The sequence below is a fragment of the Oryx dammah genome, unplaced genomic scaffold, assembly GCF_014754425.2.
Source record: "Oryx dammah isolate SB20612 unplaced genomic scaffold, SCBI_Odam_1.1 HiC_scaffold_11, whole genome shotgun sequence".
Lineage (NCBI taxonomy): Eukaryota > Metazoa > Chordata > Mammalia > Artiodactyla > Bovidae > Oryx > Oryx dammah.
In genome coordinates, this window is record NW_024070195.1 from 26,040,615 (window position 1) to 26,112,378 (window position 71,764).

The window sequence follows — 71,764 nt, forward strand, 5'->3', positions numbered from 1 at the left end:
CTTGAAAGCAGGACTCCATCTTGGGCCAGACTGTAGAACTTTGAGCTATATGCCCAGTATCTATGGAAACGACACACCAGCTGGGAAACCAGGACCCCACCCCAACCATGGAAGAGCCCCAGGGTTCGTATCTAGACTCTTGGTGGCCTAAAAGAATACACTAGTTATCTGTGTAACTGAATAGAGTCATACATTTTATTATGCTTATAAGGTTCCCTGAAACTAGTCTGAATGAAGGAAAAAGAAAGATACAATCAAAGTTAACCCGTGATCATATGCCTTAAGCCTAGGTAGTTAACAGTGGACAATTATCAACAGGCCTGTGGTCATACCCCAATAAGCATAATAGAATGTATGATTCTATTTGGTTACACAGATAATTAGGGTATTCTTTTAGGCCATGGAGAGCCCTGGGGCTCTTCCTTTCAGGGGCCTGGTTTTCTAGTTGGTATGTCGTTTCCATAGATACTGAAACCAGCATAAAGCTCAATGTCCACAGTCCGGCCCAAGATGGAGTCCTGCTTTCAACAGAGAGCCTGTTCTGTTTCCTCGTTCATGGGCTGTGGGAATTCCCCACCCACTCTCATCTGCCTGACAGCTCTATTCATTCATCCAAGTCTTCAAGACATATGTATTCATATCACTCTAATGACAGCGTTGCTTGGGCCCTATTACAAAGAAACGAAGTACCAAAAAATCTTTATGAGACAATGGGGAAAATTAAAATGTTGAACATTCAATGAAATTAAGGAGCTATAATTGTAAATTATATAAATTATAAAATTTTAGTGTGATAGAACAGTGTAATTATATTGAGAAAAAGAATTCTTCCTTTTAAAGAGAAATTTACTAATTGTGGGATGGATGCAGTCATGAGCTGTGTAGGATTTGCTGCACATCAATACGTAAACCGTGAACTTCCTGATGTTCAAGCTGGTTTCAGAAAGGCAGAGGAACCAGAGATCAAATTGCCAACATCCGCTGGATCATGGAAAAAGCAAGAGTTCCAGAAAAACATCTATTTCTGCTTTATTGGCTATGCCAAAGCCTTTGACTGTGTGGATCACAATAAACTGTGGAAAATTCTGAAAGAGATGGGAATACCAGACCACCTGACCTGCCTCTTGAGAAATCTGTATGCAGGTCAGGAAGCACCAGTTAGAACTGGACATGGAACAACAGACTGGTTCCAAATAGGAAAAGGAGTACGTCAAGGCTGTATATTGTCACCCTGCTTATTTAACTTCTATGCAGAGTACATCATGAGAGACGCTGGACTGGAAGAAACACAAGCTGGAATCAAGATTGCTGGGAGAAATATCAATCACCTCAGATATGCAGATGACACCACCCTTATGGCAGAAAGTGAAGAGGAACTAAAAAGCCTCTTGGTGAAAGTGAAAGAGGAGAGTGAAAAAGTTGGCTTAAAGCTCAACATTCAGAAAATGAAGATCATGGCATCTGGTCCCATCACTTCATGGCAAATAGATGGGGAAACAGTGGAAAGAGTGTCAGACTTTATTTTTTGGGGCTCCAAAATCACTGCAGATGGTGACTGCACCCATGAAATTAAAAGACGCTTACTCCTTGGAAGAAAAGTTATGACCAACCTAGATAGTATATTCAAAAGCAGAGATATTACTTTGCCGACTAAGGTCCATCTAGTCAAGGCTATGGTTTTTCCAGTGGTCATGTATGGACGTGAGAGTTGGACTGTTAAGAAGGCTGAGTGCTGAAGAATTGATGCTTTTGAACTGCGGTGTTGGAGAAGACTCTTGAGAGTCCCTTGGACTGCAAGGAGATCCAACTAGTCCATTCTGAAGGAGATCAGCCCTGGGATTTCTTTGGAGGAAATGATGCTAAAGCTGAAACTTCAGTACTTTGGCCACCTCATGCAAAGAGTTGACTCATTGGAAACGACTCTGATGCTTGGAGGGATTGGGGGCAGGAGGAGAAGGGGACGACAGAGGATGAGATGGCTGGATGGCATCACTGACTCGATGGATGTGAGTCTGAGTGAACTCCGGGAGTTGGTGATGGACAGGGAGGCCTGGCGTGCTGCGATTCATGGGGTCGCAAAGAGTTGGACACGACTGAGTGACTGAACTGAACTGAATCCTATAGGTGAGTAAGCAGGACCATGTTGGTTCCTTGTGGTTGCTGTGTCAGCTTACTACAACTGGGGGCTTTAAACAACAGGATGAATTCTCTCACACTTTTGGAGGCCAGAAGTCCAAAGTCAAGGCGCAGACTGGGCCGCATTTTCTCTGGAGGCTCTAGGGGGAGTCCTAATTTAATCTAATATTAAAACATATAGTGTCAAGTAATGTAAGAAAAGACTTATAGAGGAAGTAGAGTAGGAGCTCAACGTAGTTGTTCTAAAGTATTTTTCTGAACAGAACAAATAGCATGAACAAAGGTCCAGAGAGAAGGGAGGCTGATCTGAGTGAGGCAGGGAGGAAAAAGTATAAAATTTGCTTTGCCAGATTTGTTGTACCCATGTGTTCGGGGAAACAAACTCACTCAGAACAATGCAGATAGTGGAGTGCGGTTTTTTTACACCAGTGGGCCCAAGGCAGAGTCTCCTCTTAGCCAAGGACCCCGACCAGTTTTTGTGAAAACATTTTGTTCCCTAAGTGTACCTGCCCAAACCCACCTCCCCCAACCACAAATTCCCTGAAACTAGTCTGAACAAAGGAAAAGAAAGATACAATCAAAGTTAACCTGCAATTCATATGCCTTAAGCCTAGGTAGTTAACAGTGGACAATTATCAATAGGCCAGTGGTCATACCCCAATAAGCATAATAGAATTTATGATTTTACTCAGTTACACAGCTAATTAGGGTATTTTTTTAGGTGATGGGGAGTCTAGGTATGAGCCCTGGGGGCTCTTCCATCCTGGCACCTGGTTTTCCAGTTGGTATGTATTTTCCATAAATACTGGGCATATAGCTCAAAGTCCACAGTCCGGCCCAAGATGGAGTCCTGCTTTCAAGATGGAGCCTGTTAAGTCTGTTTCCTCTGGATTTAGTAGCTAAAATAAAATACAGGATACCTGTTAAATGTGAATTTCTGATACACAGTAAGTAATTTTTTCATATATTTCATATGGTGTTTAGAGCATACTTTTTTGAAAAATTATTTATTGTGTGCCTAAATTTGAGTGTCCTGTCGTTTATCTACAACCTAATGTAAAAAAGGTTTTCAGAGGCGCACATGCCTTTTAATGACATCAGCTCCCTGATGTCCCCACAGTAGAGGTTTATCATCTGCCCTAGTCCTTGCAGTTGAGTCACGAAAACCTTGCAGTAAGTTTTTTCAGAGAAGCATAATTCAACAAATAGATCACCAAAAGGTACATCAAAAGATCGCTAGTTATTAGAGAAATTCACATCAAAGCTCTAATGAGGCATCACCTCACTCCAGTCAGAATGACCATCATTAAAAAGTCTGTAAAAAATAAAGACTGGAGAGGATGTGGAAAATAAGTAAGTCTCTTACACTGTTAGTGGGAATGTCAATTGGTGCAACCATTATAGAAAACAATAGGGAGGTTCCTTAAAAAACTAAAAATAGACTTACCATGTGATCTTGCAATCCCACTCCTGGGCATATAGCCAGAGAAAACTCTAATTCAAAAAGATATGTACCATGTTCATGGCAGCACTATTTACAGTGGCCAAGACAAGGAAGAAACCTGAATATCCGTCTTCAGATGAATGGATAAAGATGTGGTGTATATAATAGAATAATATTCAGCCATAAAAAGAGAATGAAATGATGCCATTTGCAGCAACATGGATGTACCTATATATTATCATATTAAGTGAAGTAAGTCAGACAGATACCATATCACATGATATCTCTTACATGTGAAATGTAAAAAAAAAAAAAAAGAACTTATTTACAAAACAGAAATAGATCCACAGACCTAAAAAGCAAACTTATGGTTACCAAAGGGGAAAGGTGGGGTAGAGAGAAACTAGGAATTAGGGAGTAACGTATACACACCACTATATATAAAAGAGACAAGCAACAAGGATGTATTGGCACAGGGAACTATACTCAGTATTTTGCAATAACTGACAAGCAGAAAGAATCTGGAAAAGACTATATATACGTATAAAATTAAATCACTTTGCTGTATACCCGAAACTAACACAACATTGTAATTAACTATATTTCAATTTTTTTCTCATGGTTCAAAAAGCTGAAGGAAAGAAAAAGTCATCCTTCAAAACTTCACCCTCTGGCAGAGTGGGTCCAACAACTTGAAACTTTGTGTTTAATCTTTAATTGCCAACCCCGAAAGGAACATATTAACTAGTTGTATCATGATAAGGGAATGACTCATCATTTTTTTTTTTTTTTAATCTAGCATGGAATCTGCAGCTCTGAACACAGTAGGAGAGCCTTTTCCCTAACTGGGGTCTTGCCCTCTTGAAAGAGGCGGAGTTAGTCAACTCTAACAGCAGCTTATAAACACATGTGGACCTGGCATTAAGGGGCTGAGCCAAGTGGGAGACAGACAGTCCTAAGGTAAGTACTGATTTTATATGTCAGTATAATGTGCCCGTGGCACAAGAAAAATTCTGTTTTATACTCACATCTTGGTTTCTTAAGGGACATTTTAAGTTGTTTAGTCTACTTTTGTTGGATATAGCTTTACAGAAGTGTAAAAATAAAGAACGTAAAACATTAAGCGTGAGAACTTAGATCTGAGAAAAATTCATGATGTGAAGAGAAAAAAGAATGATAGCATTTTACACAGTTGGAGAATATGACTAGTGCGAACAAGAGAGTAGATGTTTTTGCTGAAGCAAGTTTCTCCATAGACAGAGTCAACACACAACAGGTGCAAACTGTGACGCTGTAAAACTACGTGGACTGTGAAGACTAAAAATGAAGATATATTATTATAGGAATAAGTCTGAATGTCAACAGAAACTCTGTGCTGTGATTAGCCAGCTGGCAAGTCCCCTTCTCTCTCTGGGTTTCAACACTCTTGGCAAAACTCCAAAAGCAGTCTGGATGGAAAACTAAATAATATGGGAGCAGAAACTAGCTTTTAAAAAGCACAGACATTCACCTGGCTAGAAGGTACAGGGCTTCTCCAGCGGTTCAGATGGTAAAGAATCTGCTTGCAATACAGGAGACCTGGGTTCAATCCCTGGGTTGGGAAGATACCCTGGAGAAGGAAATGGCAACCCACTCCAGTATTCTTGCCTGGAGAATCCTATAGACTGTAGCCTGCCAGGCTCCTCTGTCCATGGGGTCGCAAAAAGTCGAACACAACTGAGCAACTAACACTTTCACTATCAGAAGGCACAAGTCGTTCGAATTGGAATGCAGGAGTTAATGCACTATTGTAAGTACTAATATTGGGGAAAAAACAAAGGCCTTAGAAGGTTTGAAGGAAACTTGTTAAGAGGAGGAAATATGCATACACATCAACCAGAAATAAGGTGTTGAAGAAAGATCAGTGAAGGGTCTGCATATTCATACTCAGGTAAGGAACCAGGTGTTGAGAGTGAGACCCTGAGCTCCTGCTGTGGCAAAGGGGATGAGGGATGGGGCAGGAAAAATTCCAGGGAGTCCAGAACAGGGAGTTCGTGGGGCAGGGCCAGGCCTGAGGGGCAAGGCAAGGCGGGGTGCATGCTTCAACCAGGGGCCAGCTACAATCTTGGGGGTGCCAGAGGGAAATATGCTGAGATGTATCTCCCTGAATCTTTGCCAAAAACTTCATGCAATCCAGGTTAACTAATCAGTGATCATCACTAATATTTCACACAAACCAAATAAAAAGAGAACCAGCATGACTTAGTTAAAAAAATCTAAATATGTATAAATTCTTATGCCTTCAAGACTTTTGAGTCAAGAGGTAAATAGACACACGTTGCCCAGTGTGCTCGGAGACTCACCCATCTCCCAGGAACTGGGAGCAGGAGGGCAATTTCCTGGTCCCTATTATGAATTTTTCATACTTTAATTTTCTCATCAGCCTTCACTAGTAGATGTAACTATATTTTCAAAGAGAATGCTGAGGTAAAGAGATTAAACAACCCCCCTGAGTGTACCTCATAAGGGAAGCAGTTAGGCTTTGCCTCTAAGCCTTCCTTCTTTCTGCTAAGAAACGCTGTCATCAGGGCCCTGCTCCCCACCAGCTCCCAGATACAACTCCTTTAGTTCACACTGGATTACCCCAGGATACACTCCTTTTGGGTTTCACAGATGGCGCAGTGGTAAAGACTCCATCTGCCAATGCAGGAAATGCAAGATACGTGGGTTTGATCCATGGGTTGGGAAGATCCCCTGGAGGAAGGAATGGCAACTCACTCTAGTTTTCTTACCTGGAAAATTCCATTCTCAGAGGGGCCTGGTAGGCTGCAGTCCATGGGGTCACAAAGAGTCGGACACGACTGAGCAACTAAGCACACACACACACACACACACACATTCCTTTCAGGGAATATAAGCCTACCTCCTTGTGAAGGTCAAATATAGTTATACTAGTGCTCAATTTACTCGTAGTAAGTTTTTAGGGTTTCAGGTAAAGTAAGGTATGTTTTTATCCATTTTTCCTCATATCAGTTCAGTTCAGTTCAGTCGCTCAGTCACGTCTGACTCTTTGTGGCCCCATGGACTGCAGCACGCCGGACTTCCTTGTCCATCACCAACTCCTGGAGTTTGCTCAAATTCATGTCCATCCAGTCAGTGATGCCATCCAACCACCTCATTCTCTGTCATCCCCTTCTCCTGCCTTCAATCTTTCCCAACATCAGGGTCTTTTCCAATGAGTCGGTTCTTCCCATCTGGTGGCCAAAATATTGGAGTTTCAGCTTCAACATCAGTCCTCCCAATGAATATTCAGGACTGATTTCTTTTAGGATTGACTGGTTGACCTTCTATTTGTCCAAATGAATATCAAGAGTCTTCTCCAACACCACAGTTCAAAAGCATCAATTCTTCGGCACTCAACTTTAAATATGATCCAACGCTCACATCCATACATGATTCCTGGAAAAACCATAGCTTTGATGGACCTTTGTTGGCAAAGTAATGTCTCTGTTTTTTAATATGCTATCTAGGTTGGTCATAGCTTTTCTTCCAAGGAGCAAGCATCTTTTAATTTCATGGCTGCAGTCACTATCTGCAGTGATTTTGGAGCCCCCTAAAAAGGTCTCTCACTCTTTCCATTGTTTCCCCATCTGTTTGCCATGAAGTGATGGGACCAGAGGCCATGATCTTAGTTTTCTGAATGTTGAGTTTTAAGCCAACTTTTTCATTCTCCTCTTTCACTTTCATCAAGAGGCTCTTTAGTTTTTCACTTTTCTGCCATAAGCGTGGTGTCATCTGCATATCTGAGGTTATTGATATTTCTCCCAGCAATCTTGATTCCAGCTTGTGCTTCCTCATATCAAGCCCCTAGGAATCAGCCAACAGAAAAGGAACTCATGAATTTCATGTTTCCTTCTCTCCCATTTAATTGTTACTTGACTAACAGATTCTGAATGGGTAACAAACTAATATTGAGGGTCTCAGAGATCAACAGAGAGAGGGCATAAGTGTTACCTGGTTGGGGTGGGAGCCCAGATCAGAAGTCAGAAGATGCCTTCAAAGGACCCCAGTGCTCACAAGACGGGTGAGCTGGGAAAGTAGCTTCAGCTCTTTGAACTCAAGTTTCCTCCTCCTGATAATAGGCTACTAGAAGCTGTTTCCCGGAGTTGTCCTAGCAGTGGACACACTTGCTAGATATTGAGTGTGAATCGGGAACACGTGTGTGATGGATGGCAAGTCACTGAATCTCTCTAGTTCTCATTTTCTGGGGACCAGGAGGTTTATATCACATTTACCCCAGCCATCAAAAGATGGAGAGATATTATAAGAAAGATATGACAAATATTATGCAATTTTAAAATTCATTTCCCTTTGTAACGTGATCCTTGGTCATTGGATAAGGGAGCTTAGTGTGAGAAGGAGCTTACGTGAGAGGGATCTGTGACTTCCACTTCACAGCGACACCTTCTCAGAATTCTGCTGAATCACAGCTCTTCCGTTCCCCACGATAAGAAAAGTACAATATACACAATCTCAACTTCCAGACAGATGAGATAAATAGGTTTCCAAGAGATCCTTGATTTTCCAAAGGTTAGACCGTTCATCTCACATCAAAAATGTGAATATTGAAAACATTTGGTATCTAAAATTCAAGTCGTGTATACTTTTCAGGAGATGATTATTGGGTAAAGAGAAGTATATTTTTGTCCCACGCTCCATAACAACAAAATTTTGCAAGAGAATCTTAGTGCTTTCTAAACAGTGGGATTTGCATAGAAAATGCAGCTGTTTGTCCATACATCCTGGTTTTGGGACTCCTGCTTTTAATGAGTCCTGTATGTTTCCATTCACAGTCAGAACTAGTTCTGTCCAGAGCCTTTGAGTTTCTCTGGTCCCCTGCTGTGTCCACCCTTCAGGCAGGCTGCTGTACACCAAGGGCTTTTAAACTCATTGAGAGGACACAACCAAAGTATCTCTTACCATTGCAATGACCAGATAACTGTGCCCATGTGCTTTCCCCTACCCATACACAAAGCAAAACTAAAATTTCATGGAATGATGCTTACCTCTTGAACATAGAAGGCACTTTGATATTTCCTATTTCTATTTTCTTCTACTTAAAAATTGGTGGATTTCATAGTCCACTGAAGGATTGTCATGCACATTTGGAAAAACACTAATATGGAAAAATGAAACCAAGCTTTGGGTTCATATAGAAGTAGCTTTGAATCCCAGGTCCGCCACCTACTTTGGGCAAGTTACCCTAGAAACCTCAATATTCCCAACTGCAAAGTGAGAGCAATGACAAACGTCACAGCAGGTGATTTTGGGGGGGTTAAATGAAGATGAATTTGTGACAGTGCCCACTGGGTGACAAACATTGAACAAATGTCAGTTCCATCCCAGACTGTAAAGTTCATGCAGCAACACCCTTTGTTCTAGATAGAAGATGTACCGAGAGAGGTAGAATCTAGAATTGCAAAAAAATGGAAGGACTTAGCATCCCAAGCCTGTAGAAAGAATTAAGATTTTTGAGCAACAGTTAAGCAAATCTGAGTCCTAATTTCAGCTTTTGAACTAATGCAGTGTAACAGCTAAGGAGCTGAACACGGCCTCTGTCTCCACCTCCTCCTCCTCACTTTCTTTGAAGTCCTCTGGCTCCAAGGCCCCTCCCTCCCAGGGTCCCAGGGCCTGCATCTGTGTAGGTTCCAGCCTTGTCCTCATTTTAATCCTAGGTGTGGATATCCACACCCATCACTAACTGGATTATGATTGTGAACGTGTCACTTAACCTCTGAGCTTTCGTTTTATTAACTAAAAAAACCACAAGAACTATTTCATGGGATTATTACCATGGATTAAACATGCAAAGGGGTTAACATTGGAGCAGGACCATTAGGAGGTTTTCAGTAAATACTAGTGCTCAGGACTTCCCTAGTGATCCAGTGGCTAAGACTTCATGCTCTCCAATGACTAGGTTCAATGAACTAGATTCCACATTCCACAGCTAAGGAGTTTGCTTGCCACAACTAAAAATCCCACATAGTGCAACTGAAAAGAAGATCCTGCCTGGCACAGAGAAGACCTGTTACAGTCAAATAAGTGCATTAATTAAAAATACATATATACTAGTTCTCTAGTCCTTTCCCTCTCTAATACCCACCCATCATCCTTACCACAGACTTACATGGCTTGGTACAATTTTCCATGATTGGTTTAAAGGAGTGAGAATATGGACCGAGGAAGACATTCCAGGGACTCTTCCAACTCTGCCATGAAGGAGGTCGACACTTCCTCAGCACTGTTGGTGCTGTTCAGGCATATATCATAAAGTGCATTTGGCTTCTGTGGTTTTATCTTTGTTCATTTATTCACTTTGTCATTCATCAATGTTTAGAGAAATCAGGAGACTGCCATCATGGCGGGGAAGCCCAAGTTACACTACTTCAATGGACGCGGCAGAATGGAGTGCATTCGGTGGCTCCTGGCTGCAGCCGGAGTGGAGGTAGGTTTCATCTCCAGTGGGATATAAATTGACAGTATCAAACTATTTTTCTCATGTAAGCTAGGAGACTTTTCTTTCTAAATGACCTGTTGTTTTTCATTAAAGAAAATTTGTCAGCTATTAAGAGATAAACAGATTTGTCCTTATGGATTATTAAATTTTCTTCCTATCAAAGAGAATAAACAATTAGAATACATTTAAGAAACTAACCACATTGTGTGGTCCTAAGTTGGAATTTGACTTTTTAAGTTGTAAAATATTATACATGACAGTTATGTAACAATTAGAAATGTGAACATTAAATATCAATAGATAGATTCAGTAACTTTTGTTAATGTGTTAGGTATTGTAATGTACCGTGTTACTTTTAATAGTTTTTATATTTTGGAAATACATACTGAAGTATTTAAATGAAAATATGTGATATCTGGGATTTGTTTCAAATTCTTACAAGGGGGAGGGGGATAAGCATATAGATGACTTACAATTTGGTAATATAATATAACTGATAATTACTGAAGCTGTTAATGGATACTGACTCAAGGGACATGAGTTTGAGGAAACTCCGGGACCTGGTGATGGACAGGGAGGCCTAGTGTGCTGCAGTCAATGGGTGTCGCAGAGTCAGACACGACTGAGCAACTGAACTGAACTGAATGGATACAGGGTAAATGAAACAGATACAGTCCCTGCCCTTGGACAGCTTACACTCTAGTGAGGATGCAGACAAGTGTATGGGTGATTAATAGGGGGTGGGAGGACCTAGAAGGACACCCAAACATTTTAGAGTTACAATGCCATATTCCCAGCGGCAAATTTGTAGGTTTCTGTGGGACTCTGTTGAGTGCTGCCCTCTAGAGGTGTCACTGAGAAAAGCACTTCTCAGCCCAGGTCTGAGGGACCCAGCAACTCTGTGAGGGTTCCCCGGGGAGGGAGTCGTGGACACACTCTGGAGATTTGGTCCCTTAGGGGAGAGCAGTAAAAGAGGGCTGCAGGTGAGGTGGGGTTCTGCAAAGGGAAGCTCTAGTGTGCTCCCTTAGCTTCCTAACAGCATGTTTACCTAAGCCTCAGATAACACTTTGATTGCTTCATGCTTGATCCATTCTCTAGTGTGTGAAGAAACAAGTACACAAAAAAATTCAAACAGTGCCATTCCAGGTTGTTTAATTTCTAATAATCAACAACCAACAGTTTTCCCTGCGGTCCAGCCTTGGGGTTCAAGGATGTGTTCAGAGTTCCTGGGCGGGATGAGTTCAGCACAAGAGGCGCTGAGACGCTGAGAGCATCCAGGCCTCCTCTTGTCCAGCCCAGCCTGACGGGGGCAGATGTGGACTGCACAGGCTGACCCTGTGAGTTCATGCAGATCCACAATAAACTGTTTTTAGCAAGTTAGAAACTCCCAGTTCCCAAACTCTTCACCATCAAGAATCTACACATGAAAGTCACTCAGTCATATCCGACTCTTTGCAATCCCATGGACTGTAGCCCGCCAGGCTCCCCTGTCCATGGAATTCTCCAGGCAAGAATACTGGGGTGGGTTGCCATTCCCTTCTCCAGGGGATCTTCCCGACCCAGGGATTGAACCCAGGTCTCCTGCATTGCAGGTGGATTCTTTACTGTCTGAGCCACAAGGGAAGTCTCTCACCATCAAGACCCTTTTTAAAATATAAACTTGAATGGAAGGAGGTAATATACAGCAGAGGCCCCTGGTGACATCTTGGGGGTCACTGACCCCATGGATACTCCATGCTGGGGGACACGCAATACCCTGTCCTGACCTTATAGGAAGAGAAAGGCTTTCCAGAGATATTAAAACTCCATAACTAGAACTTGCTATCCGTTCTCTCCAGTGACATCCTCCTCCCAAATCATGTCTAACGATTGACAGAGATAGAGACAGTGTGGAGGGGAACCGAACCTGCAAAATAAGCAGTTATGCACTACAAGCCACACTTTTATCTTGGTGGCTCTAATCTGAATTTCCAAGAAGCCGTAATCATTGTCCGCTGTCAAACTTGGAAATCTTATCTTCTACATAGCACCCGACAGGGGACATTCAAGTTCGGCAATGAATGCTATGGAATGAAATAACAAAGACTCATTGGCAAGTTCAGCAATGGATGCTATGGAATGAAATAACAAAGACTCATTGACTGTTTCTGTTTTTCAGTTTGAAGAGAAATTTATAGAACAACCAGAAGACCTGGATAAGTTAAAAAATGGTAAGACCAAGAACTAAATTCCTCTGATAGGAGTATCTAGTGGGAGTCTTCAGCTGAGGCTAGAACACGAGCAATGCCATGCGTGTGCATGGTGGGTGTGCATCAGGGGAGTGGGAGAAGTGTGGTTAAAGGTAAGGGTTGGGGCTCCTCGAGGAGGTCTTGCAGCTCACCCAGGACGTAGAGGGGCTGGAACTCGAGTATTTGCTAAAGGACCCAGCCCTGGTGCCCCATGAATGCCCTCTCTGTGCTCTCTCTGCCTTTCTGCACCATGAGTGACCATACCAGTTCAGGATGCCACACAGCCCTCCCACCCAAAGTCAGGAAACACGCATGCATCAGAGAGAAGAGAAGAGAAAGAGGCCCAGCCATTGCCATGAGTCCTTTTCATTAATGGGTTTGAAAAGGTAATATCGTAGCAATATTGCAGACTCAAATAACCAACTGGTGTTGAAATAGTTCGAAGTCCAGGTGAGCATGTGAGGAGGGAGATAAAGCACAAGGGCCAGCAGCAATGGAGTTGGAAAAAGAGAGCTGCCCCGGGCACTGTCTGGGGGTGGGATTTGATGAGCATACAAAACACCATATGTAGGAGTCTCTCTTAGAACTGCCCTTAATGCCATGGACCGCTGGAAGCTTACTTTAGAAATATCTCATTTGACTTGGCAACTGGCTAGTAGAACCTCTCCTATATTGTTCCTAAAAAATCCATGAAGGCGAGTCAAATACATAAAATAAAGACACATACCATGATCTGGATGGGAAATTAAAAGTGAAATGACAGATTGAAAAGTAAGAGGTAAATTGATAAGAAGGACTACAGGAAGCTAAAAGCAAAATGCTATTCCTACTGATATTTTACCAAGTAAAAATTTTTGTTTCCTTTTATGTCTTCAGCCATCTCAACAAAAAGTTTGATTCATAAAAAAATGTCAGTTTAATTAAACAGCATGGTTCCTCCAACATCTCACTCTACTTCTTTTCTTCTTTCCAAAGATGGGAGTTTGATGTTCCAGCAAGTGCCAATGGTTGAAATCGATGGGATAAAACTGGTGCAGACCAGAGCCATTCTCAACTACGTTGCCACCAAATACAACCTCTACGGGAAAGACATGAAGGAGAGAGCCCTGTACGGTATTTTTTTTTTTTCTGTTCTTTCATCTGTGATTAATAGGAACAATTTAGGGGCTTCCCTGAGTGAGCAGGATGTGCTCACAGAGATCGTGACCAACAGCAGTATAGACCTTCATGGTGTAACTGAGGTCCAGTACTAGAGACCTGTGAAGGTGAGGGAAGAGTAAACGTGGAGTGGAACCGGGAATTTAGGTAGGACTTCCCTGGTGGTCCAGTGGCTAAGACTCTGCATTCCCAGTGCTGGGGACTCAGGTTCGATCCCTGGTCAGGGAGCTGGATTCCACAGGCTGCGACTTAAAGTTCCCACATGCCACAACTAAGACCCAGCACAGTCATATAAATAAATTAAATAAATTCATGTTAATATATTTATGTAAGAAGATATGGACCATGGGTATGGAACGGTGACAGAGTCTCCAAACACGGATGAACTATGAAGCTGGGAGGATGGTGGAACCATGACACCAGAAGCTCAGGCCCTTTTGAGCTTAACACCCACCAACAGTTAGAGACAAGGGACAAAGCAGATCTGAGTGTCTAGAGGATAAAGCCTTAGAAGGGAAGGCTCTAGAGAAGATGATTTTTAAGTTCCAGAAATTATGAGAATGATGACCAGGAACCTGATTTATCAGTCTTTTATATGAACTGGTCGTTTGACAAAGGTTAGCAGATATTGAGCCCAAATGTTGTCTAGAACATTTGAATATGTCTATAGCAGCCAGGGGCTTCCCTCATAGCTCTGTCAGTAAAGAATGCCTGCAGTACAGGAGACCTGGGTTCTATCCCTGGGTCAGGAAGATCCCCTGGAGAAGGAAATGGCAGCCCACTCCAGTATCCCTGCCTGGAAAATCCCATGGACAGAGAAACCTGGTGGGCTGCAGTCCATGGGGTTGCAAAGTTGGGCACAACTGAGCAACTAACACTTCGCATGTAGCAGCCTGACTTATTCATTGCAGCCATATTTTTGGGGGGGGGGGCCTCCTCTGTGTTGTGATGGGACCATATGATTGAATTATGAAATGTGGCAGTTACTCAAAAAATTATACATAGAGTTACCATACAACTCAGCAATCCTCTACTAGGAATATACTCAAGAACTAAAAATACAACCATACTAAAACTTGTACACAAAAGTTCATAGTGCTGTTGCTCATAACGTTCAAAAAGCGAAAACAGCACAAATGTCCATTAACTGGTGAATGGATGAACACAGGCAGGCACCTCCATACGATGGAACATTATGTGACCACGAAAAGAAATGAAGTCCTGATCCATGCTACCACATGGGTGGAACTTGAAAACATTCTCTTACAGAAAGAAACCAGACCCAAACAAGGCATATTGTAGGATTCCGTTTGTCTGGCACATTCAAGACATTCCTGGTCATAAAACCAAAAGCAGTTTAGTGACTGCCAAAGCTGGAGAGAGGAAGGAATGTTGAATGCCTGAAAAAAAAAAAAAAAAAAAACTCAGCATCTCTTTTGGGAGTGATGAAAACATTAATGTTTTAGAGTTAGAGAATGATGATGGTACAGAATCCTGAGACTTTACCACTTGCACAGGTTTACACTTGAAAAGGGTGACATTCTGGTATGCTAATTAAATTTCAACAAAGCTTTTTACTTAAGAACACTCTTGTAGGAAGTTATCTTTGGAAGAAAAACAACAAAATTACCTGGAATATGCACTGTGGGAACAGAATGAAGAAACACAGTTTTGCAGGGGATATTTTGGGTAGAGTCTTGAGAAATGCAAACAAAGCCAGACTCCAGCAACAGCATATGGAGAGCATTGTGAAACCATATTCTATGGGAAGTAACTGGAAGAAGTGCTGGTATTGGGCAGTTAAATGAGCCTCGTGTTGTAACAGGACAAGAGAGGGAAAAGGATGTGACAGGGGTGGCAGTGCCAGGATTCTCTCTCGATACAACTGAGGTGGTACTAACGGGTCACACTAACAGTGGACAGGCCACACCACAGCAGAGATGGCAAACCCAAGTGTGGTCTCGTGGTTACCTGCCCTGCTTCCGCCCTTTTCTCTCATTCTTGTGACTCTGAATGGGTCACTGATATGCTCTTCTTATATTTGGCCATGTGTATAACAAAAATATTAGACATATATATCTATCTAGATGATTTGTTCTGGAATGAAATGTTAAAATTAATTTAAAAAATCATAATGGTATGACTGGCATAGAAAAATGCACGCAATGGAGGTGAATTACTTTGCCATTTCTTGATGTCCCACTCTTAGCCTTTCTAAACTGTAAAACCTAAGGCAGGCGATATCTGACAATTTTTTGTCATTTTGTCTTTTCAGGATTGATATGTACTCAGAGGGTGTGGCAGATTTGGGTGAAATGATCCTGCTTTTGCCACTGTGCCCACCTGATCAAAAAGATGCCAAAATAGCACAGATCAAACAGAGTACAACAAACCGTTATCTCCCTGCATTTGAAAAAGTGAGTGGACTGTTCAGTATTTTTGGCACTGAGATCAAAGGACAAAGGAAAAAGTGCTTGGCATGGACAGGGTATTGACCTTCACCTCTGTGAGCCTGTCTGAATATTAATGTAGTAGTCTGATTCTCAGGGCACTTTATAGAAGTCAACTATGAGGGAAATTGTGCCAGTTTTACCCAAATTATAATATTTCAGCCAAATTTCTGTTTACTCAGAGCCAATCTCGAATTCTCTGTTCAATGGAATTTCACATACTTAGAACTTGGGCTTTAGAAGCTCTGAGAGCCACACTGGAGCCTGGAGTAGATGGATCCTCAGAACACGGTGCAGGGGCTTTGATCCAAGAGAAGCATGATGTCAGCAATACATCAGAAAATATTCTGATACCATGTGTAGGGAGACATGAGACCAGCTGCCTGTCAGCAGAATGCAATAGTCTTTTGGGGGTGGATGAGATATGGGGGTGGTGGGGTAGAGACGAAAAGATAGAGGAAAAGTTATTCAGGAGAAAATAATCTACAAATTTTGGGGACATGGCTCTCAGACTCTTAAAGAAAGTCATACAAAACCAAGAAATTAATGTTCCATCATTAAACCTAGTATACATCTTAGTAGTGTTTCTCTTTAAATGTAAGAGGAGAACATTTCATGATTAGACTACCTTAAATCATGCTAAACAAAAATCACAGACTGAAAAAAAAATGATTGTAAGATACAGGAGGCTTATATGTAAAACAAAAGCTTAAACCAACACTGTCATCTTTATAAAATTTAAATCATTCTTTCATTAACTTCACAAGTATTAATTTGTTGCTTATGTGTCGGGGGAGCAGAAGGTCTGAGGTTCCCACCCGCCTAGCGAGCGACAGAGATGGAAGTGGGGCTGGGGGAGGGGCAGGGGTCCAGCCTGCCAGGACCTGCGTCCCTGATCTGACCCCTCCACTCCCCAGGTGCTGAAGAGCCACGGACAAGACTACCTGGTGGGCAACAAGCTGAGCAGGGCTGACATCCACCTGGTTGAACTTCTCTACTCTGTGGAAGAGCTGGACCCTAGCCTTTTGGCCAACTTCCCTCTGCTGAAGGTGAGCTCTCCCACGGCCCTGGGGGCCAGCCACACCCCCCACCTCGGCTTCTGCTCTCTGGACCCTGGGACTGGGATGCTAGGGTCCGCGCTGAGTCGTTTCCTCCCCTCAACTATGTCCCTTCTCTCACATGCTCGTCTCTCTCTGCCTGTCTCTCTCCCCCTCCGAGAGCAGATTGATTCTGACTTGCCTCACAGATTACCATTCATATTTTCTGTCTTCACTTCCAGCCCAATTTCCCTATATTTTCATTTTCCTGTCTTGCTATCTGACACATTTCTTTTCCTCATACCGCACTCGAGGGTGAACCCACAGGACTGATAATTAGGAAGTTCGGGAAGTTGACGGAGTCTTACACTAAGACATCTCTGGGGGAAATGCTATTGGGCTGTCATCTTCCTGTCTTAGTGGGTGTCTGTGTCCAGCCTCCTCCTGGTGCTGATGGAGGGGCCTTGGCTGGCCCTTGTCTAGGAGGGTCTTAGGGTCCCAGGCTTGTGTCAGTGACGGGGTGGTCTTTAGCTCTTTAGTGGCAATCCGAGCTGTGCTCTTGTGCATTGCAGGGCCTGAAAGCCAGAGTCAGCAATCTCCCGGCCGTGAAGAAGTTTCTGCAGCCTGGCAGCCAGAGGAAGCCTCCCATGGATGAGAAAAATTTGGAAGAAGTAAAGAGGATTTTCAGGATTAAATAAAGCAGGCAGGGCTGCCCATGACACGCAGGATCACTCTTCTGAAGTTCTCCAACAATGAAGTGCTTTACCTAAATGTAGATCTTGGCTATTGTGGAACTAATAAACTTTTTCAAAGTATAGTTAATGATTTCATTAGAATGCAGATTTAGTTGCAAAACAATCTATTTTGTTTTGATCACGTATAAAATCATGATCTCCTCCTAGAATGTGTTTCAGACCTAAACATAAATAAAGGGAGAAAAAGTATCATGGACTGTTTGATCTGTTCAAAAAAGTTATGCAAACACCAGCTATCACTGTCAAAGCAAGTTAAGCAGAAATTTTCATCTGATGTGCTTGGTGTCACAAAAATAGTCTTTTCTTTTTGCATTTTGCTGCTCTTCTGACCCATAACCTAAAACTTTTCTCTTTTTTTCAGACAACCTCTTTCCTTCATGTTTTCAACCCCTTTTCCTATTCAGTTATGGAATCTTTATTTTATATCTAATAGGGAACATTCTGTATTCCAGGAGCATGATAACTAAGGATAAGCAAACCAGATATAGTCCCTGTCTTCAAGGAGGTTACATTAGTAAGAGAAACAACAAAATGGGCAATTCTAATCCAAAATCATGCCTGTTGAGTATCATTCCTGGGTAATTTGTGACATAAACACACAGAGATCTGTTACAAAGTTATTTGCATTTGGTCTTTGATCCCTACATCATCCAGCATTTTCATGGAGATACACTACATATGTGTGTATTTACAAACATATTTTAAATATATATTTTAATACATATTTATATTTATATAAATGTAAGTAGATATTACTCTGAATGTCCTGGGGGGATTGGATCAAGATTTGAGCTATTATATATAGTGTTGTGTTCATAGCTCAGTCGTGTCCAAATCTTTGCAACCACACGGACTGTAGCCCACCAGGCTCCTCTGTCCATGAGATTCTCCAGGCAAGAATACTGGAGTGAGTTGCCATTTCATTCTCCAGGGGATCTTACCGACCAGGTGATCAAACCCTGGTCTTCTGCATTGCAGGAGGTTCTTGACCATCTTAGCCATCAGGGAAGCCCATTGTATATAGCAACTTGTCAATTTTCCAAAATTTTCTGGAAGAACAAATCTGTATCAGAAACATTCTTCCAACCAGAGCTGCTTGGACATGGCAGCTCTGTGTCAGCACAAGGTTAATCCGTGTTGACTGTGATCCCCACAATCTTTGTTCACCTCCCCTCTGCACTCTACAGCTATGTTTGAATATGTTGTCCTTTGAAGCTTTCAACATAGTTGCAACATTCTAAGGCAACAGGCCAGACAAACATACCTCATTTAAAAAAATTTAGACTTTGACTCAGAAATTGATAAAATCTTCTTAAGGATTATGGTTCCAATAAACCATATTAAAAAGCTTTTATTCATTGTTTTATTTAGCGAATGTTTACTGAGCACCTATTTTGTTTCTTTCATTTTTCAAGGCACAGAAGATGTGATGATACATAAGAGCATTTTCCTGCTCAGATAATGAATAAATAAATCAAATTTAAAAGTTAATTATGCTTAACAATGAATGCTATTATATAAGGAAAATAAAAGAGCAATGTGATGGATGGTGATGGGGCAATGGTTAACTCTAAAGGAGTGGTCAGAGCAGACTAAGACCTTACTGACCAGAAAAAAACAGTATGAGAAGACCCAGGGTAACAGGATCTGAACAAGAGGGACCAGGGCCTTGGTCAGGAACAACTTTGGTGGACTTCAGGCACAGCAGGCAGGCAAGCATGGTGGGAGGCATGGTGAGAAACTATGAAAGATGAGGTCAGAGAGGTAGGCATGAGCGTATCTGTTATCTCCTGCTACATAACAAATCACCCCAAAGTTTAGTGAAGTCAAGCTGACCAGTTATTACCCAAGACAATTTATGAGGGTCAGGGATCTGGGAGCAACTTAGTTGGGTTGTTCTGGATTGGGGTCTCCCAGGAGGCTGTAGTCAAGCCCTCAGCAGGGTCTGCACTCATCTGAAAGCTTGACTGGGGATGGGGGATCCACTGCCAACATGGTTCACTCTCCCAGCTGCTGGAAAAGACCTCCTTGTCCACCTCTTCATGGGGCTGCTTGAGTGTCCTCATGATGGATCCACTAACTTCGCCCAGAGTAAGCAGTCCAGGAGAGACCAAGACGGAAACAGCAAGACCTATGACCTGGCATCGCAAGTCATGGTTCCAAGGACAGTGATAGATTGAGGAGACGGCCTCGAAGGGACGGGGCCAGCCAAGGAGTCTGAGGAGGAGGCGTCTGTGAGGCAGGGAAGTGTGGCATCACACAGCTGGAAACTGAAGACGGCAGCGGGGTGCTGAGACAGACGTCTGACGGTGGGGTCGAGGCGGGGGGCAGGTTCTCATGGAAAGTTTGATATAGAGATGGCAGCCACTGACAGCCCTTTTGAGAAGGTTTGCGCCGCAAAAGGCAGATGAGTGGAATCATAGAGATCTAGGACAGAAAGGGAGGGTTAGGCTCAGTTCTATTTGTAATTGCGGGAAGTCACCCAAGAACAGCAGAAGCGGGTGTCGCAGCCACAGAGCTTCCTAAAGCCCTAGGATGCCAGACCCCAGGGAGTGTAAGTGCGCCACCTAGTGTTCGGCCATGGCATCCGCCGGACTCACTGCTCAGAGTAGGTGGGGCCTCTTCAGGCGAGAGCAATCTGCTTGCTGGAACAGAAAAATTGCTTTTTCTGAAGCTTGTGCTCTGGGACAACCCAGAGTGGGTAGGGTGAGGAGGGAGGTGGGAGGGGGGTTCAGGATGAGGGGGGAACATATGTATACCTGTGGCCGATTCATGTTGATGTACAGCAAAAACCATCATAATATTGTAATTATCCTCTAATTAGAATAAATAAATAAAAATTTTAAACAATCGTACATCCACATAAACTGCTCCCAAGAGAAACTAAAACTGCTGATGGAAGGCTAAGTTGGAGCGTTCTCCTTTTTTCCCCTTGACACTTTTCTTATGCCCTCATCTCTTCACCTTCTTCCATCAGTCCATCTATTCCACGTCCTTTTCCATCCTCCGTTTCTATGATACAAATCAGAGTGATCCTTCCACAAGCCGAGGAACCCTGAGAACTACTGGCAGCGACAGGAGCTAGAAGAGCGTCATGGAACGGATTCTTCCCCAGAGCTTTCAAAAGGCACCAACCTGTCCACACCTTGATTTCAGGCCTCCAGAGGGAATAAATTTCTGTTGTTTAAAGCCACCCAGTGTGTGGTCATCTGTTACAATGGCCACAGAAAGCTAACACAACTACTTTGCAATGAACAAGAATGAATACACACAACAACATAGTCGGATTTCAAAATGATACACTGAGTGGAAGAAACTACACCAAAAAAAAAAACAAACCACTTGTATGATTCTACTTATATACAATTCTGGAAAATGCAAACTAGTTTATCTTGACAAGAAAGTAACACATAGTAGGGGAGGAGCAGGGGGAAGCGAGTCCAAGGGCATAGGACACACAATGTTCACCATATTGACTATGATTCTTTCATGGGTGTATACCTGTCAACACTTGGACTTCCCTGGTAGCTCAGATGGTAAAGAATCTGCCTGCAAGGTGGGAGACCAGGGTTGGATTCCTGGGTCAGGAAGACCCCTGGGAGAAGGGAATGGCAACCCACTGCAGTATTCTTGCCTGGAGAATTTCATAGACAGAAGAGCCTGGCAGGCTACAGTCCATGAGTCACAAAGAGTCGGACTCGACTGAGTGACTAACACACACACGTATCCAACTGTACACTTAAATTATGTGCCATTTATTATAAGGCAGTTAAACCCCCAAATATGATGCTAAGACTAAAGGAGGCAAGCAAAACCCCACAAATCTATCCTGTGATGGTCATTCTGGACGATTCCTCTCTTCCCGCCCCCCCCCCCCGCAGGCTGACTCTCTCTTCTGGGAAGTTGTCGTCTAATTACAGTCAGGCTTTGGTCTCCTGTCCTGCTCCCCTTAGCCATCTATACCTCTGCCCCTCAAAACCAACAGCAAAAACAAGCACTCCAAAACAAATCCAAAAAGTCCTCTTTCATCCCTGGCTGGTTTTCCCTTTGGTATTTCCTTCCCTCTCTGCTGTCACTTCCAAAACTCAAGTAGTCTTTGCGTTGACTTGACGTCTCTCCAAAGTCTTGAGCTTTGGTTTCTTACCGAATGAACTAATCACCATATTAGTTCTAATAGTTCAAAAGTCTTGCCTGATATCTATCCTCTGATTTCTTTACTGCAAATCCAAGCCCCGTCTCCTCTTCTATCAGCAACCTTCTGCCAGACCCCCGCCCTCCCTCACTCTAGCATTCATGTTGTCCATACCGCTCATGTTAGTTTCGTGATTCACACGCCTTCCTTGCCAACATGCTGTCACACTCATCCCACCCAATCCTGCTTCATTTCAAAAGGTCAGAATTTTCACAAAATAAATAACACATTATCAGTGACAGCCCTCCTCCATCCGGAGCTCAGGCTTGTGAATAAGGCTCTGAAAAGGCTCCAGTCAGTGTCTGACGTTGGGCAGAAATGCAGTGTGTGGCAGGGCAACCTGGATGAGACCCAGGAGCGGCATGATAGGGATGTGAAGCAAATCAAACAGAGTCTGTCCCAGAGACGAGGACAGAGGGGGAGGAGACGGGCAGAGTTCTGCTTTTTCTTTTCCTGCTTTAACAAAGTATAATTGACAAATAAAATTGTACAGTATTTTAAAAATGTTTGATATACATCATGAAATGATTGCCCCCACCAAATTAACACATCCATCATCACCTTACATATTTACTTTTAAAAAATACAATATAATGTTACCATGGAGAAGGAAATGGCAACCCACTCCAGTATTCTTGCCTGGAGAATTTCATGGACAGAGGAACCTGGTGGGCTAGAGTCCATGGGGCTGCAAAGAGTCAGACACGACTGAGAAGCTTACACACATGTTACCAACTAGGGTCACCATTATACATCAGATCCTCAAAACTTATTTATCCTATAACTGAAAGTTTGTACCCTTTGCCCAATGAGAGCTCTACTTTTATTTTTTTTGTTGTTATTATGTATTTATTTATTTGGCTGTGCTGGGTCTTAGTTGTGGTGTGTGGAATCTAGTTCCCTGACCAGGAATCGAGCCCAGACCCCCTACACTGGGAATGTGGCATCTCAGCCACTGGACCACCAGGGAAGGCCAGAGAGCTCTACTTTAGGTGGGTGATGAGGGAAGGCCACTCTGGTGAAGTGACATTTAAACTGAGACACAATGTAAGAAAGAAGCAGACACGCAAGGAGTTGGGCAAGACAGTTCCAGATGGACACACCAGAATTTTCAAAGCCCTGGAGTGGAAAGCAGTGTCTGGCACCCCAAGCCAAAGGAGGCATGCCTGGAGGGTAGTGGGTGGCTTCCGGCATGAGAAAGAAAGAGTTAGTTGCTCAGTCATGTCCAACTCTTTGCGACCCCGTGGGCTGTAGCCCACCAGACTCCTTTATCCATTGAATTCCCCAGGCAAGAATACTGGAGTGGGTTTAGCCATATCCTTCTCCAGAGGGTCTTCCCGACCCAGGGACTGAACCCGGTTATCTTGCATTGCAGGCAGATTCTTTACCATCTGAGCCACTTGTAGAATGAGAAGGGGTGACAGATGGCAGATGACATGCTCCTTCAGTCCTGTCAAGGAATTTGGATCTTATTCTAAATGAAGTGAGAATCCAATGTCTGGCTTTCTTCCATAAGCTTTTGCCAGATGATACAGTATTTTGGGAGGTATAATTTCACACTGTAGCTATTTGAAAGCATAGCTTGAACTGAAGAAGAAAAAACTCATCTGCTTCTGCACCAAAAAAAAGGATGAAGAGAAAACTGAAAACCAGTCAGAGTGTGGATTTGCCAACTCAACTAGACTCGTTAGCTTTCTGGAGTTTCATGGATAAGTATGCTGGCATAATTTGTAAAACTTGTAAAATAAATGAATTGTAAATGTATTCAAAGGATGGGGGCCGGGAATTCCCTGGCAATCCAGTGGTTGAGATTCCACGCTTTTGTGCTTCCAATGCAGAGGACATGGGTTCAATCTCTGTTGGGAACTAAGATCCCACATGCTGCAAAGCGACAAAAAGAAATAAATAAATAACAGCATAAGAAAATGACTTTGATCTCAGGGGATTATTAAGAACTTACTTAGGGAGCAGTTGTACAAAACTCTTTATATGATACCCAAACAAAAAGCACTTTTTATCACTGATTCTTTAAATATTAAGCTGTGAATGAATGACTCAGTGTTTTTAAATAAGTGTCCAAGAAAAAAAAGAAAAAAAAAAAGTGTCCAAAGTCTATGGTAACTGGTTGTTGATACTGAGCTTATCCAAGGTGGTGCAAACAGTGATTTTAACAAAGGAAGGAAGGGAGGGAGGGAAGGAAAAAAGGGACACAATGCTTTTCATCTCTTTCTTATCAGCCAAGTACTGTGTTTAACTGTGTCTCAAGAATGTTAAGAAACAGGCAACTGTTTCTTAATGTTAAGGAACAGTAAAAAAAAAATACTGCTTAGTATAAAAAATAGCATTTAACTTGTCATTTATTCTTCTGATGATCTAATTTTTTCAAATCGGGGAAGGGCTAAATCTAAGCTATGTGATGCTGTTCCTGGGTCTTCTGATTTCCTCATGGTTTTTATTTTCAGTGTTGGCACCATCCGAGCCAGCCAGGATTAGAAGAAAGTTCCTAGTCAATATTCACCTTCTGTGCCCAAATTTCCCTTACGATGTGAGTCATAGCAAATTTTCAGAAGTTGAATCATCATGCTCTAGCATATACAACTTTGCCAAAACAGCTGCACTTTATCTTTGAAGCCCCTGCAGATAGTAAGCCCTCACATAGTAAGCCTGTAAGCACATTGAAAAATTGAGAAAAACACATCATTTTTTAAAAACAAAGTTCTGCTGGGAAAACTTTTCTGTGTAATCTGGAGAAAGTCAATCTTAATATACCAGAAAACTCTTTTGACGGTATCTATTTGGACTTCTGATGCATCCCAGGATGTTTCATGGCCCCACCCAGACTGCACCCATGGGCCTGGCGGGGTTCACAGCTACCCTCTCACCTCTTCCCCAGCTGCCCGCAAGGCCTAACAAGGTAACAAGAATGGCCCCATTGGAATTTTAGACTGGGCTCCACTCGGGAGCTTCTGGAGGCTTGCCAAACCAGACAGCAAAAAATTAGCCTGCAGTTCCTGACATGAGAAATTTTAGGAGAAATTGAAATCAGGAACATATGCTTTTTTTTTTTTTCTTCAAGTCACACTTCATAAAAGTCACAAGTAATCTTTAAATTTAGGGGAAAATGCTTTGGGGGAAGCTTTGGTTTATTTTGGTTACCCCTATCTGTATTCTTGTATTTGTTATTAATTTTGGAACATGGCTTCTTCCTATCAAAAGTAGTTAAATACAAATGAAACATTTGCTAAGATATGAGTATCCAGAAGGTGGTGGGCTTGGAGAGAAGAGATCCCAGCCCTGGTCCTTACCACCCTTTAGCTTAGGGACTTTAGGAAAATCACTTAATGTCTCTGGGCTTCCCAAGAATCAAACAAAGGCTTGTAGAAGAGCACCAAGGTGATTGTGTCAGCTCCTCCCCCCCTCTCTGTTTTCTTTTGCTGGTGAAAATATGTGAGAGAGAAAGAGGGGGATGCCCACCACCAACTGTCTGAAATGAGAAAGTTTGGGGACACAGAAGAGGAGGAGGTGGAGAGAAAGCCTTAATACTGGGCATCATGAGCAGACCCAGAGATAACTTATTTCGGGTTTTCTTAAAAAACTTACTGAAATACAGTTAATTTACAATGTTGTGTTAGTTTCAGGTATACAGCAAAGTTATTCAGTTCTCATCTTTTTTTTAGATTATTTTCCATCACAGGTTATTACAAAATACTGAATATAGTCCCCTGTGCTATACAGTAGGTATTTGTTGGTTACCTATTTTAAAAATATATAGTAGTGTGAACGAGAACTTATTTTGTGAAAACAAAGAGGAGAGGGGAAAAAAGAAGAGACGCCCTTACACACACTCCACTCTCACACAGGATTCTTTTTAAACGTAATTAAGCACCCAATTTCTACCTTGTGAATGCCGTGTTTCTACTCATTAAGACATAGATAGCCACAAGGAAAAACGCACATCTATTAAACACCTGCTCAATCTGAGAAAAAAGGCCGGTAAGGAGGACAAATGTTTTTAGCTTATCCATATTTTCTGATTCGTCTACAATGAGTTCCTATAACATGCAATAATATTGAAAATATTTTGTAAGTGAATAAGGGGAAGACAGATTTTTTTTTTCATCTTTGCATCTGTCTTGTCTTCTGAAAATGGCAGGATTCCCCGGAAATAGAGATGTTTCTTGCTGTTGGTTTTGAGGATGGTAGTTAATTAATTGTAGTTGATCTTCACAGTATAGAATGAGGGTGATCTGATGCCCTCAGTGGTTTAACACTATTTAACATAAAATATTAAGGAATGACAATCAGGGAGCCATGTATCAGTATATTTTCTTAATATTTTTTATTATTCCAAATTGTAAACATTTAAACTTTTATTTATTTTCTGTTATTATAAAGGGAGTAGAATAGAATCCTTAAAAAATACTGTTAAAGATGATGAGGATATAGAGAAGACTTTAAAATGAAAGAAACAGGCTTAAAACAGGTCTTTTATTTGAATACTGAATACATTCTGTTTGTACAGAGTGTGCTGGAGATGAAGTTTATTAAAGGAAAAAAAAACCACTGGCAGAAATACAATTAAAATGGAAAAAAAAATCGAATATAACACAAATGACAAATAGATACAAGAGCATTCTATGAAGCCCACTTAGGGCATTCCATCATCTGATAAGTTATAGTTTATAGTTTAAACTTACTCCAGACATGAGTATTTGGAACTACCATCTCTAAAACATGACATAGAAAATCAAAGAGTACATCACAATTTATGATGTACATCACAATTTCATTAAAATATCTTTAATGAAATCAGAATCTAACAATTAGAAAACAGTTAAACTATTTATTAAAAAAAAAAACAAAAATCCTTCAAACTAGTGTCCATATTAGAGGCGACAGTGTTTCTTGGGTAGTTTCCAACATAAAATAAGACCACATTGAACATTCCATACTGGAATTTATCTTTTCGGTACAAACAGTAGACTTCTGGCCGTTAGAGCAGAACGACTCAGATTTAGTTTTCACTTTCTTTGGATTCTCAAAGCAGCAGTAAGTGAAGTCTCAGGATCATCAAGAGGCTGGATTAAAACAAAAGGCAGGCAAGGGGAGGTGACTCAGGAGGTGAGAGAAGGCTCACGTGCCCACCTAACCTGTGTGGTACTGGACCCTGGCTTCCAGGGTGCGGCTCTGCTGCTACTCACTGGGCCAGAGATGCTCTCAGGATCCCTGTACTTGAACTTCCCAGATGTGACTGAACTGGCCACTTAAAAAATGTTCACTAAGTGAAGGAGAAAAATCAGAATTTAATGTTCTGAAAATCTGGGCTGAACTTTCATAAGAGAAAGGTTAGGAAACAAAATTTTCAATAGATAGTAAAGGCAAGGAGCTTGAAAAACTCATCAAGGGGCAATTTTGTGTTATTATTACAATCTCAGCTACTTTCCAAGCTTGAAGTTGTATCTTTTTAACCTATAAACCCTACTTTGACTTTCCACCACCAAGTATCATCATTAGAACAGGACTCTCATTAGAAATCAGGCCTGTATAATCACACTTGTTCCCAAATCATAAACATTATATCCAGTCACGCTAGAAAATTCTATTGAAAAGTAGAAAGCAGAAAATTTCTCATTCCGTTACTAACATGAAGTATTTGAAGTATTTCCTTCCTATCTTGTTTTTCTATACACAGACTTTGTTTTCATCTCCTATTTTGTCATTAATATTTTCAAACAATCACTAAATAGTTTTTGAAAACATGAGATGCAATGCTTGCTCAATAATCCACTAAGTGGAAGAACAATTATTGAACCATTTCCTTACTGGTGAATTTTCAAGCTGCTTCTAATTTTTCAGCTCATCATATCTTCAACTAGACACAGAGTTGTAATAGACATCAGTCTTTGTATATATCTCATTATTTTTTTAGCATAAATTGCCAAAAGTGAAAACCTTCATCAAAGAAAATGAATACATTGACAGCTTTCAACATATAAAGGCAGCTTCCAAGAAGAATTTAAAATGTTATGCACAAATTTTTACTTGGGAATGTGCTTAATCTCATGGAAAGAATTACTGAGATTAAGAGAAATGTGAAGCTCCCTGTTTATCTTTTTTTAAAATATTAAGTTTTCTCCCTTAAAAACTCAAAATAACTGTGAGAGACTGTTACTGTCAAACTCTCTAAGAGAGATATCAGATTCAAATGAATATACTTACTGTGTCAGACAGGTAAATCATGAGAAAAAATGAGGCTGATTTTAAATCTTTATTCTGAAAAAGGTAATTGTGTACATGTGATCAGATACTATAGCAACACTAAGTGTATTTGGTAAAAAACATTCCCAGGCACATAAATGTCAGCAATTGATTGAATGGATGATGTTTTAAGGTTTTATAGTCATGCTAACTATAATAAAAATTACTTTGACCTTTCAAGTTAAAACTGACTTTTGCCCAAAATTCAGCACTTCAAAATGACAGCAGAGGAAAGAATAGATCAAAATAGGTTTTTCTTACCTTAAACCTGCAACCACTCCAGCTGGCATGATTTTCTTGGACCTCTTAAATCTCACCCCCATCATGGTGGTCAGGAAGTAAGCTGCAACTAAAAAACAGACCAGTGCATGAACCAGGGCCTCAAACATGTTATCAGTGCTTGCTTGTGAAACAGATGGATTTGATTTCAGCTTTTTAATATAACAGTGATTATATGTTGGTACTGAGTTGCTATGTTCTTGAAAAGATAAAGTGTTCTGTCAAAATACTTTATAAATTAGCTAATCAAAAAGGTTTCTGAGTAAACAAGCCTGTTAAAATCCATTACTGAAATATCTTGAAAAGAAAAAGTGTTTTTCTAACTTAAATTTCTATTTATAGAACACTCCTGGGAAGGCCAGGACTGTATCTTTTCCAAGTTTCCTCAGGAATACTAGGCAGTATGCCTAGACTCACAGGAGACATCCAATAAATGGAAGGAAAAGAATCAGTTTCTAAAGTGAATCTTTAAAGTAAGACTGATTAATAAAATAATAGCAGGAAAAGGCTGGCTTTATTTCGTAGCATTCCATTTTCAAAAAAATGAAGACTTGGAGACAAAATATATAACAATAGTCTAATAATAATACAAATTCAGAAGCACCATACCAGCTTTTTAGGAGCTGAACCACTATGATAAGAGATTACATAAGAGACTAAGCCATTGATATCACAATTTAAGAACAACTTTAAAGGCAAAATCACTTGCTGATACACAAATCAACATGACTGGCAATAAGATATATTAACTGTTTAAGTGCATATGAATAAAATGCCCAATATATGTGCATCATTTTTAAAAATATTTATTTATTTGGCTGTGCCAGGTCTTAGTTGCAGCATGTGGGACCTAGTGCCCTGACCAGAAGTTCAGACCTACACTCCCTGCATTAGAAGGCAAAGTCTCAATCACTGGACAGTCAGGGAAGCCCCAGCCTTGCTTTCCTAGGTTCAATCTTAAGGCAAAGTGGGATCTAAAAGCAGTCTGTAAATTCAATAAAACTTGCTAACATGCTTTTAGAAGGGTTAGCAGAAAATTCAGACATAATTCCTCATTTTTTCTAATTTTATTTTCTCTTCCTAGTAACAAACTTTACAGAAATATTCTTCTGAGGCCTGGCAGCAACATCATTACTTTTGATCGGGTATGTGTAGAAAGGAACAAGGAACAAGTGTTCCATCTCCATACAAGCATTTTGCCACCTGCCAGCTCACCAGTATTTTCTAGGACACCTGGGCTGGGTATTAAAAAGCTACCCCCAAGCTTTGATTCTGCATAACCAGGGAAAAAACGCCTTACACAGTGACAGCTTTACATCTCGCTTGTTATTGGAGACACGGTAAGCTCCATAGCCAGCCAAAAATCCAATGAAAAGACCAGCAATCAGAGACAGAACATCACCTGGAGGGGAAAAAAAAAGTAAGGGTTCAGATAGATAGAAATTCCGCAAATGAAGACATGCCTTTATCACTTAATGTGTGATATATGCAACAAGTGGAAAAAATGTGTTTCTTCTTGGGCAATGTAACTGGACAAGGCCAAATCATGTATCAGCTATCCATGGACAGTTTCTAAGAAATGACTGTTTCATGCAGAACCCCAAGTACACAGCAATGGGAGGGATGGGTGTGGAGTTAAAGCCTGCCTTGGAGTAGTACTTCCAATGGCAACTGCATGATCTTAGACAATTATCTAACTTCTTTATGCCCCTCTTTTATTCCCCCTATTCTCTTTGCCTCTATTATTTCACTCTCAGGTTGTGATGATAAAAATAAGATAAATGAGTTTTCAACTCATGGAGGTAGAGGGGGTCCTATGCAAACCAAGCAGTGGTTCTGTCCTGAGTAATTAACAAAGCTTCCAGCCTCAACACATCAGGATTCAGGGGTGGATCAGAACCACAATGAGTAACAGGAAAAACCTGGTCACTGATTCAGCTAACCAGCTGCCAACCCATCCCCTTCCCCAGCCAATACCCACCCAGCGTTGCCCTGGGCACCCAGACAGACAGCGAGGACTTCCTCTGCCCCGGGTAGGGAGCAAGAGGGTACACATCAGTGATACTGTGACCAACGCACATAGTCCCCACTTCAAGGCACTCACTCTATTTAGAATCTATCAGATTGGAATCTCTAAGGTCAAGGCACCTCTGGGGTTTTTTTTGAGGCGAGGGATTTAAATGTATCATTTATTTTTATTGAAGTATAATTGATTTACAGTGTTGTGTTAGTTACTGATGTACAGCAAAGTGATTCAGTTATAAGGCATCTCTGTTTTTTAAAACATCTACAGAAAATTCAGATTGCAGCAGGGTTAAGAACCATTACAGCAATGCACGCACGTGCGCGCGCTCACTCAGAAAAGTCACTAGCACCCGACTCCAGTACTCTTGCCTAGAAAATCCCATGGATGGAGGGGCCTGGTGGGCTACAGTCCATGGGGTCACTAGGAGTCAGACACGACTGAGCGACTTCACTTTCATGCACTGGAGAAGGAAATGGCATCCTACTCCAGTATTCTTGCCTGGAGGATCCCAGGGACGGGGGAGCCTGGTGGGCTGCCATCTATGGGGTCGCACAGAGTCAGACATGACTGAAGCGACTTAGCAGCAGCAGCAGCAAAAAATCACTAAAAGAAGTAACTTTCAAAACCATAGAGACCTGAAATTCAAGTCCTCCAATGTCACTAATAAAACAGTCTTCCAAATATAACTTCATTTTATGAATTTCTAAAGAAATAAGAAAGAGAATTGTGGGACACTGTGACTATATAAATGCATTTACCTTAAAACAAACTAAAATAGAAAACTTGGCCTTTCATTTTTTTCTCCATGAAAGTCTTTTATCAGCTGCATGTTTTCTCCATCTTGGGACAGAGATGAAGAGACCACTTCAGATATTATATCTAAGTATTGAACAAATTTTCTGTTGCAACATACAACATCAACATAATTCAGTTTTTTGACACTTTTGCGACCCCATGGACTATATAGTCCATAGAATTCTCCAGGCCAGAAAAGTGGAGTGGGTAGCTGTTCCCTTCTCCAGGATATCTTCTCAACCCAGGGATCAAACCCAGCTCTCTCACATTACAGGCGGATTCTTTACCAGCCTGAGCCACAAGGGAAGCCCTTTTGACACTATGAGTATGTAACAAAAAAACAAACTCATCTGATAATGAGTGAGTAGCCCTGAGGAGGTTAAGTCAAATAATTATGCAACTGATATTAACAGATGAAGGGAGACCCAGACACCCAGGCTCTGGAATGACAGGCTCTGTTCACCCAGCCGCAGGGAACCCCCCTACTTCCCCGAATCCTCCCACCACATGCTGGTCCTCAGCCACCTGAGGACTTCATGTCCTATTTATAGACTCCTCAGAGGATCCCAGCACAACCTCCCACCAGGTCCTTTTGACGAAAAATCTGGTTTGGCCTCACCTGTCCGCTTATATCCCAAAATGCTTCCGAATGTCACCATGGCTGCATAACTAAAACCAATCAGGTCCATTGGCAAGGTTCAAGTCTAAAGCAAGGGGGAAGGGACATATTTTACAAGATAAAAAGAGTCTGGGGGAGCAAATGCATATAAAAATGATGTGCATTCCACAGAATTATATAAATTAATTTCTCTAGTTCACTAAGAAAAGCGCAGCTAGATCTTCCCCCTCTCCCAAGGGCACTCAGCCGCCGTCCCCCTCACCCTCATCACTCTCAAGATCACTCAGGGAGACACCTGAGGCTGATTTTCCTTTCCCGTCTGCCAAGACTTGCTGTCCTCTCAGGTGGGGACGCCTTTCCACCTCCCCAGCAAGACTTCTGCTCTGGTTAGCCTGGTCTCCTAGCGGGTCAGTGACCCTGCCATGTTCACTTTGCATTCCCGTGCCTGGAACTTGCCCCCTTCTCCCGGACCTACATTCTCTAGGAACCATCTCCCTCTGAACCTGCTTTCTTTCTCAGCCACACCCCTAACTTCCTTAACGATGTCCCTTCTCAGCCACACCCCTAACCTCCTTAACCACGCCCCTCTCAGCCACACCCCTAACCTCCTTAACTACGCCCCTTCTCAGCCACACCCCTAGTCTCCTTAACCACGCCCCTTCTCAGCCATACCCCTAGTCTCCTTAACCACGCCCCCTCTCAGCCACACCCCTAACCTCCTTAACCACTCCCACCTGCACCGTCCACCTGGTCTGCAGCCGTCTGCTCTTCTAACTTCCTTGACCTTAACTCTATCTTGTAATTCTTTCCTTTTTGTACCCGCTCCTCTTCACACCTAAGAACAGGAAAGGGGTAACAAGGATGTGTGCTTGTTGACTGATGCCCTTTCAACGTGCTCTTTGTTGTGAGACAGCTCTCCTGTGGTGGCAGAGACACCCACGCTTGGTCCACGGGAAACCACTGAAGGATGCGATGCAGTGCAACCCTGGCAGAAGTTAACTGAGTGACTGTGAGATCCTGCAAGCCTCACAGAAGCAGCTGAAACACCCACGGGTGAAAAGTTCGAAGAAACTCCATGGAAATCCTGCTTGGAATTCTCCAAGACGTAGGAGAGTGCTGGCTACAGGCTGGACACAAGGCCTCTGGTCACTAGTGGCTGCTGGACCCTGGACCATGCCCCATCCCTAAAAGGCCAACTCCCCCAAAGTGAGGGGAACAGACGAGATAAGCTCTAGAGTTTTTTTTTTTTTTTTTTTAATTCTAAGATTCCTGGCGGTGACTGCACATCTTTTTACATCTCTATTTTCTCCCTGGGAAAAATAATTATCTTTGTATACACGAGGAATGGTATATGAGAATTTTTTGTATTTTCACAATTTTCTCACTGTTTGTCATTTAGGTTAATCTGGTCTTTAATTCTCTGTAGCAACTGGTAACAAACTCACCCAGAAGAATGGAAAAGTAGAGTAAGCTAGCACTTACTGTGAGGAAGGGTCTGGGGTTGGGAGCCCAAGGCACAGGAGGTGATGGCGCTGAAAAGGAGGCAACGATGGAAAATTCTCAATGTCTGTGGGATGAAGAATTAAAACAGGATGGTTGTTGATGCCCAAGATGTGGTCCAGTGGGGCTGAATATAGAAGAAGGAAGGACCTGTGTTCCAAAACCACGGATAAATCATAATGAGGATGTCGTTCCTGAGCAGTTACCACGTGCCAGGCACCACTGCAAGGCCTTATATGTACCAGCTCATTTAATTACCACCACAACCCCAGGAGGCAAGTACTATCATTATCCACTTGGCAGATGAGGCGACTAAAGAACAGAAAAGGCAAGCAGCAGCCCCGAGGTCACACAGCAGAACCAAGATAGCAGACTTAGAGAAGTTTCATTCCTAATCAGTAGTACTTCCAAAAACTAAGTTAGCTGCCAAAAGAGTGAACGTGCAAGTGAGACTCAAGTTCCTGAAAGTTTTGAATTCTGGGTTAAGCACTTCTTGGCCTCGTAGCTTAGCCCACCCTGCACTGGCTTCCACCTGGAGACCTATCACCCTCAGCCCTGTGAGCACCTCGCATCCGGTCCTACTTCCTGTCTTTCTCAAGGAGCCCATCACATTCCACAGTGTATGCTTGGCTTCACCAATGTGTAATGTTAGGCACCTTCCTTAATCTCTCTGTATCTCAGTTTCTCTATCTGTAAAGCAGGGATAATAAAAATACCTGCCTCACAGAGGTGCTGTGGTGATGAAATGAGTTAACGTTGTAAGGCACTCAGAACCCATGCCTGGCACACACTGAACACCCAACAAATATTAGCTGCTCAAATGATGATTCCTCCCTTTCACTCTTATACCCATTTTTAAGCTTGATGTGAACAAGGGCAATACTACTTCAGCACAATGAGAAATCAACTGAGGCAGGGTGATTTATGATGCAGGCGTTCATAGACTCAAACCGTAATATTACCGATATAACTTGCATGTATACTCAATTACATCAACGACTATCTCTTGGGTGTCTTCTATGTGCAGGCAGCAGGAAGAGATGGAAAGCCCCACTGATGGACACAGCCCTGGTCTTCCAGGACTTCCAGAGCAGCACCAGGAAGGCCGCAGCTGCCTGAGGGAGCCCTCAGAGAGGCACAGGCCCTATAACCAGGAGCTTCACCCTCCCAGGCTGGCAGCCTAAGCTTCATTCTGTGAGGAAGCAGGGACCCAGCTGGGGCCTTGAGGTGGGCAGGAGTAAAGCAAGGGAGGAGTCTGGCAAGGAAGGGTGTGTGCTAGGCAGAAGGGAGACACCTACAAAAGCCTAGTGGCGTGAGACAGTATGGCATGGTTTTAAAACGGAGAGAAGTGCAAGGGGTGTGAAAAGAGTGGGCGCTGCTGCGTAAGGGCCAGACTACTCCTGGAAGCCCTGTAAAGGGAGTCTGGTAAAGATGGGCTGGGACACTGATGCAGTAAGCCAAGCAAGAGGTGATGGTGGTCTGGCCTGGAGAAATGAGAGTGGAGTGAGGTGGACAGGTCAGGGGGTTGAGTCAACAAGCCCAGAGTGGGGGAGTGGGGGTGGGGGGAACAGGGACGGGATGAGTCTCTGGCTTGGACCACTAGTGGGGAGGAGAGCCTTGATGCTGTTTCCTGAGACAGGGAAACAACATATTCAGTCTAAGATGACCAACACACAGTCAGGAAACATCCTTACATACAGAGGTGAAGTTATGAGAGAGATCAGTCATCATCAGGTGGTAACTTAGGACCCTAATTTTTTCCTTAAGTCAATCACCTGCTGCGGAAGGCTGGTTCCTTTCCCTCCTCTGAGCCCCCCAGTTTTTCCTCTGATCCTCTCTTGGGGCCCTGATGTACAGTCACTTTCCTTGAGCTCTCTCCTCTGCACCAGTCAAGGTCCTTGAGGACTAAACTCAGGAATAACTTCTGCCTTAAGATACTCTGAAACCGACCTACCCTCGGTATAGCTCTATTGCCAGGAAAAAGCCCTTCATATCCTTAGGGAGCCGAGTGTCGTTCTAAGGAGGCAAAAGAAATCTATTCTCAACTGTTGTAAGGGTTTACAGCGAAAATCCCAACAAAAGGCAATTCGCCCTATCGCTCCTTTTCTGTTGCAGGACTATTTGATTTGCTCAGAATCACACAGGCAAGCCAGAGGCTGCGTTAACAAGGCGGGGACGGGAATGAAGATGGTGTACGTGATGCATCACGTGCTCCCATCGCAAATGCAATGCCCAGCCCTTGGAAAGGCCAGAAAGCATCTTGGGTGCAATGCAGCAAAACGACTTACTGCACAGCACACAAAACTAGGTGACAGGGCCTTGCCTTGTCCCTAGCCCTCCGAAATTTGGAGAACCCACTAAGAGATCTCCCTAAGCTATTATATAAAAAGCATTTCCATATGCTGAGTATCAATAATTACCTACCTTTTGTAAGGTCGGACCCCAGGGGCCATGATGGGCCGCCCCTCCTCTCCCTCCCACCGTCGAGAAGGTCCCTAACGGAAGGATCCTCCCAGATCCCGGGAACCAATGACAGCACACTTTGCCGGTTGCCATGATGAGCCACCCCTACTCTCCCCTGCCGGCGAGGGGAAGTCCCTACCCACTAACGGAGGGAGCCTCCCGGATCCTGGGGACCAATAACAGCATACTTCGCTGGCTAAAGCCGCCCCACCGGCCATCCCTCGCAATGTGCATATATAAACAAACTTCTAACACAGTCTGGGCGCGCGGACTTCCTCAAACTCCCCTGTTTGGGTCCGGGAACCCCACACGGGAGCGCTTCCCCATTAAAGCCTGTTAGACACTCTTTTGGTGTCCTGGTCATCTTTACCTAACACTTGGCGCCCAATGTGGGGCCCAAGGCGAGGGCCCATCCCGCGATGAGCGGGATTTGCGGCCCCCTCGGGTCTGGCCCGCACCGGACCAGGTCACCCCATCACCCCTCCGGGACCATTCAACCGTCTGGCAGGATACGGGGTAAGTTCCATCGGTCGGGCTCTGGGGGTTTTTGCTTCCGTGGCAATTATGCCTAGGGTGTCCCGGTTCCGGTGAATCGCGGCCGCGTCGGGACCCCTCCTCCGCAAGCCAGGCTTGCTTCCTCGCCGCCTGTCAATTTGGAGACGTCCATCTTGGCTGAGTGGCCTTCTCCTCGCTGGGTTGACGGCCCGTTCGGGGACGCCTGACCGGACCACTGCCAGCCCCGTTAACGACTGGTCCAGGACCTTCGTTTCATATTCGCCATGGAGGCAGCTCCCTCCAAGCCTGACCGTTCCTGGTCTACACCACTAGAATGTTTCCTTGCCAACCTCAGAACTCTACATATCTCCGGAGAAATTCGTTCCAAATGCTTAACCGAACTTTGTTATGAGGCATGGCCCCAATATTCTTTAGATAACGGCTCACAATGGCCACCAACCAGAACTTTCGATTTAAACATCCTCTGTGACTTAGATAATTACTGCCGGAGGACAGGAAAATGGTCTGAGGTCCCCTACGTACGGGCTTTCTGGCTGTGGTGCTCCCATCCCACCCTGTATACCCGCTGTTCCCCTTCTGAAATTCTTCTAACTATCGCCCTTGCCAACTTCTCCCATGTCTTCCCCTCCTCCACCGCCCTCACAGCCCAGCCCTCCTGTGACAAAGCCGCCTCTATATCCGCCCCTCCCTTTGTGCCCGGCTTCACCGACCTCCCCCACACCAACCTCCCCTCTATCGCCCTCACCCACTCCCTCCATACCCAGCTGTCCTGTGACTGTGCCTCCCGCCACCCCCTTGACTCCATCCTTGGCTCCGTCTCTCCATCCACCCCTTCCCCCGCCATCGCCTCCTCCCCCACCACTCTCACAGCCCAGCTCTCCTGTGACTATGCCTCCCGCCGCTCGCGTGGCTCCACCTCAATATCCACCCCTTCCTCCATGCCCCCCGCTTTCTGACTCACCAGTCAGCTCACACACAAGGTTGCAGATCGCTGCCAGTCTGCCGCCAGCTCCCCTGCTTCCTCTCCGCCAGGTGGCCGGCCCAGAGGATCGCACCCATGTCCACGTGCCCTTTTCACTCCAACATCTTGCCCATATTTAACAGCGGCTAGGCCCCTACTCGGCCAACCCCTCCAACTACATCAAAAACTTCACCCAGCTGTCTCGGTCTTACGCCCTCACCTGGCAAGACATGTTTGTCATCCTGGGGTCCACTACTACCCCAGAAGAAAGAAAGGCCATTTGGGCCGCAGCAAGGGAGATAGCAGACTGGAGGCATCTAGCCAACCCAGCTGACCCTACTCGGCCACCCGGAGCGGCTGCTATTCCAGACGTAGACCCAGACTGGGGCTATCAAGAGGGACAAAGAGGGAAGGCCAACATTCAATACATGATAGAATGCCTATTAGAGGGAATGGAGACCACCTCCCTTAAGGTAGTAAACCTACTTAAGCTAGATGAAGTGACCCAGGGCCCCGATGAAAACCCAGCAGCCTTTCTTAACAGGCTGACAGAGGCTCTCACCACCTATACCCACCCGGATTGCCCCAGATTCTCCGGCGGGGGTTACTACCCTAGCCAACCATTTTATATCCCAATCAGCTTCAGACATCAGAAAAAAACTCTCCAAGGTTGAGGATGGACCTCAGACCCCCCTCCGAGACCTGGTAAAAATAGCCTTTTAAGGTTTACAACGCCCGGGAAGAAGCCACGGAAGCCAGCCGCAAGGCAAGGCTTAACCAAAAAGCCGAACTCCTGGCTAACCTTCTTGAGAGACACACCCAGGCACTGGTAGCAGCCCTGCAGCCGGCCACGGGACAGAGGGTGGGTCCCCAGAAGCCACCGCCAGGAGCCTGCTTCAAATGCAGTCATGAGGGCCACTGGGCCGGCCAATGCCCAAACCCCCGGCCCCCGACAAAGCCGTGCCCTCGTTACAAACAGCCGGGACATTGGGCGAGTGATCGTCCCCGGGCGACGCAGGCCCCGGCCTTACCGGGCCAAGGTCTGGGCTCCCAAAAGGACATTTCCTCCCCGCACCCCACCTTGGAACTTCTCTCCTTTGATAAAGATTGACGGCGCCCAGACTCGGGGACCCCCATCACCCAAGCCGAGCCCAGGATAATGCTTCAAGTGGCGGGTAAGTCTATCAATTTCTTGATGGATACAGGGGCTGCTTACTCGGTCCTTCCCTCCTTCGGGGACACCTGGCATCCTTCCCAGGTCTCAGTGGTGGGTATAGATGGCACATCTTCACGACCCTTGCAGACTGGGCCACAGCCCTGTCAGCTTGACCACTTCCTGTTCGCACACTCTTTTCTGATAATCCCTTCATGCCCCACTCCCCTGCTGGGGCGAGACATTTTAGCTAAGCTTGGGACCACCATTCACCTACCTCTCTCATTTTCCCAATCTCTCACTTTGCCCGCACTCCTCCTTTGCTCCCCTGAGGCTCCAATTGTCGACCCTACCATCTGGGACACTGAAATCCCTCTGGTAGCAACCCATCACACCCCCATCCTGATTAAACTACATGATCCTTCCCACTTCCCAAGCCGCCCTCAATTCCCCATCTCTCAGACTCACCTACGCGGTCTTAAGCCAATCATAGACCGTCTCTTAGGCCAGGGCCTCCTGGTCCCCATGGCCTCGTCCTGCAGTACCCCCATTCTCCTGGTACCGAAAGCTGCTGGTGGCTACCGACTGATCCAGGACCTTCGACTGATAAACGAGGCCACGATCCCTGCCCATCCGATTGTCCCCAATCCCTATACCTTACTTTCCAACATCCCTAGCAGTACCACTCACTTTACTGTCATAGACCTCAAAGATGCCTTTTTCACTATTCCCTTACACCCAAACTGCCAATTCTTCTTTGCTTTCACATGGACCGACCCAGAAACCTTACAGTCCTCCCAGCTAACATAGACAGTCCTCCCCCCAAGGGTTTAGAGACAGCCCCCATTTTTTGGCCAGGCACTGGCCCGGGATCTGGCCACATGCCCTCTGGCCCCTAGTGTCCTCTTACAGTATGTGGATGACCTTCTGCTCTGCAGCCCCTCACAAGCTCTTTCTCAGACACATACCACTATTCTTCTTAACTTCCTTAGCTCTAAAGGATACCAAATATCTCAACAAAAGGCCCAACTCACCCAGACCTCTGTGACTTACCTAGGTCTAAAGATTACCCCAACAACCAAGGCTCTAACTACTGACAGACTCAGCCTTCTCCAAGACCTCTGCCCCCTTCCACTGGAGAACAAATCTTGTCCTTTTTGGGGTTCACAGGATTCTTCCGGTACTGGCTCCCCAACTATGCTTCACTGGCTAAACCCCTCTACACAGCCGCAAAAGACACCCCCACTGGACCGCTCTCTTCAGAAACAGAGGTCAAAAAAGCTTTCTACAACCTCCGCTCAGCTTTGCTGTCCTCTTCCCCGCTCTTCCTGCCCAATCCCAACCTCCCCTATCACCTGTACACTGATGAAAAAGGGGGCATAGCCTTTCGAGCCCCCATACAGCCTGCGGGCCCTGAAATGCTGCCAGTGGCATTTATCTCCAAACAGTTAGACCCCACCGCCCGGGGATGGTTACCCTGCCTACGCGCCCTGGCAGCAGCAGCTTCCCTATACGCAAATGCAAAAAAAAAAAAAAAAAACCTAATTCTAGATCAACCCCTAACTATATTCTCACCACACCGCCTGGCCGACCTCCTGACTTCCAAATTCCTGTCAGACCTTAGCGACTCTCGGCTCCAGCAATTCACCTTTACTAAGACACCTCTGCCTCCTGCCAGTGAGTGACACGCCCTGTCCAATGCTTGACTGGCCTCATCCACTGTGGCTGTTGCCAATCACAACTTGCGCCATTGGACTGGCTGTCACGGCTCCCCCCAGGACTGACCACCCACACTCCGACTTTCACTGGCCCTTACTTACCTTATCATCTGTTCACTACTCCTGGGGTGCTATTCCTTTAGAACAGCCTGACCTGGCCATATGTCTCTAGCCTGCCTTGAGGACTTTATCTTGACCCTACTACAAGACCTCTGGCTGGCTACCCCGATTATTGACCATGACTCTTTCATCCAGGCAATTTCCGATCTGCACTTACAGGAGACCTTCCTCCTTTTCACAAAAGCTCAAATTGATTTTTTCTCCTTTATCATTCTCCTAATATCATAGCTAAACATGCTCTTGTCACTATTCCTCCTGGCCATGATAACACGGATGGGACAACCTACGCCCTGCCCCCAGGGTTACACCAAACGAGACCACAAAAAACTGGGTTCACAGCCTACACTTATGTCCACTGAGACTGTTATGCTCCACCTGCCCAGCCATGCTCTCATGGAGGTAAATGGTATTGGATGGCCAAGAGCCTTGGGACAGCCAAATCAAGTTCAGCCTCTAACTGCCATAAAGCTGGAGGCAAAGATCTCTGTTTTACCATGCATACTCACTATGGAATGACAGACGGGAAAGGGGCCCAAGATCAGAGGCGAAAACAAATCCAACATAAGGTCCAATAAGACCTCATAAAGCTAGCAACTGAAGCCTCTGATCCACACCATGAGCCCAACAACTCCTAGACCAGGTTCATCAGGCACTCAAACCCCTGGATTTTTCATCCCAAATTTTCACCAGCCTCAATGACACCTATCAGACCTTGACTGAAACCTCACCAAAACTCTCAGGTTGGCTCTGTCTTCCCTTGAGACCCCGATCGTTCCTTGCCCAACCGATCCCCAGCAAATGGGTAGAGGGCCAAAATCTCACTCGAAATGCCACAAAAGTAACCTGGCCAATGGCACCCTTGACCACTGAGGTACTGTATCTACCAGCCAATGCCTCTTGTGTTCTGGCCAACAACACCTCGTTAACCACAGTGGCCTGTGATGGCTCAAGACGAGGCCCCCTATCCCCAAACCCTCCGATATGCGGAAAACCCGGGATATTCTTTCTCTGTAATCAAACCACCTTATTACAATGTTTTCCGCCCAACTGGACTCAGCCTTGCACCCCGGGTCTTCCTTACGCCCTATCTGATCATTCTGACACCACAGGCGGTGGAAGACCAGATCCAACCAACCCACTGCCAACGGAGGGCATTAGCTGCAGCTCCCCTGCTCCTCAGAGGAGGTTTATTCACAGCCTTAGGACTGGGGGCAGGAGGATTAAGATCAGCCACGCACTTTTGCTATAAGCTGTCTGCAGACCTCAATTGAGACCTGGACAAGGTGGCAGGCTCCCTGATGGCATTACAAACCCAGATAACCTCTCTGGCAGCACCGGCTCTCCAAAATCGAAGGGCCCTAGACCTGCTAACGGCTGAAAAAGGGGGAACCTGTCAGTTCCTAAGGGAAGACTGTTGGTTTTTTTCTCATTAATGCCTCGGGGATAGTTCAGAACAAGGTCCGAGAGCTGAGAGAAAGCATCAGACTTAGGCCGAGTCGGGCGGTTCCGACTTTTCGGGATGGTGGAAGTAATCTTGGGCAAAATGGCTTCTCCCACTTCTCAGACCCCTCACAGCCTTGCTCCTCATCCTGCTGACAGGACCTTTGTTTCTCAGATCATCCTCCGGAGGGTCAGGGAGCTGACCCAGACGGCTACTGGACAGATGTTGATGGTGGCCGCATACTCCAAACTCCCGTCCAGAGACCCTGAGGCCCCCTAACGGACACCGGGATCCGGCCACGACCCTCAGCCCCAGTTCAGCAGGAAGTAGCCAGAAAGGATACCGGCGCCCCTTATCCTATCAAAAGGGTTAGAATGTAAGGTCGACCCTGGGGGCCCTGATGGGCCGCCCCTCCTCTCCCTCCCACCAGCGGGACCAATGACAGCACACTTCGCCGGTTGCCATGATGAGCCGCGCCGGCGGGGGGAAGTCCCTACCCCCTAACGGATCCCGGGGACCAATAACAGCACAATTCGCAGGCTAAAGCCGACCCACCGGCCATCCCTCGCAACGTGCATATATAAACAAACTTCTAAAACGGTCCCGGCGCGCGGACTTCCTCGACCTGCCCCGTTGGGGTCCCGGAACCCCGCCCGGGAGCGCTTCGCCATTAAAACCTGTCTTTTGGTGTCCTGGTCGTCTTTTACCTAACACCTTTGAACTCTTTGGGGCTTGGAAGACATTTTCGAGTGAAGTCTGGGTGGTGCTGGGAAGGTTTGAAACCTTACCAAGCATTTCTGCGATGATCCAAAGGTCCCACCCCTTTCTCCATCTCTCCCTAGCTCCGAGAAAGGAGGAGGGAGGACAGGTAGGAGATTCAGGACCTTGGAAGGAAGAAATTCGGGGACTTCCCAGAAAAAGGAGAGAAGCGATCCCCGGAAGAGGAGACTCCATCCCCTGCAAAATCTTCCCAAGTTTCTCGGAATCGTTATCTGCCAATTTCTGCACCTTTGCATGAAAATTACGGGCAGAAAGATCTCGAGGTACAGCCAGATGTACAGCTCACCTGCAGCTCCAAGCTCTCCCCGCGGCTGAAAAGAAAAAAGTTGGGAGCCATCTACGGGAAAACTTCGTACCTGGAACCCAGAAGCTAACCTCGCCGCCAGCGCCTTCCCACTCCGAGAGCTCACCTCCCAGCACTGGGCGGGGCTGCTGGTTCCAGGAAGCACCGGCCCCGCCCCCGCACGCGCATGCGCAGCATCCCTTTTCCCGCAGCCCGGTCCTACCTGGCCGGTGCCCTCCCTGTGCAGGGGAGGTTGTTACTTGGCTGTACCACCTGCAGTGCCGGCGCTGTAGCATCTCAGGCGGCGGCCACACCTGGTCACTCGCTCGGGACCCGGTCACTCGCTCCGGACCCGGCCACTCGCTCCGGAGGCACGGCTTTCGGTCCTGGCCCTGATCCTGGGACTGGAGTCTGCTGCCCCCTGCCGGACGGAGCGAGACTGGGCGTGGACCTGGGTGTAACGGGGATTCCAGATGGCAAAAGATTTTTAACCAGTGTAAAGGTTCCTTCACTTAAGGGGCGTTTGTGGGGCCTCTCCAGCAGGCCTTTTACGTACACTCCAGCAGATTGACCCCATTTTCAGCGGAGGGAGCTAAGGTTCGGAGAGGCGAAGGAGTTTTCCACAGACTCAACTCCTAAGTGGGATGCAAAGGTTAGAGCGCGAGTTTGTCTGGTTTCAAAGCCCGAGCACCCTTCATTACATCGTACCATCTACAACGTTATCTAGATGTGGTGCGGAGACCAGCAACCTGGTAAAACCCAGGATTTGCCGGGCTTAAGTACCTGAAGGGACCAGGTATAGACTGCCAGAACTGAAAGGCACTAAATCATGTCTAATCCCAGAATAACGCATTCCCAGGGATAAACCTGTGAATCCTGCCTCCAGGCTACAACTTCTCATCTCACTCCAGTTTTGCCTTCCAGGCCACTGCCAGTAACTCAAACCCTCTTCCTTATATAATAGCTTTTCAGATTTGAAGATGGCTGTCATCTAGGCTATCACTCTGTCATGTCCGACTCTTTTCGACCCCATGCACTGTAGCCCGCCAGGCGCCTCTGTCCATGGAATTCTCCAGGCTAGAATACTGGAGTGGGTCGCCATTCCCGTCTCCAGGGGATCTTCCCAACCCAGGGATCGAACCCTGGTCACCTGCATTGCAGGCAGATTCTTTACCATCTAAGCCACCAGGAAAGCGTCATCTAGGGTTCATCAAGCAGCTCTAGGGGTGCCGTGGGGTTGGGAATAATAGAATTTTTTTAATTAAAAAGAAGAAACTAAGAATATAAATTAAACCTTGTGAAATTTGTTTGCTGAATCTACTCCTTGTGTTTAAAAGTGCTTCAAGGAAGCAGTGTGACTGTATCTAACTTCTGAGAAGTCTAAGGTGGGCCGGGGGAGTTAACAGGATTCTGGGAGATTCATAGGAGTGTTGATGGCAGGTGCTGGAAGGTGGCTGGAGAAAGTGGTATCCTGGAGTTTGGCGCTGAGCTCTTCCAGCTCTCCTCATCCCCTTCTATGCCATCCTTAGCCCAGTGCATGCTGGCACCCATGTGCGTGTGTTCCCCATGCTTGTGCATGCCCACGTGTGTGTCTCTCTTTTCCTTCCTCCCTCCTTCCCCTTTTCTCTCTCCCAAGACTCCCAGGACACTTTCTCTATCAAGAATAAAACCAAATCTTGGGATGCCTCAATATCTTTCACTAATATGATCCCCCTCCTCAAGTAAATAAGTTACCCCTGAACCCCAGAGCTTGGATTTATGATGCTGAGATCCCTTCCAGCCCTGTCACTGTGGTCTTAGAGGCTGAAAGCAGGATATTCCTACTCAAAGTATTTTCATCTAAAAAAAGACCAACATGAACAACATGTAGGAACAGGAAGGTTCTTAGGCAAAGGGGCCACTGTCCTCTTAGTTTACATGCCACCAACTGCCACCTACTCCATCTAACGGGAAGGTTAGAGCCCAAGGTGAGGGTGCCGCAAAATCTATCCACCTCTACCTTTTTTGTAAAGCTGTCTGCTTATTATCCACAGCAGAGTCTTAACTTCCAATGCGCCACTACTCCTGGAGAAACGTACAAGATAAAATACACAAGATTGCCAGGGAAGCCAGTTTTATTGAAATAAAGTTATCCAAAGAAGGAAAGTTATTAAAGTAGGAAACATTTAAATCTGTCCTAAAGATGTGCTTCATTATTAAATCACGGGATCTAGGAGTGGGTATAATAATTACCATAACTTCCAAGTAGTGGTGCATATAACAATACTTTGAGGTATCTGTAACATGTGAATATCTGTGATTCCTGGGGATGACACAGTCACAGGTACCAGTACTTCTTGGTTTGCTGCCTGTTTTCCTAGTGGAAACAAATATTAAGTTTCTGTTAGAGGTTGGTGGACACAGAAACTTCTTTTTCCCATCCAGATTCTCCAATTCCTGATTTCTATCCTCAGGCCCCTTTGGACTTGCAGAACTCCCAGCCCCCAGGAATGCAGGGTTTCCTAAGTTGTATTTGGTGGATGTAAAAGAAAGAAGGGCAAGGCTGAGAGCCCGACTGACTTGCAGATGGGCTGCTCAGGCAGGACCTCCAACGCATTCCCAGGGATAAACCTGTGAATCCTGCCTCCAGGCTACAACTTCTCATCTCACTCCACTTTGCACATCAGTCAGTGCCCTGTGATCCTGAGCCTGGTCCTCATTTTCAAATGTGCAGAAACTCAGTTTGTATCCTTTCTTCCAGGGGCGTCCTGGCTTTGGGAGACTGATTCATAGAAACCAACATCATAAGGGACTTGTTGATTTTTAAACAAATGACAAAGCCTGTGTCGGGTCCTTGATTCTTTTCTTCTTCCAGATCATTTAGGCCTTATCATTTAGGCCTCTCTCTGCTCATCAGTAAAACAAATTTTGAATAAGCATCTCAATACATGTGTATCATTTATCTCTAAAGTAGACACATTGTGGATATTTTAAATACAAATATATAAATAAGATACATAAAGTAAAACTTGAAAATATGAATAAGATTAAACAGGTATTTCCCATATTTAAAAGATGACATATTTCTTTCTGTCCCAAGATACAGTAGAATACTTTCATTCTTTCTGTCATCTTTTCCAATAATAGTTTTCTGAGTTGCTTGCAGCCTTCAGGATATCCTTCTCTTTGATGCAGTGATAAAACCGGATAAACATGGTCAAGAGTCAAATTCTCTCTGACCTGCAGCTCTGTTCTCACGCTCACGTGACACTGAGACTCAGTCCAATGTGATGACATTAAGCTAAATATCCACTCAACACAAATGTTTGAACATGGAATACTTGGAATTTTACTTATTAGCAACGACAAGTTTTTAGATTTGTAGGAATTCATTTCTTCAAAAACGTCCACCCACTGTTTCCACAGGCTTGTTGTGACAGCCCAGCTGCTGACATCTGTAAATTCATCATAACCACAGGATATTTTGGTCACTGCCTCTGAATCAGGAAAAGTGACTGTACTCAGTTTCATAAAATAATCAAGGCACCCAAAGGACAAGGCATGTCTGTTCAGGTAGGACACCCACCCTAATTCAGCAGCTGCTGTTGATACTTTTAACTGAAGGCTGATTTCATTTTCCCAAAAGACAACACTTTTGGGTTTGTTTGGAAGCACTCACCTCTCTCATTCTGAACTTGCCAGATTCAATCTCCAAATGTGCTTTCACATCCCCTTCTCCACTATGCCCAATCTCAAAGTCTTTCTCACACACTGTACAGGATGCTCTGTGTGGATTATTTACCACCATCCACCCCTTTCGATCCAACTGTATGTGTCCTTCCATTTGCTGTTAAGGTAAGAGTGAAAGTCAAGTTGCTCAGTTGTATCTGACTCTTAGCGACCCCATGGACTGTAGCCTACCAGGCTTCTCTATTCATGGGATTTTCCAGGCAAGAATACTGGAGTGGGTTGCCAATTCCTTCTCCAGGAGATCTTCTTGACTGATACCCCACTCCAGTACTCTTGCCCGGAAAATCCCATGGATGGAGGAGCCTGGTGGGCTACAATCCATGCGGTTGCTAAGAGTTCGACACGACTGAGTGACTTCACTTTCACTTTTCACTTTCATGCATTGGAGAAGGAAATGGCAACCCACTCCAGTGTTCTTGCCTGGAGAATCCCAGGGACAGGGGAGCCTGTTGGGCTGCCCTCTATGGGGTCGCACAGAGTCGGACACGACTGAAGCGATTTAGCAGCAGCAGCTCCTGCATTATAGGCAGACGCTTTACCGTCTGAGCCACCAGGGAAGTTAACATAACACAGTTGTTTAGCCTTTTTTGCGTTGGTAGTATAATCGTTCTCATTTTCGTTATCTGACCTCTTAGAGAGCATGGTCACAATACTCAGTGTTTTGTTTTTGTTTTTTTTTTTTTTTTAAGTCGCTCAGTCATGTCTGACTCTTTGCGACCCCATGGACTGTAACCTACTAGGCTTCTCCGTCCATGGGATTCTCCAGGCAAGAATACTGGAGTGGATTGCCATTTCCTTCTCCAGGGGATCTTCCCGACCCAGGGATCGAACCCAGGTCTCCCGCATTGGAGGCAGACGCTTTAACCTCTGAGCCACCAGGGAAGCCCCTCAGTGTTATTTAAAAAAAAAAAAAGAAGAAGAAGTTAAAACTAGCACTCTCCTGATACAAAACATGACAGTTAATACACAGGCTGGGTGTCCCAGTTTGTCACCAATGAACAATTTTCTGAAAAGGGTGAGACACATGGCCACAAGAAGTCTTACAAGGAAGTCGTGAGCTTTGAATGTCTTACTAGAAATCGACGAGCTAAGGAAGGGCTGGATCTCCCAGTTTTCACAGGAAGGATTACAAATGAAGCCACAATCCGCAGCAAAAGTCCATTCTCACTCACCCTGAGGATGAAAGATTTCATTCAGGAAAGACAGTTAACAAAGCTACACCACCTCCTTACTGAGATCTCAACTCCACCGAAGCCCTAACAAAACTCAAGACCGCAGCCCCTCCAGGCTGGGAGGGGAAAGGGCAACCTGGCCGGGCCGGCGGTCACAACTGGAAGACACCCTGTTATCAAAGTGCTACCGTCTATCCCTGTCTTCCTCTGTGCTCAGATGTCGCTATCAGGAAACGTGGCCTTCCTGGGGCAGAGACTGCGGTCACAAGGTGAGTCCGTTCCCAGCTGGAGGGGAGAACGTGCGGGGGGATGGGGGTCTTGGCTGGGGCACGGCAGGACTTGGCTCAGCCCCAGTCCGAGCGCACACTTCACTCCCGGCCTCCTACCCTCTAGGCCAGGCGGCTTGGGGGACGATGCCCAAGGCCACTCAGGGACTCCCGAGTTTCCCAGCCCCTACCCGCGCCCTGCTCGCTCTTGGAAGGTTCTCCGGAGGCCCCGTGCCTGTTCTCGGCTGGGCGCATCGTCTCCACAGGCTGCTCGCCCTGACCTGCTTCTGACCCGCATGGCAGATCCAGCTGTACCCTCCCCAGCGAGGACGCCGCGGAGCCCGCTCATGGGCACGGGTCACAGCCCAGACCATACTCGGGACCATCTCCTTTGGTCGTGAGCGACCAGCAGACGGCTTATACGGCCGAGGTGGGCGGGCCCATATCGCCTAACTCGCAGGCTCATTGGTCGAGCTCATCCGACACTCAGTCGTGCGCCGGCGTCCCATTGGCTCCAAGGGCGCCTCTATAAATCCGGGGAAGTTCGGTATCTGAGAAAGCTGAGTGGTCGATACGCGTCGGAGGGTTCTTGGGTCAGAGGGTTCTCGGGGCGCGTTGGAGGGTTCCCGAGGCCGGTGAAGCCCGCGGAGGTCGCCTCCGCCAGCCGACGCCTCAACCGGGCGTTAGCCTCAGGCTTCACGGAAGTGAAAGCGAGCCAAGAGTAAGATAAAAACCAGTACAAATAAATCCCCAAGTCAAAACAGCTACAGTCGAATTCAAGGAAAGCAAAAGTAAATGAGAAAAGTACAATTAAGCTAGACTCTTTTTTTTTTTTTTTTCATAGGGAAAATAAAAAGATGAATTTTAGGGGATTTAATTTTTCTAAAAAATAAAACGGGAATCTTAATTTTAAATTTAGGATTTCTATTTTTTTTTTTTTTTTAGGATTTCTATTTTATTTATGATTTCTAATTAGGATTTCTATTTATTTCTATTTATTTATTATATTTATATATTTATTATAGAAGTTTTAAGGATTTCTATTTTTTACCGATTTGTATTTAGAACTTGATGACCAACCTAGATAGCATATTCAAAAGCAGAGACATTACTTTGCCGACTAAGGTCCGTCTAGTCAAGGCTATGGTTTTTCCTGTGGTCATGTATGGATGTGAGAGTTGGACTGTGAAGAAGGCTGAGCGCCAAAGAATTGATGCTTTTGAACTGTGGTGTTGGAGAAGACTCTTGAGAGTCCCTTGGACTGCAAGATCCAACCAATCCATTCTGATGGAGATCAGCCCTGGGGTTTCTTTGGAAGGAATGATGCTAAAGCTGAAACTCCAGTACTTTGGCCACCTCATGCGAAGAGTTGACTCATTGGAAAAGACTGTGATGCTGGGAGGGATTGGGGGCAGGAGGAGAAGGGGACGACAGAGGATGAGATGGCTGTATGCCGTCACTGACTCAATGGACATGAGTTTGAGTGAACTCTGGGAGTTGGTGATGGACAGGGAGGCCTGGCATGCTGGGATTCATGGGGTCGCAAAGAGTCAGACACGACTGAGCGACTGAACTGAACTGAAGCGAAAGTTCACGGTCAATTGAGTCGAGCGTTTCTTGTTTGGGTGCCTTACCTACGAAAGGCGGCAGGGGGCACTAGATGCTCTCGTTTCACTCAGGTATCCGGGACTTTAAACTTTGATAGACTATCGAACGGTCTGACACCAAATAATTTGCTCTTAGAAAACAGATCGGTGATCTGCGTAAAAGAATGTACAAAAAAGTAATGCTTTCTGCACTACGACCTGTAGACTAAGGAGTACAGGTTCCAGAAATATTGTGGCGAGGGGAAGGGTCAGTTCCAGGATATAAAGGGAAATTTTAACGTGGGCTCTGAAAGAGGCAGGCGGTGGAGAATGAGCAGGGTACCTCTGACTCGTTTACCTACGCCTGCCTTCTAAACTCATTTTGAACTTTTGCCTAGAACAAGGGACTTTCCGTGCTAAGACCAGGACTGAGAGGTTTCCTGGAATATTTGACGTAATTGTAGACAATAATGATAACAACTAACATTTAATGAGTCTAGTGGGCCGGCCACCTTCTAAGCATTTAATCCTCTCAGTAACCGTCTAAGATAGATACTGAGTCATCCCCATTCTACAGAAGAGGAAACTGAGGCAGCTTGCCGGAGCTCATGCTGACAGCTGAGAAGTGTCAGATCCAGGTTAAAGAAGAATGTGTGTACCGGCTCTGCAGTCGTCGTGCGTGGGCTCCGATCATGGCTCCACTGCATATTTTATTAACACAGGAAAGCACATAGCATTTTGACTGGTACAGAGAAAATACTCAATAGTGTTTGCTATTGCTATTAAAAGAGTGGTCCTTGCTCTCCAAGACTTTAAAATCTACTTTCAGTGGTCCTTACGACACATAAGGCAGTAGAGATGTCTCTGATGGGTGAATGGGACAGAATGCATGGAAGTGAGTGGAGGAGGAAAACAGCCGTGAAACAAGAGTGGTCAGGTCTGGCTCACAGATCACTGAATGCTTAAATGAGTACCCTACATATCATCATTAGAAAGTAGTCTCAGATCCTGAATGGCTTGAGCTAATCACTGTAGTCTCTGCCTTTAGATACCATATGGGTGTGCGTGTTTAATTAAAACTGTAGTCAGGACTTTCCTGGAGGTTCAGTGGTTAAGACTCTGTGCTCCCAAAGCAAGGGGCAGGGGTTCTGTCTCTGATCAGCTAACTAAGATCCCGCATGCCACACGGTGAGGCCAAAAGAAAAATGTAGTCAGTTTTTATTAGTCACTGAAATTGTCCTAAGGAATGTTAGGGTATCTACTCTTCTAGCTGGAGGAAGCATTTATTAAGTTTTCAGAGAAAACATTTATTAATTTCACAGATAATTATCTGTTAGATGTTATATGGTCAGGCCATTCAGGATGGCTGTTCTCTTGCTCTTTGTACATCCCCTGCTCCACCAGCCCCTACCTCACTCACATAAATACTCAGTCCTCTTAATTATAGGGCTTAATTAGTCCCTGGCAACAGACATCAATTCTCCCTGTAAATGGTAGCCTCCTCCTTCCCTGAGTAGCAAAGGCTGTTGCCATGTCCTGTCCACGGGTTGTGTTGAGTTGTCGCTCCAGGACCTTTTGTAGGATTCCCCCGTCCAATAAACCACCTGTCGCTGTCTCCAGGCTGTTTCTTTGGTCTCGAGGCTGGACAACTACAAGGCTTGCAGACCTGTGGGATGCTCCCCAACAGATGTCAAGCCCTGGAATAGGAGTCTGAGAACAGGATTCAGAGTTAGAGACTGACTCTGGAGCGAGGGGAGTGGGAAGGGATATTATAATTGAAACCTGAAGTCTGAGAGGGAGCCAGCAGCAAGGAGTCAGGGGGAGTCCTCATTGCAGGCAGCAGGAATGGCCTGAGCACAGGCCCTTGCAGGGGGGCTGGATGGGAAGGGCTCCATGCCTGGTGAGACCCAAAGGAGGGTGGGAGTAGAGAATAGTGAATTAGAGGCAGAGTAAATTGGTGCAGCAACAAGGAGTGTTCAGAAAGAGCTGGGCTGAGAATGGGTTTCCTGCCTCTGAGTCTTTTATTTAAATCGTCTTGACTGCAGCCTCCAGGTGTTGCTGAAGGGAAATTTCCATTAGGGGGTGAGATGTAACCTTGTGCATTGCTTTGTTTCCATTGGTTGTTCTTAACTGAGTTGAATGCTTTGCATCTGTGTATGCTTAAATCCACAAGTGCCTCTGTTTCAGAGGAGATGACTCCTGACTGTTCTGTCCTGCTTAGCAGTAAAAGAATGGTAAAATGGATTTACATTCATTCACTATCATCTCTGTCTAACTTCATCTTTCCCTAAAGATTTCTTGGAATAAAAAAAAAACAAATATTAAAGATAGCTCATTTTTCCTATTCTGTGGGTCTCCATGGAGCCAATTCTGTACTAGTCGTGTAAAAATCAAACAGATGTGAGAAAGAGGACTTGATGTACAGAGTTAATTTGTGTTTCTTCTTCAGATCTCTGAGCAAGCAACCCTTAATGCAATAAAAATGGCATCTTTGAGGAAATGCAGATTATCTTATCCGATAAGGCTGCCTTTTCTCATTACTTTAATGTTGCTCTGATCATGCATTTTAAACAGTGTTTTTAATTTAAAAGAAAAAGTCCCAGGAGAAGACTTCAGTCAAAAAAGAAGGCATGATAACATTTGGAAACATGCAATGGAGAAACATTCTGAAAATCCACTCATCATTGTAGTAGGACTCACTGTAAAGGTGAAATTGGGTCCAAACTTAAAGAAAGGAAAGTTTCAGCCTCTTTCTCTCCTTTCGTCTTATACTTCATACCAATTATTAGAGCAAGTTTAGGCGGCATCTCTAATAAATGTCATGGAAAAAAAGGAAGTGAATATTAGTTTCTGAAATTCCAACCAGGTGTGGATGGATAGTTAATTTTAAAACAACCACACACCTGGGGAGGCCCTGGAACTTCTATCAGCATTTGTATAACTCACTTCTCAGGCTGGATTTAATAAAGATCATTGGGATAAAGATGGATAGGAAGAAACTGACCTATTTATGAAATTTTTTTTGTCAGTTAATACAATTAGTAAAGTGGTTAATAATGCTGGTGTGGAGGCTGGAGTTTTCAGTTAGGGAAAACCCAGTGCTAGGAGCCTGTGAGATGAATAAGAAACAGTCAGGGCTTCTGCCTCAAATTGTCTGGGGCTGTGCCCAAAATGTAATAGGATGCTTCCACCATTCCCTTTTGCAAAGATGCCTCTAACAGAACTTTAAGAAAACGGTTTGTTTTTTCTCATTCTTCTTAGATTATCTCCTTAGAGGCTTCTGAAATGCTCAATTCAGTGGTCCCCAAATTTGCTGCCCACTGGAACCACCTGGCCATCTTTAATGATGCCTGGCTCCCATCTCTCAGCATTGTAATTTACCAGGAAGGGACTGCAACCCAGGCATGGGGAGTGGTTTTGTTCATCTTTTTATATATAGGTTTACAGATGATTGTAAGAAATAATACAGAGAGATTCTGTATACTGTTTACCCAGTACCCCCTGCATGGTAACACCTTCAAAAATGGTAATACAATATCACAGCCACATTATTGACATTGATACATGCAAGATCTGGAACATTTCCATCATCACCAAGATCCTTCCCTCTTGTTGGGCTTTTGTGACCACACCTACCTCCCTGCCTACTCCAGCCCCATCCTTTTTTTTTTTTTTGGCTTTTTAAAGTAAAACAATTTTAATCTCACAGTACAGCACCTTGAAAAGGACAGGAGGCACACAGGGACTGGCATCAAGTGAACAGGCAAGAAGAGTTACTGACTGGAAGAAGGAGGGGAGGTGGGAGATGGCAGAGCTGAAGGGTCATCAGCAATAGGAGACGGAGGGCAAGCTGCGGTTTCACTCATGGCTGATGTCCAACCCCATCCTTAACCTCTTGGCAACCACTAATCTATTCTCCATTTCAATAACTGGCCATCTTAACAATATAAGTGTAATCATGCAATGTGTAATCTTTGGGAACTAGCTTTTTTCATGCAGCATAATTCTCTGGAGATTCATCCAGGCTGTTGCAGGTGTCAATATTTAGTTTGTATCACAATTTGTTTTACCATCTGGAGTGTTACCAGATTTTGACTATCAGGAATAAACTCCTATAAACATTGATGTACATATTTTTGTGTAAACATACATTGTCATTTCTCTGGGATAAATGTCCAGCAGTAGAATTTTTGAGTTGTATGGTTAGTGCATGTTTAGTTTTTAAAGAAAATGCTGAACTATTTTCCAAAGGGGCTGTACCGTTTTTGCATTCGTAAAAATGCAAAAAATCACACACAGCAATGTGTGAATGATTCAGTTTCTCTGCATCCTCACCAGCATTTGGTATTGTCAGTCTCTTCTATTTTAGTATATTGGTGGCACATTGTGGTTTTAACTTGCATTTTCCTAATGGCTAAGTAAACACCTTTTATTTTGCCTTTCATGTGCTTTCCTTTTCTCCTTTACTTTTTGCTTCTCTTCTTTTCACGGCTATTTGTAAGGCCTCCTCAGACAGCCAATTTGCTTTTTTGCATTTCTTTTTCTTGGGGATGGTCTTGCTCCCTGTCTCCTGTACAATGTCATGAACTTCCATCCATAGTTCATCAGGCACTCTATCAGATCTAGTCCCTTAAATCTATTTCTCACTTCCACTGTATAATCATTAGGGATTTGATTTAGCTCATACCTGAATGGTCTAGTGGTTTTCCCTACTTCCTTTGATTTAAGTCTGAATTTGGCAATAAAGAGTTCATGATCTGAGCCACAGTAAACTCCTGGTCTTGTTTTTGCTGACTGTATAGAGCTCCTCTCTTGTGTTGTTGGAAGAGGGTGTTTGCTATGACCAGTGCATTCTCTTGGCAAAACTCTATTAGCGTTTGCCCTGCTTCATTCTGTATTTCAAGGCCAAATTTGCCTATTACTCCAGGTGTTTCCAAATAGAGAAACAGTGGAAAAAGTGGCAGACTTTATTTTGGGGGGCTCCAAAATCACTGCAGATGGTGACTGCAGCCATGAAATTAAAAGATGCTTACTCCTTGGAAGGAAAGCTATGATCAACCTAGATAGCATATTCAAAAGCGGAGACATTACTTTGCCGACTAAGGTCTGTCTAGTCAAGGCTATGTTTTTTCCAGTAGTCATGTATGGACGTGAGAGTTGGACTGTGAAGAAGGCTGAGCGCCGAAGAACTGATGCTTTTGAACTGTGGTGTTGGAGAAGACTCTTGAGAGTCCCTTGGACTGCAAGGAGATCCAACCAGTCCATTCTGAAGGAGATCAGCCCTGGGATTTCTTTGGAAGGAATGATGCTGAAGCTGAAACTCCAGTACTTTGGCCACCTCATGCGAAGAGTTGAGTCATTGGAAAAGACTGTGATGCTGGGAGGGATTGGGGGCAGGAGGAGAAGGGGATGACAGAGGATGAGATGGCTGGATGGCATCACCGACTCGATGGACGTGAGTCTGAGTGAACTCCGGGTTTTGGTGATGGACAAGGAGGCCTGACGTGCTGCAATTCATAGGGTCACAAAGAGTGGGACATGACTGAGCGACTGAACTGAACTGAAAATCACTGCAGATGGTGACTGCAGCCATGAAATTAAAACATGCTTTCTCCTTGAAAGAAAAGTTATGACCAACCTAGACAGCATATTAAAAAAGCAGAGACATTACTTTGCCACCAAAGGTCCATCTATCAAGGCTATGGTTTTTCCAGTAGTCATGTATGGATGTGAGAGTTGGAATATAAAGAAAGCTGAGCGCCAAAGAATTGATGCTTTTGAACTGTGGTGTTGGAGAAGACTCTTGCGAGTCCCTTGGACTGCCAGGAGATCCAACCAGTCCATCCTAAAGGAGATCAGTCCTGAATATTCATTGAAAGGACTGATGCTGAAGCTGAAACTCCAATACTTTGGCCACCTGATGCGAACAACTGACTCATTGGAAAAGACCCTGATGCTGGGAAAGATTGATGGTGGGAGGAGAAGGGGACGACAGAGGATGAGATGGCTGGATGCCATCACTGACTCAATGGACAGAAGTTTGAGTAAACTCCAGGAGTTGGTGGTGGACAAGGAGGCCTGGTGGGTTGCAGTCCATGGGGTCGCAAAGAGTCAGACACGACTGAGCGGCTGAACTGAACTTCATGTGCTTATTTGCCTCCATTTGGTGAAATGTCTGTTCATGTCTTTGCCCATTTTCTAGTTGAATGACATTTTTTTACTTTTGAGTTGGAGAGTTCTCTATATATTCTAGATACCAGTCCTTTGTCACATTTGTGGTTTGCAAATGTTTTCTCCCATGTGGAATTTGTCGTTTCATACCTCTGATAGAGTTTTTCCATACAGAGCAAAAGTTTAATTTTGATGCAGTCCAGTTTATTATTTTTTCATGGATTAAGCTTGACATTACTCAAGGACTGTTTAGCATTATCCACTAAACACATTGCATCAAAGAATGCTGAGTCCCTCACTGCAAAAAGCTTTCATGTTAAAAACTTTCCATCTAGATGAATATGTTTCCCTTCTCTTTTCTTGTTTAGGTGTGTTGACTTTTAAAGGATGTTTGTGGTTTCAGAGAAACCCCAGGACATACAGAGAAACTTGAAATTTCCAAGGATGTAAACTGCAAGACAACCATTGCTTATCAGATCTTGTCCTTGACATTATGGACAAGCTTCTTTCAAAGAAAGCTCTTTACCCATGGGGATAAGGGAGTTGATGGATATAAGAATCATTTCTGGACTGTCACACACAGGCCATACAACCTCACCAAATAAACAGTTCTTTGTATAAAGAAAAAAAGAAGTGTTGTCATGATGAGACGAGGACAGGAAAAGGCTCAGATGTCCCAAACAGAATTACAACTCATTCATTTGAATGGAATATTTGAAAAATAAAATAAGGGGATTTAAGCACAGTCCATGGGGATTATAAATTATAGGCAGTGTGTTCCTTATTTAGAATGTTTAGGAAGGAAGAACTTTTGTATAGTCAGGGTCATGAGTTTCCAGCTACTAGAGATTTTCAAGCAGGCCCTGGACCACCACATAGCAGGGGTGGTGGAGAGATGAGTCAGGCAGTAGAAAGGTAAACGAGGTGAACTCTGAGACCCTATGCAGTCCTGGTGTCTCTGGCAACATCTCCTTTCTCCAAGGGAAGATGCAGAATTATCCTGGAAAGCAAGAGTATAGGCAGGACTGATCCCAAGAAATTTAGGCAGAGCACCAGGAAGAAGCCAGATAACTGGAGGACAGCCTTCTCTAGATTAAATTGGATTTATGGAACTGGAAAAGACTTTAGGGGGTGGCTGTCTTGCTCTTGATAAAGAAATGGAGAAACTGTATCAGTCAGATAGGCTAGACTATAATGCATTAATAAACTATAAAATCTCAGTGTTTTAACAGAAGAAAAGTTGATTTCTCCCTTGTGCAAACTCCTTTATGGATGTTTCTGATCAGGCATTCTCCTCCAAGTGATGACTGAGTGATATAGGTTCCTTCTATCTTGTTTCATGTCCCTTCAACACATGGCCTGAAAAGTCCATGGGAAAGGGGAAGAGAATTCAGGAAAGGCACCTGGCTACTTTAGACATCCAAGGCCTGAGTATTTCATGAATCACTTGCACTCAGATCCTTCAGGCAGAATGGATCCTGCAGCCAACCCAATTGCAAAAGAGGCTGGGAAACAGAGGACCACACCGATATCGGTCACACACCTATAGTTTTTTCCCACAAAAAGCTAAGATGCAGAAGGATGCCATGATTTCATTATGATCATTGTGTTAACATTGACAGAATTAAGATCAGATTCTAGATATGATGATTTATCAGGTTAAGTGTAGTATATGGTAGAGACTTCCATGGCTGGATTCTGGGCATCCCACTTGGCAGCTAGAACCTCAACAAAACAAAACTTTTATAGTGCCTCATCCCACTAGACCTTATATCTTTGCTCCTGAAGCCCCTTACTTAGGTGTGAATACCTTCTGCTTCTTTACCTACCTTCTCTTTGCCTACTTATTCTTTAAGACTTAAGCATCTGTGCTTCTAGGAAGGTGATCCTAATCTCCAAATGCCCTCCTCTCCAGATTGAGTTAGGTGTCCTGTGCATCCACGTTATCCTGTCCTAACATCAACCCTGAATATTCACTAGAAGGACTGGTGCTGAAGCTGAAGTGCCAATACTGTGGCCACCTGATGTGAAGAGCCGACTCATTGGAAAAGACCCTGATGTTGGGAAAGATTGAGGGCAGGAGAAGAAGGGGGCGACAGAGATGAGATGGTTGGATGGCAGCACCAACTCAATGGACATGAATTTGAGCAAAACAGTGAAGAACAGGGAAGCCCAGCGTGCTGCAATTCATGGGGTTGCAAAGAGTCAGACACGACTTAGTGACTGAACAGAAACAAACAAAAAAAAATCATAGGTGGTAAAGGTTATGTTATTATCCATTTTTAAATTCTATTTCCACCCCTAGATTGTGAGCTTCTTGTAGACAAATGACATTATTAAAATTTTTTACATTGTAATAATTAAATTTTTTTGACATACAGCAAATCTGACTTTTTTGTATACAGTTTATGAAGTTTGACAACTGTGTATATTTTTTGAGTTAAGATTTTCCTGGTTCTTGATATGCTGAATAATTTGAATAATGGTATCCTGGACATTTGGAAACGATATTATAAGACTCTGAGCCTTGTTTGAATCCTGTAAAATGTTGCCATTTCTGTTTTAGCAGGCAATCAACAGGTGATTTCAGTCTGCGAGGTCTGACCAGCTTGCTGTGGATGGTGTTTTCAGTATTGGTTGTTTTCAAAGCCTTTGCCGAGCTCTTCTGATCCACTGTGTACGCCACCTAGTGGCCAATCTGACCATGGGCGGTGATCTCACCCGTGGTAGGTTTCTCAGTCCCTCACTGACTCTTCAGGGTCAGATTCACACATACACAGCTAGAGAATAAGCCCAGTCTTAAATAACTTGAGCAGCGCTTCATCTGCCTCCTCTCTCAGATCTTCTGAGATCTCCCTGGCGCTCTCTGATTCCCTGGGGCATCCCTTTTTGACCCTCGTCTGCTGTGTGTTTCCCATAACTGCACCCATGTCTGGAGCTGTTAGGGTCACTCAGGGAAAGTGAGATAGAACCCCACCGCCAATTTTTTTGTTTTGGATATTAAGATAAATGATACCACACATGCAGCTAGATGCAACTAGGAGGCATGAAAAGGGTTAATACATTCTGGAGAGAGCCGGGAGAGCTCTCAGTCTGGCCTGAAAATGGCTTAAGAACCAGGTGAGGAGACTGGCTTGGTGTTTGTGATGCTGGGGTCTGATGCTGGAGTGAGTTCTTGGGAGCTGGAGCTCCATAGTGTGAATTGCTTGCTAGTTACAAAGGAGTATATGAGCTTTCTAGCAGTTTTGCCCAGATGTGGGGCAGAAAGGGAAGAGGGTATGGTGAGGCGTGAGAGCTATGAGCGTTCGAACTTCAAAAACAGAATCAGATCCATCATTGTAAGGACCAGAAGATAGAAAAAAAAGAGTAATAGGATTTGTGCTATTCGCTTGGGCCACTTCTTCCAATCAGAGAGGAGGATTCCTCTCCCTCAGAGTTTTTAGGCGCCTGTGGGCTGTTGCAGGCTGGATCATGTGAGAGATTAAGGAAAAGCAAAGGAAGGAAAAAGAAAAGTGGGGAATTTTCTCTGTTCTCTCTGAATGTCAGGAAACCCTTTGCCATTCCTCACATCAGAATTTATATGGCGTCTCCTGGAGCCTTCATTTCGCGTCCTTGCCAAGGCTCCCCTCCAGGTCTGAGGCTGCCTTGAGACCAGGCCAGGGCATATCAGTGGGGAAAAAAGGGTCAGGTTCACCACCCATTCAGTGGTAGTTCAAAATTGGGTCTTTTCTCTAGTCAACCTAATACTGTTTACTTTTCATGGTGAATACTTGCTCCATGTATTCTGTCCAGGTTTTATAGCTGCATTCAGTGGGAGACACAAGGCTACCTACCCCATCTTACATAGAACTGGAATCTATCTAATTTCATTTTATTCACCTAGGCCTAGCACAAGAAGGGACTTACCAGATGTCCAGTGAATGAACGAGTATACAAATCAGTTATTTATTTATGAATAACACAGAAATACTCATGTTTCCAAAGAACAAATTTCTGATGACCATCAGTCAGTTATCTCTCTTCTCTTCCTGGGAGTGTGAGGTATAAAGAACAGTTCTAGCCTGTTTATGAAAAATAATTTTTCTTGTTGAATATTTAAATCAGATAAGTATTTCAAAAACTGAAGTTGCTGGGTCCCTGGAAAGGATTTGGACTGCACAGATTTCAATGAACTTTCTTAAACTCTGTTACTTGTTCTAATATTAAAAGAAAAATAAAAATTGACAAAGGACTTTCTTTAGTTGCATGTGTTTACAGCCCTAGTTACTACCCAAACAGGCTAAAGAGTAGGTTTAAAAACAACAGCAACAACTCTACAGAGCTCTGTTGCCCATTCATCTGTCTGCAAATAAATTATTGGATCTATTTACAGTCCAAATGCTAGAAACCCCCAAGTACTTGAATAGCAGGCTCTTGTATTTCTGTCTCTAATCCTAAGCTGATCTGACCATTGCCAGCAATAGAATTTAGCTGGTGAGTCCAACATGAAATCAACTAGGGCTCATCTTTTCCATTCTTGAAGTTGGCTTTGACAGGGACCACAGGAGTCAATGGGACCTCTGTGTGTGGATGGGATTCCCAGGAGAGTCAGGAAGGGATGGATGATTCTTGAGATAAAACATCCCAAAGGGACTCCACTTCCCTTTTAATTTTGTGTCCATGTGAGGAATTTTGAAAACCGATGCTGCTGAAGACAAAATTCCCATCATGAGCTAAACAGGCTCCCTGACAGAGAGGAAACACAAGCTTCTGAGAACCAGGGTCCAATTCTCTTTACATAGAGGCCAGACCGGTGAAGAAGGGCACCCAGCCAAGTAGGGTGCATGTTCTTTCAAATGGGACGGGGGCCTTGACCCCCTTCTGAAGAACCTTTTTCCACTCTGGTTCCATAAGAACAAGTCAGTAATCTGCTCTGAGAGATCAAATGCCATTTCTCTCTGAGTCTGCTTGTCTCTGCTCCCTTTTTGTTCTGTGTAGCTGCTTCAGCTTTTTGAATGGCTTTTTCTGTCCTAGTTTATCACAGGTTTGAGTTGCATCCCTATCGGGAGTTCTCTCTTATGGTAGATTTGGCACCAAATGGAGAAGTTGAAACCCTCCGTAAGTCAGATCCAGTTCCAGGGAATCCCAGGGAACCATCCGTGCACTTTGGGTGCAGTGGTTTTGGTTTTATCTGAGTTTTGTCTCATTTGCTGCAACCTGGAACATACTTGAATTTATGTAAGAAGTTTTACAGACATGGGTCTAGTCTGGCCACAGAATCCACTCCCTGCCCCCACCCTGCAATCTCAAGAGCCCAGCAACCTGCTGAGGTGCATCCTCTGGGTCAGCTGCCATCTAATCCAAGTTGACAACTTGAGAAGGGTTCCTGCAGGTGGACTTTCTACCTTTGAAGACTCAGGCCCCGTGGGGGACCACCCTGCTGCCCCATCTTTCCGGTTGCTCCCTGGGAATGTTTGTTCTTTCAGTTACATCTGGATCCAGCTAATGAAAACAGAATGTGACAGGTAGTCTATGTTGGGGATTTTTCTTCCTTTATTCCTCCTCTCCTCCAAAATGCAGAGAAAGGCTAATCATAAATTAGCCTTCACCACAGGTATTGTGAGTCCTTCCAGTTTCCTCTTGTTTTTAGAGGTTTTCCCCCTCTTGTAAAAATGCACAAGGAAAGCATGCTTGTTACAGAAAAAGTAGGTAAAAAGGAAAACATCTTAAAATGATTTTTCAGTAAAAATATCAGGCTGAGGTCACTTTCCTCCTTCCAGTCTTTCTAACTCAGCTCCTGCTCACTTCATCAAATATTGATCTTGCCTTTCATGGGGACAGTGCCCCTAGCGACCAACATTTTTTAAATTCCTAAACCACTTTAATAAAGTTACTTTAAGGAAAGTGTTCTCCCAAATAAAATGCAAAAGAAACATATATCCATGAAAGAACAAAATATTTTAATGAACAGTTTAAACAACTCTCTTATATGGGAGTTTCTGAGTGGGCCATGGCACTGCTTCTTAGGGTGGCTTCCTCTGACCAGCCTTAGTCCTGATGTTACATGAGCCTGGGTAATTTGTCTCTTGTGGGTGACATCCAGAGTTCTCTATTTAGGCCCTCTGAACAGTGGTTCAGGCTGGTTGCCATGCTGACCAGTCTCTCAGCTCCCAGTCTGCAAGATGATGCCTTTTCTTGCACATTCTTAACCCTATGCCTCTACAACTTCCTTTTCCCATTTTAGGGAGGATAGTATGTCAGGTATGAACTGCAATTCATAAATTTGGGAAAGACCTTGAAGATTCTTTGTCTAGAAACACACTTACTTTCTACTTCAAACCTCCATTTCATATGATGGCAGGAGTTTAATCTGTCCAAGTGGGTTTACACACAGGTACAGATCCGCCTCGTCTGGGTCACAGTCTATCCACGCTGGTATCCCACAGTGGATGCCTGCTTTCACCTGGCCTTTCGACTGCGCAGGTCAGTGCTAAGTCATCCCTGACCCAAGGCCCCCCAATTCCAGCTTGCTCTCAGCTCAACTCTTTACTGCTTGGAGTGCAAAGGTCTTCTTTCTCACATGGTGCTGGGTAAAGCAGGAACCTCTGTGGGGCTATCTATGTACTTCATTTCATCTCTGCTGTTTCATCTCTTTATTGCTGCTGCTGCTGCTGCTAAGTTGCTTCAGTCGTGTCTGACTCTGTGGGACCCCATAGATGGCAGCCCACCAGGCTCCCCCGTCCCTGGGATTCTCCAGGCAAGAACACTGGAGTGGGTTGCCATTTCCTTCTCCAATGCATGAAAGTGAAAAGTGAAAGTGAAATTGCTTAGTCGTGTCCGACTCTTTGAGACCCCATGGACTGCAGCCTACCAGGCTCCTCCGTCCATGGAATTTTCCAGGTAGGAGTACTGGAGTGGGGTGCCATTGCCTTCTCCACATCTCTTTATTACATCTCTGCTATTCTTGGGTGCAGAGGTTTTGGTGGGCTGTGTCAGGCCCCATGTTCAGGTCAGCTACATCACTTGCCAGACTCCATGCAAAATGAAAACACCAAGCTGGGCAGGGGTTGGGAAAGTCAATGTCCCCTTCCCGAGGGCCCACAGTGCCAGCCCACAGCAGACAGCCGATCCCCGAGGGATGGCAACCTTCATGCTGGTACACAGATGCACACTCAGTCTCTGGATGAGTGGGCAAGAAACTCTATCAGATTGGTACCCACAGCCCGAGGCCAAAAGGCAACTTCCTTGAATCCCACCCCCAGATGCCATGGGGTGGGCACACCCAGCCCTGACACCCCCAGTGCCTGTACCTGTGCCCAGGCCCACATCAGGTGTGGAGGGAGCTAGCAGATCACAACACAGGAAGAGGGAGGCGACAGGGGTGTGGCACCAGGGGTGAGCAGTGGGGATCTCAAGCCAGACACTGTGGGGGCAGGCTGCGCAAGAGTCATGGCTCCACGCCCCTGGTGCGTGCTCCACTGTCCTGCGGTCTGGTTTACAAGTCACAGATTCAAAGCGAAAATTATTAAGAATTTCAGGGCAGCCACTACAGAGCATTTGACCTAAGTGCAAGGGCCTTCTGGGAGCAGTGCCCTGCGCACGACCCTGGTCACACCGCCAAACAGGCTGGCCTGTGTGGTCCGATGCACAAAAGCTCGAAATAGACTTCCTGTTTCATATACTATATCAGCCCTTCCTTGGTACAATGAGAATAAAAGCGTTTTAGCTGGGACCTCCCTGGTGGTCCAGTGGCTAAGACTCTGTACTCCCAATGAAGGGGGCCTGGGTTCAAACCCTGGTCTGGGAATTAGATCCCACATGCTGCAACCAAGAGTTCACACGCAACAGCTAATGATCCCACATGCCGCAATGAAGATCGAAGACCCTGCATGCTGCCGCTGAGACCCAGGGCAGCCAAATGAATCTATAGTTTTTTAAAGGGGTTCTAATTGTTGCCTGGAGTAGAGTCAGAGGAGAGGTTTGGGTAGGGGACAGTGCTAGAGTAATAGGAATTACCAGAAAGAAAAAAACTCTGAATTCATGCTTTTAAAATGTTTTCTCACCACACAGGCATCAGCAAATCCTAGCCCTCCTGGACTCCTGGCTCTAGTCCTGCATCTAATTCACAAGTGGACTCTCTTGGGGGACACCAGCGACCTTTGCACCACTGTCCAGACTACACCTCAAGCTCTGACTGGCATCTCTCCTGGGGGGTGGGGAGGGGAGAAGTGGGGGTCTACTGCTGTCTAGCACTAGGGCAGTGCAGTGTGGAGGTTTTATGTCAGCTGGTCAAACTGGAGTTGTATTTTTAAATCTAAACATGATCTTCAAAAGCGGGGTGCCACCCAGACCTGCAGTACCAGCGTCACTTGGGAACTTTTTAGAAATGCAAGTTCTCAGGCCCAGACCCATAGAAACAGTCTCTGCGGGCGGGGCCCAGCGTTTGTTTTAACAAGCTCTCCAATGACTCTAACGTGCAGCAAACTTGGAGAATCACTGCTCTAAATGTATGTAACATGGGGACATTTTTCAGGATTCTTCAGGAAGGTTTCATTTACAATCTTATAAAATGACTCTTGGACCTAGCGCCCACTGTTCAGAGAATAAGAAGATGCTTAAGCACCTCCAAGTATGTTCTCTAACCATATGCTGCAATATTTGGGATTCCTGCTTTAGAGATTTATTCCTTCGGGATCTTTTTACTGTTCTCTTTTAAATGGTAAAAGTTCTACTTGGTAGAAGAAGAAGTATTAGTTGCTCAGTTGTGTCTAACTCTGCGATCCTATGGACTGTAGAATGCCAGGCTCCACTGTCCATGGAATTTTCCAGGCAAGAATACTAGAGGGGGTTGCCATTCCCTTCTCCAGGGGATTTTCCCAACCCAGGGATCAAACCCGGGCCGCTTGCATTGCAGACAGATTCTTTAGTGTCTGAACCACTGTAAGATACTTTCACATGAAAGTATCTGAGATACCTGTCATATTCTGCTTAGTGCAGCAAGGAAGGGAGAGGAGAACATCATAGAATAAGGAAACAGCTGAGCCTAAATAAGCATTGCCTGGGGATAGCAATTTTGCTTAGAGCTGGCATTTCCAGACCTTATGAAGTCACTAGAGTAAAACCATTTATTTGAAATGGGCCCATTATCTTAAAAATAAAACAAGGGGGAGAGAATGGAAGTGTGACTTCGGAGGGGTACTTGATTGGTGACACCTCAGTTCACGTGCTGGTACCAGCTAGCTAAAATCTTAGATAAGTTACTTAAACTACAAGTCTGTAGAATGTGATGATACAACCCAGAACATTATATCATTTAGGATTTGGTTGCAAGTGACAGAAACTTCAATTTGAACTGGTTTATGCTGTCAGAGAAAAAGGTTATCTATTAACTTTTATAAATAAAAACTCTAGAGATAGTTCTGACTTAGAGCAGCTTGATCAGGGTTCAGAAGAAACCACAAGAACGCAGAGGTTCTTCATTTTACTCTGTTTCACTGTGTGCTGGCTTCATTTTGCGACTATGCGAGTTGGCAAGATGGCAGCCCCAGCTTCAGCCAACGTGTCTCCAGGTTCAAGTCTGGATCTGAGGGCAAACCCTGGAGCCCACGTACACCCTCCAAAGGAGACTGATTGGCTCTGACTTGCCTCCCTTGAGTTATGTGCCTACCCCTGAGCCAATCACTGACCACGGGGTAAACTGATGCTCTGGATCAGACGCCAAGCCTGGATCCTACACTGTCCCTGGAATGGGCGTGGTGGGAGGTCCTGCCAAGGCCACAAAAACCACCGTGGATGGAGGTGGGGAGGGGTGGTTCCCTACAAACATGGGAGGTCTTTACTGGAAACAGAGAGTATGGAAAAGGGCTGGCCAGGAAACCATACACGTCCACCACAAGGGTCTCGGTTCCCACATCTGTAATTCTGTGAGGTCCTTCCCAGGCCCAGAATGCGGGTGTAGGAAGCCGCATTCACTGGACTGCCCACCGGATGGAACATGGATTTGGGCTTAGGGAGGAAGAAATCTGCTTCTATTGAGGATGACTAAACTCATCCCCTTCAACAGCCCCAGTAGAAAGGCTGTCCCTCCTGGCAAACCCATCCGCCTTCTTGTTTCTCTGTGAGGAGGCACACAAGCTGTGCACACCATACCCCCGCTGGCCTCTCCCCTCTGCTCACTGCTGTCCGTCTCCCTGTTCACCTCTTTCTGTCCCAAGCTCCTCGCTTGATACCTGTCTCTCTCCCTTCACCTCTGACCACCTCTGTCTCCTGTCTGGTCTTCTCTGCTGCCTCTTTCTGTTTCTCTCTCCATTGCTGACTGGCTGCCTCTGTCTGTCTGTCTCCCTCTCCCTGTCTGTCTAGCTCTCTCTGAGCTCCTGTCTCTGTTTCTCTCCATTCTCTCTCACTAGGATTCTGCCTGTCTGTATCTCAGTCACGCTTGTACTATCTGTTCTTCCCCATCTCTTATTTAAGTATCTTCCTATTACTTTCTCTACCTGCCCATTTCATTTTTTGTGTCCACTTCCCTTTCTCATCGGCCTTTGTCTCAGATTTGTCTTTATTTCTTAAATAGTTCCCACTTCTCCCAACAGAACTCTAAAATGCCCACAAGCCATGCTTACCCCATATGTTTCTTGGCCAACAGAGAGTTTATAAGGATGGAGGAAAGACCTTGGAGGGAGGGAAATTCAGAGAGGAAAAAGGAAGCATTGATGGCACACCTGAGGCATAACACTGTGAATAAGGGGTTATTCAAGCCAAAACACACACACAGCGCACTCACACATTAGTCACAAGCCACCTCCAGACAGGCAATGAGCTCCACCACGATTACAGTTGCGTTTGGTTGAAGTCTTATTTTTCTTAGATTACCTTTTCTTAACTGAATAGGTGCTCCCTGGGTTTCTAAGCAGTCTGGATGTCCATAAATGATACACAGTCTCAGTCCACAGCACACTAGTTTACAACAGGGGCAATGAGTGACCTGAGTGCCATATAGCACCTTTGTGACTCCCACCCCGTGGACAGCTCAGCCCCGATTTTCTCTGTGGTCGTCACCCAGTCCTGCTCTTCTATGGCTATTAGTAAGAACATCGCTGAGGCTCAACTCAGCAAGGGCTGACATCAGGCCCTTCTAACGATCTGCAATTTCCAATTCAGTAAGAGACGTTGCTGGGTTTTGAAAAATAGAAGGAAAAATGTATACATTCTAAATATGTTAGAAGGAAATATGTATCCAATAGGCCTGGCACCCAGATTTTATTTCCATATATGTTTTAAAACGGGCTTCAGGGACTTCTCTGGTGGTCCAGGGGCTAAGACTCCATGCTCCCAATGCAGGGGGCCAGGGTACAATCCCTGGTGGGGGAACTAGATCCCACATGCTGCAGCCGAGAGTTTCTGTGCCTCAACTAAAGATCCCGTGTGCTGAAGCTGGGGATTCCACAAGCCACAAATAAAACCTGATACAGCCAAACAATAAAAATAAATATTAAAAAAAATTGGCTTCACATAGCATTCTGAGGACTGTCCTTCTAATCTTCAGTGAGCCAGTCTTCATTTACTCATGTCTATGTTTTCAAAGGTCAGACATTGGCTTCTGCAGTCGCTAGCATATGAAGTAGGGAAAACCACTAGACCATTCAGGTATGACCTAAATCAAATCCCTTATGATTATACAGTGGAAGTGAGAAATAGATTTAAGGGACTAGATCTGATAGATAGAGTGCCTGATGAACTATGGATGGAGGTTTGTAACATTGTACAGGAGACAGGGATCAAGACCATCCCCATGGAAAAGAAATGCAAAAAAGCAAAATGGCTGTCTGGGGAGGCCTTACAAATAGCTGTGAAAAGAAGAGAAGTGAAAAGCAAAGGAGAAAAGGAAAGATATAAGCATCTGAATGCAGAGTTCCAAAGAATAGCAAGGAGAGATAAGAAAGCCTTTTTCAGTGATCAATGCAAAGAAATAGAGGAAAACAACAGAATAGGAAAGACTAGAGATCTCTTCAAGAAAATTAGAGATACCAAGGGAACATTTCATGCAAAGATGGACTCGATAAAGGACAGAAATGGTATGGACCTAACAGAAGCAGAAGATATTAAGAGGTGGCAAGAATACACAGAACTGTACAAAAAAGACCTTCATGACCAAGATAATCACGATGGTGTGATCACTCACCTAGAGACAGACATCCTAGAATGTGAAGTCAAGTGGGCCTTAGAAAGCATCACTACGAACAAAGCTAGTGGGGGTGATAGACTTTCAGTTGAGCTATTTCAAATCCTGAAAGATGATGCTGTGAAAGTGATGCACTCAATATGCCAGCAAATTTGGAAAACTCAGCAGTGGCCACAGGACTGGAAAAGGCCAGTTTTCATTCCAATCCCAAAGAAAGGCAAAGCCAAAGAATGCTCAAACTACCGCACAATTGCACTCATCTCACATGCTAGTAAAGTAATGCTCAAAATTCTCCAAGTCAGGCTTCAACAATACATGAACTGTGAACTTCCAGATGTTCAAGCTGGTTTTAGAAAAGGCAGAGGAACCAGAGATCAAATTACCAATATCCGCTGGATCATCGAAAAAGCAAGAGTTCCAGAAAAACATCTATTTCTGCTTTATTGACTATGCCAAAGACTTTGACTGTGTGGATCACAATAAACTGTGGAAAATTCTTCAAGAGATAGGAATAGCAGACCACCTGACCTGCCTCTTGAGAAATCTGTATGCAGGTCAGGAAGCAACAGTTAGAACTGGACGTGGAACAACAGACTGGTTCCAAATAGGAAAAGGAGTACGTCAAGGCTGCATATTGTCACCCTGCTTATTTAACTTCTATGCAGAGTACATCATGAGAAACGCTGGGCTGGAAGAAGCACAAGCTGGAATCAAGATTGCTGGCAGAAATATCAATAACCTCACATAGGCAGATGACACCACCCTTATGGCAGAAAGTGAAGAGGAACTAAAAGCTTCTTGATGAAAGTGAAAGAGGAGAGTGAAAAAGTTGGCTTAAAGCTCAACATTTAGAAAATGAAGATCATGGCATCTGGCCCCATCACTTCATGGCAAATAGATGGGGAAACAGTGGAAACAGTGTCAGACTTTATTTTGGGAGGCTCCAAAATCACTGCAGATAATGACTGCAGCCATGAAATTAAGACGCTTACTCCTTGGAAGGAAAGTTATGACCAACCTAGATAGCATATTCAAAATCAGAGACATTACTTTGCCAACAAAGATCTGTCTAGTCAAGGCTATGGTTTTTCCAGCAGTCATGTATGGATGTGAGAGTTGGACTATGAAGAAAGCTGAATGCTGAAGAATTGATGCTTTTGAACTGTGGCGTTGGAGAAGACTCTTGAGAGTCCCTTGGACTGCAAGGAGATCCAACCAGTCCATTCTAAAGGAGACCAGCCCTGGGTGTTCTTTGGAAGGAATGATGCTAAAGCTGAAACTCCAGTACTTTGGCCACCTCATGTGAAGAGTTGACTCATTGGAAAAGACTCTGATGCTGGGAGGGATTGGGGGCAGGAGGTAAAGGGGACAACAGAGGATGAGATGGCTGGATGGTATCACCGACTCGATGGACGTCAGAGTGAACTCTGGGAGTTGGTGATGGACAGGGAGGCCTGGCATGCTGCAATTCATGGGGTCGCAAAGAGTCAGACACGACTGAGTGACTGAACTGAACCTAACTGAAATGGCAAAAAGAGTGTAAGGCCCTCTCATGGTAAGCAAGTCAACATGCACAAGTCCCAGTTTCCATGCTAGTAAAATAAAGAATAACAAGTACCCAGCACAGTGCCTGGAATTTAGTAGATACTGACTAAATATGTTCATTCATGTAAGAGAATGATGCTCAGCTCTGGCTGCCCATTAGAACTCCTGGGAAGTTTTTTAAAATCTGAAGCTCAGTTAGGTTCAGTTGCTCAGTTGTGTCCAACTCTTTGTGACCCCATGAACTGCAGCACACCAGGCTTCCCTGTCCTTCACCAACTTCCGGAGCTTACTCAAACTCATGTCCATCGAGTCGGTGATGCCATCCAACCATCTCATCCTCTGTCATCCCCTTCTCCTCCCACCATCAATCTTTCCCAGCATCAGTCTTTTCCAGTGAGTCAGTTGTTCACATTGGAGTTTCAGCTTCAGCATCAGTCCTTCCAATGAATATTCAGGACTGATTTCCTTTAGGATAGACTGGTTGGATCTCCTTGCAGTCCAAGGAACTTTCAAGAATCTACTCCAACACCACAGTTCAAAAAGCATCAATTCTTTGGTGCTCAGCTTTCTTTATAGTCCCACTCTCACATCTATACATGGCTATTGGAAAATTTTGTAGATTAAACCAATTATACAAGAATTTCTGGGTCTGAGACCTGGCAACAGTATGTTTTTTAAAGCTACCACTATTCTACCCCAGGTGATTACACTGTACAGCCAAGTCTCATAGCCACAAATTTAACAGGAGGTTTACTTAGCTGTATGCTTGTTTTATGCTTAATAAAGGATCAAAGCCTCCTTTTTAAAGTATGTTCTTGCACCATAGTCCTCATGAATCCATTTGTCTAGTTTCCAAAGATTGCCTGCTCCTCTAAGCTCATCGAAAATAAAGGCTGAAGGGACTTCCCCAGTAGTCCAGAGGTTAACACTCTCCTTTGCAATGCAGGAGGCATGGGTTTGATCACTGGTCAGGGAACTAAGGTCCCGCATGCTGTGCAGTACAGCCAAAAATAAATAAGTACATAATTCTGTATCTTAAAATAAATAAGAACCCATAAAATTTCTTTATTTGATCAAGGGAAAGTACATATTAGCCATTCAGTTCAACAACACACACTGAGTGTTTTCCAGGTACTGAGAATTGTGCTAAACCAAAAACCTCTATCTTCAGAAAATAATCCATAACTTCAAAAGGCCCACCACAAGTAAAAAGCAATGCTTTGTAAAACAAAACAAAAACTTCCTTTTCTCGAAAGTTGATGCCTTTCAGCATATACCCCGCCAAGTTAATTTTCTGCTGAATATCAGCTCTCCTGCTGCCTGTAATGAAGGGCCTAGGAAGAACAGGAAGTTTGCACCAATGTGGGAAGTTTACTGGAAAATTCTGTGCTAAGAAAATAATCTCAGTGGTCAATATTACTAACAAAAATACATGGGGCTGACAAAAAAAAAAAAAATCAAACAAGCTTTGTACTAGGTGGGACATGGTGTTTTTAATCTAAAAAAAATTACATGTGTACATTTATGAACTTCTTCCTCAGTTTGATGATACTTTTAACACTCTGGAAATGATATGTGTTTCTATTTTCCCTTGTTCTTCATTCTGCATTTGTTGTTTCCAGTTGGAAAAAGAGGTGTAATCCAAGAAAGGAAATATATGAAAGGAGATCCAATTCAGGAGAGTCCATCAGAAACGCCTCTTAGATCGTCACCCTGAAGTCCTTGCTGTCATGCTTGCATACAGCAGCTCGGGTCAGCTTCCTTCGTCTCCACCTTTTCCCTCACTCTCTGGATCCCCAGGATCACATTCTGGGCTAGTTTTCTGCTCACCAGTCAACTAATACTATTCTCAAGAGTTCAGACATTGTAAAGCAACTCTATTCCAACATACTCTATCCCAACACACACACACACACACACACACACATGCTTCCCTAGTGGCTCAGACAGTGAAGAGCCCACTTGCAGGGCAGGAGACTTGAATTCAATCCCTGGGTCAGGAAGATCCCCTCAAGAAGAAAATGGCAACCCACTCCAGTATTCCTGCCTGGAGAATTCCATGGACAGAGGAGGCTGGTGGGCTACAGTCCATGGAGTTACAAAGAGTCAGACACAACTGAGCAACTAACACTTTCACATACACACACACGTATGTAAAGTCAAACTAGCATCCAGCATTCATTGGCCATCTAATGGGGAAAGATTTGGAGCAAGGAGGCCAGGGCTCTAAGCCTCATCCTCTTCCTTAAATACTCATGACACCAAGCAAACACACATCCTCTCTGAGCCTTTGTTTACTCATTTATAAAAATGGGTAATACATAACCAAC

The 71,764-nt window shown here is 44.6% G+C and overlaps 2 protein-coding genes across 5 annotated transcripts; one reads left to right on the forward strand and one right to left on the reverse strand.

Annotated features, from left to right (window-relative positions):
• Positions 1–4,435: 4,435 nt before the first annotated feature.
• On the forward strand, positions 4,436–17,896 carry LOC120870011 (glutathione S-transferase A2). Its single transcript, XM_040249464.1, has 7 exons — positions 4,436–4,540; positions 9,950–10,064; positions 12,235–12,286; positions 13,280–13,412; positions 15,738–15,879; positions 16,830–16,961; positions 17,522–17,896. The coding sequence occupies exons 2-7, from the start codon at positions 9,978–9,980 to the stop codon at positions 17,645–17,647; spliced, it is 672 nt and encodes a 223-aa protein (XP_040105398.1). The 5' UTR covers positions 4,436–4,540; positions 9,950–9,977; the 3' UTR covers positions 17,648–17,896.
• An 8,460-nt stretch (positions 17,897–26,356) lies between these two features.
• TMEM14A (transmembrane protein 14A) lies at positions 26,357–42,972 on the reverse strand. Of its 4 annotated transcripts, none has more exons than XM_040249468.1 (6): positions 42,882–42,972; positions 33,356–33,440; positions 31,874–31,958; positions 29,734–29,835; positions 28,416–28,503; positions 26,357–26,974 (listed from the first exon to the last, which is right to left on the reverse strand). In XM_040249468.1, exons 3-6 carry the CDS (start codon positions 31,941–31,943, stop codon positions 26,935–26,937), a joined length of 300 nt encoding a protein of 99 aa, XP_040105402.1. In that variant the 5' UTR covers positions 31,944–31,958; positions 33,356–33,440; positions 42,882–42,972; the 3' UTR covers positions 26,357–26,934. The 4 variants fall into 4 exon arrangements, with proteins under 4 accessions (XP_040105402.1, XP_040105404.1, XP_040105406.1 ...); XM_040249470.1 differs by having other exon boundaries at positions 42,812–42,951; XM_040249472.1 differs by having other exon boundaries at positions 33,356–33,405; positions 42,882–42,945.
• Between the last annotated feature and the right edge of the window lie 28,792 nt (positions 42,973–71,764).

Bases quoted from the DNA above. Each gene is read 5' to 3' on its own strand.
- TMEM14A (XM_040249468.1), bottom strand. From the start codon at position 31,943: ATGGACCTGATTGGTTTTAGTTATGCAGCCATGGTGACATTCGGAAGC. The intron at 28,504-29,733 runs GTAAGGCGTTTT...TCTGTTTTTTAG, and splicing joins AGATGTAAAGCTGTCACTGT to TTGCAGCTTACTTCCTGACC. The intron at 26,975-28,415 runs GTAAGAAAAACC...GTTTTAATCCAG, and splicing joins GGAGTGGTTGCAGGTTTAAG to CCTCTTGATGATCCTGAGAC.
- LOC120870011 (XM_040249464.1), top strand. From the start codon at position 9,978: ATGGCGGGGAAGCCCAAGTTACACTACTTCAATGGACGCGGCAGAATG. The intron at 10,065-12,234 runs GTAGGTTTCATC...TCTGTTTTTCAG, and splicing joins TGGCTGCAGCCGGAGTGGAG to TTTGAAGAGAAATTTATAGA. The intron at 12,287-13,279 runs GTAAGACCAAGA...TTCTTTCCAAAG, and splicing joins CCTGGATAAGTTAAAAAATG to ATGGGAGTTTGATGTTCCAG.